Source organism: Saimiri boliviensis, chromosome 4, assembly GCF_048565385.1.
Source record: "Saimiri boliviensis isolate mSaiBol1 chromosome 4, mSaiBol1.pri, whole genome shotgun sequence".
Lineage (NCBI taxonomy): Eukaryota > Metazoa > Chordata > Mammalia > Primates > Cebidae > Saimiri > Saimiri boliviensis.
In genome coordinates this window covers 95,871,577-95,943,665 of record NC_133452.1, presented here as the reverse complement: position 1 = coordinate 95,943,665, position 72,089 = coordinate 95,871,577, and positions in this window count along the sequence as shown.

Below are 72,089 nucleotides of genomic sequence, written 5' to 3'. Positions count from 1 at the left end.
ATATCATACATGTACAAACATTTAAAAAATTGTGTGTTTTATTATGTGTTCTGAAGTTATGGACAGATATAGAGAGTTATGTCTTCTGTTATATAGAGATATACACAAATACATCATGGTTTAGGTACACGTTATATATATATATATATATGTATTTTGAATGCTATATTATTTATGTGATATATGTTATATACTTACCCACTCAATGTGCAATATTCATATATGTGCATAATGTGCATGCATGCCTTATAATATATATACATTACATGCATATATGCTACATGCAACACATGCTATAAACATTTTGCATGTGTGCATATATTTGCATCACATATGTGTACATGTGCTGCAGATATGTGATATGTCACATAGATTTTTAAAACATACATGGGTAGCTTTTACATATATATGTTATATAGTATGTATAATCATGTTATGAATATGTTATATTTATCTATTAGATAATAGAAAAGACATGTTTTTAACATATATTTTTATAATAAGGGGATGCTTCATGAAGATAAAGTGACTACAGACGACTTGCTATGATGTTTATTTAGTCTGATATCTCTCCTCAAATGGGAAGTTATGAGTTTACATCTTTTAGCATTCAAATGGTATTCTCAAGGTATATTTCAAGTGAGATTCAACAAGTCTAGGAATATTTGAGAAAGGCAGGAGGTATATGAGTGGGGTAATTGGTACTTACTGATCCTTCTGCACTAACATGACCAAAGCTTTGGTGGAAACTAGAACATTATAGCCAGTTTGCTTACATACTTATCTTTTCTCATTTGTAGGTCTGTGGCAGAGGAAAAGGCCCAAAAATACTCTGTGACTTTCATTTGAATTTCATATTTGCATATAACTCAATTTCTGAGATCCAGCTAAGGGTAATGTCAGAAATGCCCATATAAATTTATCAAAAAACACTGGAAGTAGAAAAGGCCGAGAAGTCCCCTTGGGAGCTCTAGCTCATACAGACTCTCATTCTGAGTGTCCTTACAAATTCTCTCAGGTGACAGACACCATGTGACTCTTCCACCTCCTTATCTTGGCATGTGAATCACTGTATAATCATGTAAAAGAAACTGAGGATTAATACTGTAGCAAATAAAAGTTCCTCTTCAAAGCTTTCCTCTTAGCTTATTAAGGATGTATAATATCTTCATCAAAGGTTGGTTTACTCTAAAACCTTTTATTAATAATCCTAAGTAGCTGTTGGTTATAATAAAGAAATAGGTATTTTCTGCATTCCTAGTTCTTATACTGTAGCCTAGATATTTGTCCTCACATGTCTGGACAAGCTCAGGCAGACCTCAGCCCATAGTTAATTCTCCTTCCTTATTTGGAAATGTTATTTGTTATGTTAAGTCTTTCATAGGTGACTTCTTCTTTTCCTTTGTTCTCTCTTGCCTTTATACTTTTAGCAAAAGTTTTGAGTTATTAGCCAATCAGTATAGTTTAGATTGTGAGGCCCAGCTCCAGTCAATGGAGACAGGGTATAGCAGTACGGGCCAGTCCATAAGAGGCAAACATGTCTGCCTTTCCTTTGTTCTTTGTACTGTCATGGCAAATTGCTGGTGAGTGTAGTCTTTCTGCAGAAGTAAAGTTGCTTTATTGAGAGAAAATTTATATTTGAGTGCTACTTCTTTTGTGGCACTGAAAATTTACATATAACAATAATAAGTATGACTCAGATATCAGGCCATCTAGCAGACCAGTAATTCTCTTCCATGTAGTCAGCTTCAAGATTGGCAGTAAATTGTCCTCCCAAGTGTCATCTGGTAACAGTTGGAAAATGGGATTTCTTAGCAGATCACCAAGGCTGATGAAGTCTTTGACTGAGTCTAGTTGTAGGCTATTCAAGGTTGTAAGATACATTCAGGCCAAAATCTATTCCTTTGTTTGGCTTTTAGCCTTAACTAAGTTGGAGATTTTGCTTTCTAATTCTACAGGAAGGGCTTGTAAGATATATTTCTAGCCTCCATTTACTCTGATTGTCAAGGATAACTTTGCCTAAAGGTAATCATAGCAAGGACCTTGAGGACAAAGACACATTATTAAGAGATACTGAAGCCAGATTATTAACCTGGAATGGCCAAACATTTAGAAGATGTCAAGCGTTTAGGAAATCACCTACATTTATGCTGCAAAGCAATCAAATAGGTAATTAAGAGCTCAATGGGCAGGGATACAATAGTTCTTTGATAGCTCCCTGAGAGCCTAAAATCCTATCCTTATAGCATACCATGACCACTTTAACAGCCTACCACTGATGTATATGGTCCCAACTATTTCACTACTCTTCATTAGTCTTAACACATTTCAAGGACTACTTTGACCCATTGGAAGTGGCTACTTGGGACATTGGACAGAGAAGGATTAGAAGCCTGAACCTAGACTCAGCTGTGTAAGAATGTGTGTGTGTGTGTTTATGTTGAAAGGGTGTATAGTGTATGAACCATTTGAAATATTTATCTCAATGGGATGGAAAGGGATGAAGCCACAAAATTTAAGTTTATTTCCCTTCAATACCTTCTTCAAAATTAGACACTGGTGCCAGCTGTGGTGGCTCAAGCCTATAATTCCAGCACTTTGGGAGGCCGAGGCAGGTGGATCATGAGGTAAGGAGTTCAAGACCAACCTGGCCAAGATGGTGAAACTGGTTTCTACTCAAAACACAAAAATTAGCCAGGCATGGTGGTGGGCACCTGTAATTCCAGCTACTTGGGAGATTGAGGTAGAGAATTTCTTGAACCCAGGAGGTGAAGGTTGCAGTGAGCCAAGATTGTGCCACTGCACTCCAGCCTAGATGACAGAACAAGACTATATATCAAAAAAAAAAAAAAAAAAAAAAAGAAGAAAAAGACTCTGGTGAATAATGTGAATAACCATTGAATACAACTGGACCTTCTTTTCTTTTTCCTTTACTCAGAGAGGATAAAAATAAAGAAAAAAGAAATGCAATCAACCTTCTCTCATGTATTTTGCTATCTGAATGGACTCTGACTCTCAGCAGCCTAGAGCTCCTGGTTAACACAGATAGCAAACCCATGGAAAACTTTTTCTTTGCCAGTGGTGGATACACCCAGGAGAGCCACATGCAAAGACAGGGAAGTGATGCTTTATGTGGTAAGAGCATGAACTCACGTTAAAGAAAGAATTCAGGTAGGTTTTCCATAACATATTTCTTCATTATGTTCTATATTTTATAGAAATGATATGTTAAAATGTATATTTCTGCTTAAGAGAGAACAGAAACACAGACTATGCCTTATTCAACTTTGTATCTAAATACTTAATGTACTAAGTGGCACTCAATAGGCACTCAATGAACATTTCTTGAATGAGTGATTGCACAAGTAGATGACTGAATGTCATTCAGTTTCCATTTCTTCATCAGTGAAATTAAGATAGTAACACCTGCCTTTGGGTTTACATGAATAGACCAATAACAAGGTCTGAAGTTGAGGCAGTAATTAATAGCCAACCAAAAAAAAGTCCAGGACCAGATGGGTTCACAGCCAAATTCTACCAGAGGTACAAAGAGGATCTGGTACCATTCCTTCTGCAACTATTCCAAACAATATCAAAAGAGGGAATCCTCCCTAACTGATTTTATGAGTCCAAGATTATTCTGATACCAAAAACTGGCAGACACAACTGAAAAAGAAAATTTCATGCCAATATCCGTGATGAAAATTGATCTGAACATTCTCAACAAAACACTGGCAAACCGAATCCAAAAGCACATCAAAAAGCATATCCATCACAATCAAGTCAGCTTCATCCCAGGGATAGAAGGGTGGCTCAACATATACAAATCTATAAACATAATGCATCACATAAACAGAACCAAAGACAAAACCCACATCATCATCTCCATAGACACAGAGAAGGCCTTCAACAAAATTCAACAGTCTTCATGCTAAATGTACCCCAAAACCTAAAATGCAATAAAAAAAAAAAAAAAAAGATTTCTAAGAGGCAATATCCAATATTAGTTAATGCCAAGATTCTGAATACTTCTGGTCTCTATCATAGAAATAGCAACTGACTTCTTAAAAAAAAAAAAAAAAAAAAAACTCTCAACAATCTAGGTATCGATGGAATGTGTCTCAAAATAATAAGAGATACTTATGACAAACCCACAGTCAATATCATACTGAATGGGCAAAAACTGGAAGCATTCCCTTTGAAAAGTGGCACAAGACAAGAATGCCCTCTCTCACCACTCCTATTCAACACGGTATTGAAAGTTCTGGCCAGGGCAATCAGGCGAGAGAAAGACATAAAGGGTATTCAATTAGGAAAATAGGAAGTCAAATGTCTCTATTTGCAGACAACATGATTGTATATTTAGAAGACCCCATCATCTCAGCCCAAAATCTCCTTAAGCTAATAAGCAACTTCAGCAAAGTCTCAGGATATAAAGTCAATGTACAAAAATCACAAGCATTCCTATACACCAATAACAAACAAACAGAGAGCTAAATCATGAGTGAGCTCCCATTCACAATTGCTACAAAGAGAAGAAAATACCTGGGAACACAGCGAACAAGGGATGTGAAGGACCTCTTCAAGGAGAACTATAAACCACTGCTCAACACAATAAGAGAGGACACAAACAGATGGAAAAAACATTCCATGCTCAGGGTTAGGAAGAATCAACATTGTGAAAATGGCCATAGTGCCAAAAGTAATTTATAGATTCAATGCTATCCCTATCAAGCTACCGTTGACTTACTTCACAGAATTGGAAAAAACCACCTTAAACTTCATATGGAACCAAAAGGGAACCTGTAAAGCCAAGACAATCCTAAGCAAAAAAATAAAAGCTGGAGGAATCATGCTACCTGACTTCAAACTATACTATTAGGCTGCAGTAATCAAAACAGCATGGTACTGGTGCCAAAACAGATATATAGACCAATAGAACAGAACAGAGGCCTCAGAAGTAATGCCACACAACTACAACCATCTGATCTTTGACAAACCTGACAAAAACAAGCAATGGGGAAAGGATTCCCTATTTAATAAATGGTGTTGGGAAAATTGGCTAGCTAGTCATATGCCGAAAGCTGAAACTGGACCCCTTCCTTACACTTTATACAAAAATTAACTCTACATGGATTAAAGATTTTAAAATAAGACTTAACATCATAAAAATCCTAGAAGAAAACCTAGGCAATACCATTCAGGACATAGGCATGGACAAGGACTTCATGACTAAAACACCAAAAGCAATGGCAACAAAAGCCAAAATAGACAAATGGGATCTAATTAAACTTAAGAGCTTCTGTGCAGCAAAAGAAACTATCATTAGAGTGAACCAGCAACCAACAGAATGGGAAAAAGTTTTTGCAATCTACCCATCTGACAAAGGGCTAATAACCAGAATCTACAAAGAACATAACTTTACAAGAGGAAAAAAAAAAAAAAAAATCAAAAAGTAGGCAAAGGATATGAACAGAAACTTTTCAAAAGAAGATATTTATGCAGCCAACAAACATATTAAAAAAATGCTCATCATCACTGGTCACTGGAGAAATGTAAATCAAAACCACAATGAGATAGATAGCATCTCACACCAGTTAGAATGGCGATCATTACAAAATCAGGAGACAACAGATGCTGGGGAGGATGTGGAAAAATAGGAATGCTTTTACGCTGTTGGTGGGAGTGTAAACTAGTTCAACCATGTGGAAGACAGTGTGGCAATTCCTCAAGAATCTAGAAATAGAAATACCATTTGACCCATCAATCCCATTACTGGGTATATACCAAAGGATTATAAAACATTCTATTATAAAGACACATGCACACATGTGTTTATTGCTGCATTGTTTACAATAGCAAAGACTTTGAACCAACCCAAATACTCATCAAAAATAGACTGGATAAGGAAAATGTGGCACATATACACCATGGAATACTATGTAGACATAAAAACGGATGAGAGCATGTCCTTTGCAGGGACATGAATGAAGCTGGAAACCATTATTCTCAGAAAATTGACAGAAGAACAGATAACCAAACTCTACATGTTCTCACTCATAAGTGAGCATTGAACAATGAGAAGACATGGACAAAGGAAGGGGAACATTACATACTGGGGCCTGTTGGGGGGTAGGGGGCTAGGGCAGGGATAGCAGGGGGTGGGGGACTGGGGAGGGATAACATTAGGAGAAATATGTAATGCAGATGACCAGGGGATGGATGCAGCAAACCACCAGGGCATGTATATACCTATGGAACAAATGTGCACATTCTACACATGTACCCCAGAACTTAAAGCATAATAAAAATAATATATGCAAATTTCCCAATTCACAGGGGGTGCTCAATAAATATTAATATCCACTCCTTGTCCTATTCAACTCAGGACCTGGGTTGAAACCAGGAAAATTTTCATATCTGGCCAGAGAAATAGTGTGTGTAAAGTATTCCAGTAGAGTGATTTCCCATTTATGACTGTCGTTACTTCTATGCAGATTTCAACTGAGGCATATTCACCTAGTTCCATTACTGTCTGGTATGTCTTTATGTCCTTACGTTCCTGTTTCTTCTCTCTGAATCTGCGGCATATGAACTTTTAGTATGGTCACTGGTGTCAGAATAAGTCCCTATAGACCTTTTTTTTTTATTTTTGACCCATTTGTTTATAAATCTTTGTTTTCCTCTTAATAGTGTTATCTTCTTCAAGTTGTGCCTATGTCCTCTAACATGATGCCCTGTTTTCCATTTGCACAAAATATCTTTCATTTGTCATTCCAGATCAATTTCCCACTCCTATTCATCCTACTTTGCAGCAAAGACTATGTCAATGGGCTCCCTTGCTGGCCTCTGATGGTTGGATGCAGCCAGTGGAGTGGAGGATAAATTGATATGGCACTGGCAAAAGTCTGAAGGAGGATGGGAGGAAAGTGGTCTTTGTGTATTTATTTCCTAAATTATCTCCCTGCATAGTCATCCCTGTGTGAGTACTCTCATATGCCAAAAAGCCATCATATTTGTCAGACACTCTTCTCTATGCAGTTATTTAACCAGATTCTGGTAACTGCTTTTTCCAGGTGCCCATTCAGTTAAGGGTTAGTAATGGCTCTGGTGCTCTCACTAGCCCTGTGGTGCTGCCCCATCCCTGTGGTTTCTCTACCCTTCTTCTTACCTTTATAAGTGGTCTTTATTAAGTCATGCTTAATTATTCAGCCTGTGTGTACCACCTGTTTTTTCCTCAATCCTAATAATACAGAATCCATGATTTTGATCTTCTCTCTTTTTAGACAATATCATCTTTCTGAAATATTTTATGGTATAATGAGTATGGTAGAAAGAATAATAGCCCTTAAAGATGTCTATGCCCTGGAACCTGTGAATGTGTAACTTTTCATGGCACAAGGAATTTTGTAGATATAATTAAGAGTATAGACCTTGAGAAGAGGAATTATCCAGGGTTATCTCCTCTTCTTATCTGGGTCAGTCCACTACGATTACATGAATCCTTAAACAGCAGAGAATATTCCTAGCTATGTTCAGAGGAAGATGCCATTCCAGAAGCAAGGTCAGAGATCTGCAGTATTTCTGGCTTTGAAAATGAAGGAGGGGGTCTGTAAGTCAGAGAATGTGAGAGTCCCCTAAAAGATGAAAAAGTCAAGAGAATGGATCCTTTTCTAGAGCTTCTGGAAACCAGTGCAGCTATGCTGGCACCTTAATTTTAGCCTAGTGACAACCACGTTGAACTTCTGACCTACGGAACTGTAACATAATAAATTGGTGTTGTTTTGAGATACTAAGTTTGTGGTAACTATTATGACAACAATAGGAACTTAATACTACGATAAAAATCCTGTTTTGAGATCCGGTTCAAAGATTTTCTACTCACTCAGAAAAATGATGATTTGGCCATACAAGTAGCTGAAAAATACTAAATGCAACTAATAAAGAAACCAGAACAAGACCGATACACTGCAACAAAATTTGAGAGGCATTGGAAGTTCTGTCAAAAATTATTTCTGCTGCTGTGTATGAAACATCACTATTATATAATTACTTCTCATAAAGAAAATATTTTCTTACTTAAAGCAAATAACTCCGAGAAAGGTAGTACATTATCACTTACAGTTAATAGCAGCATACATAGAGGTTGATGAATGTATAAATATAAACTATTATAAGTTTTTTTAAGAGTAGTTAAGATCTAGTCAGTGCTGCACTGTGAATAGGCTTGATTCAACCCATTTCTTTATCAATGAATATTTACTATGATATAGTCAACAACATGTTGAATGAGGGGGTATATTATAGAATTAAAATAAGACACAGACATTGTTCTAGACTGTCTCAACGTAGCTGAGTAATGAGCATGTGTAGGAAGGAGAAAAAAGGAAGTGGGAAAAGGTAGGGGAAAAAGCTGAGGGAGGCAGAAGTCTCAGCACTATTCATGCTCCTGCAGAAGAGAAAATATTAAGAGTGCAGCTCTACTCCCATGGAATGGACCCCCTGACCTCCATAGGGATCAGAAGACAATATATACAGAATATTCAACTTTGAGTGTAACAAGAAGAATGGGCTTTAAAGAACAGAGTAGCAACAAATTTTGAAGGCCAATCTCAAAATCTTTCATGGGTTGAAAATGTGCTTCCAAATAATAATTCTAAACCACACCAAGCTTTCATTTCTAAGTTTTCATCTTCATTTTTCTATTCTAGAAATATGATTCAGAATGCTGATTTTCCTATAGTACTTGGTAAGTTTTTATGGGTGGGTGATGGATGAATGCTTGCATGGACAGATTTATCATGATGGTCCTCATTAATATTAATCACTGGCATAGGTAAGCAAATACAGTATCTCTAAAAGCTCACTTTAAGTTTTCCAATTTCAGTATGAAATAGCTAAATTTACTAAACTCTTAATTTCTTTCAATAATTTTCAGAGGTTCAAACTTTTATATTATACATGGAATTGAGTATCTTCTTGTTGTGTTACTACAGAGCACATACGTCTTAACCTCAGACTTTATTAATTATTCTGGTGTGGTGTTATTATAAACTGTTGTTGATTATCTGACTCTTCTGGTCATGTGAGTAATGCCAGAATGTCAGTTTTACATTAAAAGGCTGTCATTTGTGAAAACTCAATACCAATACAGAAATAAAGTATGTGTTTAATTAAGGCTTTAATCTTCCCTGAGTTTATTTTTTAGAAAGGAAGGCGGAGCCCTGGATGCCAATGGGGTTAATAATATTTTCCTAAAATGACTCTTATTCCTATAAGTATTAGTAAACATCCGTTTGTGTTAGTGATTAACTGTAATGGCTTGATATTATTTTACCTCTCTTGATTGTATGTTCCACTTCAGATACTTATAAACTAATTGTGCCACCTACGTATTTTGCCAAATTTAAAAAAAATGAAAATAACTGTCCACTTAGCAGACAGCTTCAAGAAAATAACCAGGTAGACAAATGGTGATGGAGGGGAGGAGACAGAGGAGCAGATGAGGGTGTATCTGAGGAGCTGGGAAGAGAAGGGAGAGAATTTAAAAACAGAGGAGTAAAAGCAAAAACAACAAAAAAAGACCTACCAAAAAAGACCTTTCCCAGGGAGCTGGAAAAGAAGGAAGAAAGCCATACTGTGTTGAATTAAGAGCTGGGATCTACTAACTCCATGCCCCAGGTGTACAAAGGATCTTCAGTCTCCCACTGGCTGACAGCCGTAGCAGTGTGGCTGGGATACCTAAAGCTCACAGGTGGTTCTTCAGATAAAGTGGGTGAAGGTAAAAGGAAATGTCAGAAAATTAAGCCGACCACTAGAGGGTATTTTCTTTTACAGGTTTCCAGAGAAAGCTTTGCTCCCATTTAACAGGCCTCATTAGTAATAAAAATGTACTTTGGCCTTCCACAGCTCAGTCGTGGGAAGGTTTCCTTTTCTTTCTTCCACCCTCACCTGGATGTAATGCTACCTATGTAAAGAGTGGCATGGCTCCAGAAGCACAGGCAGCACATCACTGCTGTTGCTGGGGATCCATTTTCCCTCCTCTTTGTAGTAGGTGAAAGAGAGTGGGAGACAAATGGATGGGCCCTACTGACTTTGAAGGGCTGAATGTGGCTAAGTTCGGAAAAATAAACAAGCTCCTTCACCATTTGTGAGAATAACCAGCAGATTAAAAAAAAATGGCATCTCTTCCAAAATAGGTCAAATGTTGAAACAGTATTAAAAAATTAATTTTTCCTTTTTTTTTTTTTTGTTTCATCCATGGCCCTGGAATGCTTGCTGACATAGCCCCACTTAGGTTTCAGTTTCTGGAGAGTGCCCTTGAGTTCTAATGATAACTGTAATGATATTTTGTGGGTTCCCCACTGCTTAAACAAAGACAGAATTTATAATGTGCCTCAGAGCATCAAAAATGGATGTTGGAAAACATTAATATTACTATTTTTATCACTATTTAGTGAGCAGTGCTGGAAGATATTAATATTACCATGATCATTATTATGGTGAGATAACGAAAAAGTGGAACTCCATGTGGCAAAGAGATTGTTGAGGGAGAAAAAAATGAGTAAGACTATTTTTCTTTAAGTTCTTTAAATCAGACTTAACTGGAAAAATAATCGCAGTGGCTAACAGAGTCAGGAGTCAGGGTAATTAAGTGGGTAAATGAGGCCGGTGTCATTTGAATTTATGCATTTTCCTTCATCCCTTTGTTTGCTCTGCCTTTCTCTTTCACGGGGTCTCCACTGCAATGTTGTTTATTCATGGAGGGCATGCCACAGTTTTTAATACTGGGGGGAAAATCTGAAACCCTTCATCCGACTGGCCAATGTGTAGACTGGAGAGAACACAGGGGGATCAAAGTGATATGAAGACAACAGGGGTTTCATTAAAATGTTCCGTTCTCTGCCTGAGGACAGAGCAGTGAGAAAAGGGTGGAAAAAAAAAAAATCATCTAGCCCAAACAAGTTTAACTTAAAAAAAAAAGCAACGAACCACCTGTGGTCTCCTTGGAAACAGGCAAGCACACCCTCCAGCCACCTTTTAATGAAACCCCAGAGCCCCTTTATTAATTTATTAAAGAATCTATTTTCTGAAGATTCATAAACCTCATATAACTCATATTCCAACACATCTCTGCTATGCTAATGGCATGCACTTCTATGAATAATTAATTATTTAATTAGTAATAATTAGAGGTTGTTGTATAGGTCAAACCATTGGACTGACAGCATGCTATTGTCAAAATGTCACTCGAATTAATGGAACAGCATTTAAACAGAGAGTGATTCATCATTTAGGGTGGTTACCTACCTACCCACACCCTCCCTCACCTCCAAATATATTTCACAGCATATGTCATTGTAAGATTTGCATAACATGTAAAATAGAATATTTAATATTAAGCATCCTACAGAAAGAGTATAGTCCTCAATATTTTGTTAGACACATAGGACAGGGTGAGTTAAGTAACTGAATTCATGACATTCAGACATGACAGAAATAGTACACAGTGCATACAATTTACATATAATTTATAAGACTACATTTATGTCATTGGACATAAGTGCTCATAAAGAATAAACATACTCAAATTGCCCAAATATATTTGTTGGGCATCTCTGGTGAAATAATTTTTAAAGATGATTATTCAGAAACAATCTAGTACTATAATGTCACTACTCTGTGCTGAGCCAGGCCTTTATGCTGGCTTTCTCATTCAGTCTCTCCTACTACCCTGCCCAGAGAGATACTCAATCTTGATAGGCAGTTAAGGGAACTTAGAATAGATCTTCCTTAGCAGGGGAGACAAGCCTTGCTGTTGCTAGCAGTGCCACTCTAACCATATTAATTAAACTGGATTTTTCCATTTCTTTTTTTGTCACGGGGAACCAATGAGAGTAGCTCCCTTGCAGGTGTAAGAATTCAATGAGTTCATTGGTGTAAACAGCTTAGCAAAACACCTGACTCATTGATGAGTTGTCAATGAGTGATAGATCTGTTACTTCATATTTTAAAATATCATTTTTACGTGCACCAAACAATATAAATCTCACCAGGTAAACCTTTATGTCCTCATTATTCAAATCAGATAACTATCTCAAGACACAGTATCTCTTATCCTGTAAAGCCAGGGATTATAAACTTTCTGTAATGGCCAGATAGTAACTGCTTACATCTTTGTAGCCCACATGGTCTCTGGTGTAAAAACAGCCACAGGCAGTATGTAAACAACTGGTGATGATTATATTCCAGTTAAACTTTATTTACAAAAGCAGGCATTGGTCAGAATTTGACTTATGGACTATAGATTGCCAAGCTCTGGTCTAAGCCACGTTGGCAGCAGGTAGAACACAGTAGGTGTTCAATAAATAATAGTTGGATTAATAAAATTATGAATAAATAAATGAATGAATATGTCCAAGATAAGACCCCTTGTCTTAATTGTAGTGTTGTACTTGGCTCACATAGTATCCCTTTAATGAAATTTACAGTACTTAAAACAGAGGAGATACTTTTTTATTTTTATATGCAAAAGGAAAATTTAACTGTGACTATGCATAGATACCCTTTAAGGGAATGTTACAATGAAAACATTTAACAAATACTTTTTTTAAAATTAGCCTTTTTAAAAAAAAAAAAAAGTCTAAATGTAGATTATTTGAAATACATACAGCATCAGCACTGGCTTTTGCTTAGAGCTGATTGGTGACAGAAAATAGAAGAATCTGCCTTATGTCTTAAAAGAGCATAATTTATTTTGTTCATCCTTCTTCTTATTCTCCTGGTTGTAGCAAAACATCCTGAGTAGGCTAGAGGGAGAGAGCTTGGAGTCAAGGTTAAGCCTCTTTTCCTCTGATCCCAGCTGGAGCCCCAAACACCCCTTCTCTACTTCTCTCCTGTCCTTCATGGTCAAGCCCTTCTTCATGGTTTCTTCATAGCCTACACTGTGAATAGGGAGTGTGGGACTTCTTACACAGGAAAAGCAGAAGACGTGATTGAAGCCCTTATACTTCAGTTATTCAGTCAAATTAGATCCTATGAAAGGTTCAAAATAAAAACATAGCATATAAGCAATGGTTCCTAATATTTTGCGAAATTTTGTAAGCCTAAACATGCAGCTGTTACATTAGCTGCTATGTTAGGGAGAACATTTCTGTTAAAAAGAGGTCAAGAGAAAATGACAACAGCATCAAGGAGTCAGGAAAAAATATACTCTGTCTTTTTCATGTGTTTTTTAGAAATTTGAGTCAAGAAATTATAGTAAAATATATCAAATCATCCTTTGCTCCTATTAATGAAGTATTATATGGCTGGTTTAATAAATACTTGGCAACTAGAAAATCCAATAGCTATCATTTTGCATCTTTTATAAATAATTGGATGCTGAAAATGCAATTGTACCTGTGGAAGATCAATGATGAAGTAATTTTCAGATCAGAGCTAACTGGGCTGTACAAAAACCATGTGTGACTAAAAGTGCATAAAAATACAGTCCAAAGCCTTTGAAACTTGAAGACCACAAACGCATCAGCTTAAGAAAACACCTTTATAATTTTATAGTTTCTGTGGTTTAGGAGTCTGCACATAGCTTTGCTATATCCTTTCTTTAGGTTTACAAGGCTGCAATCATGGAGTTAGCTGGGGCTGAGTTCTCATCAGAGGTTAACTGGAGAAGAATTCACTTTCAAACTCCCTCAGGGTGTTTCCAGAATCCATTTGCTTACACTATGAGATTACTTTATATGTTATCTTGCTTCTTCAAAGCCAGCAATGAGGATAGACACACTCTTCAGCAAATCTGCTACCAAGAAGGCAGCAGTTTACTCCTCAAGTAAAGAAGTTTATACAAGGGTATGAACTACAAGAAGGAAGGGATGAGGGAGGGCACCTCAAAGCCTGTCTGTCACAACTGTATCACATTTTACAATAAAGATGCCTTTTAATATGAAAGCCTTGGATCTACCAGCTTTGTGACCTCAGAAAAGTTTTTTTTTTTATCTCTCTGGGATCTATTTTCCTTTTATGAAAATTACAGACAATAACAACTAGTTAATAAGGTTGTTACATCTAAAATATAACAAATGTGAATATGCCTTGTAAACATTAATTTCAGTTAATATTAATTGGCCACCAAGACCTCCTCTTTTCTTTGCAATTTCATCTACTCTAATTGTTCTGTACCTATACTTTAATTGTATATGGATCTCTACAATAACTAGCTTTAATTGATATCTGAGAAGACTTAAAAACCATGAGACTGCCTGCAATTCATATAAAAATATGGGGGGCCGGGCGCGGTGGCTCAAGCCTGTAATCCCAGCACTTTGGGAGGCCGAGGCAAGTGGATCACGAGGTCAAGAGATCAAGAACATCCTGGTCAACATGGTGAAACCCCGTCTCTACTAAAAATACAAAAAAATTAGCTGGGCATGGTTGTGCGTGCCTGTAATCCCAGCTACTCAGGAGGCTGAGGCAGGAGAATTGCCTGAACCCAGGAGGTGGAGGTTGCAGCGAGCCGAGATCGCGTCATTGCACTCCAGCCTGGGTAACAAGAGCGAAACTCCATCTCAAAAAAAAAAAAAAATGTATATATACACATATATATATATGTGTATATATATATATGTGTGTGTGTGTATATATATATATATGTATATATATATGTGTGTGTATATATATGTGTGTGTATATATATGTGTGTGTGTGTGTGTATATATATATGTGTGTATATATATATATGTGTATATATATATGTGTATATGTATGTGTGTGTATATATATATATATATATATATATATATATGAAGAACTAATTGTAAGGTACAGGACTTTATCTTGAAAACTCTGCAGAGTGATTTTGGGGAAGTGGGATAAGTCCTACCTGTCTCTTCCTTTAGTTCCCTACTATGGCAAAGTTCAATTACTAGTTGCTAAAAATTCATGCTTCCATTGTGGGAGGTACAATTGTTGCTGAATTGCACTGCCTACCCTGGGATTACCATTTCCAGTCACCCCTTGCATCTAGGTGGAGCTGTTTGGCTGAGTTGTGACCAATGGAATGTGATTCACTAGGCCAGGACCAAGAAAACTTCCCAAAGGATTCTCCAATCTCTCTTCTCCCTTTTGCTACTGGATGCTGATTTTCAGGATGACTTTCAGAAGACATTGTTGCAAATAGAAATCTCTGTGATCCCAAGCCATGACTGTACAGAACACAGAATTTCTACCACCAATTGGACTTTTACGTTCAACAAGAAATATATTTGCCTTGTGTTAAGACAAAGATTACTAACTCATCTACATAACAATTAGTGTCTTGATTAGTACATCTTAAAAGAGATCAGTGAAATTTAAAACATATACATATTTCTCCTTCCCACACAGTGCATCTCAAACTTTATTATGCATAAAAAATAATACATGTTCTTGTTAAAATGTGGATTCTCATTTGGTGAGTCTGAAGTAGGACTGACTTTCTGCATTTCTAACCGACTTCCCAATGTTGCTGAGACTGGGACATACTCTGAGTAACAAGGCTCTTACACAATGGTTCTCAAACTTCAGTGGACATTAGAATCTCCTAGAGGGCTTGTTAAGATATGGATTATAGGGCCTCACTCCTAAAGTTCTTCTGTCAGGTCCAGTAATTTGTATTTCTAACAAGTTCCTAGATACCATACTTTGAGAACCAATGGTCTAAGCAATTCTGATATAAACCCTTTCCTAGCTTCTGTGGCATCTCATGTGTCCTCAGGCCAGTGTCTCATTTACCATAGGAATTTTTGGTAAGAAGAAAAGAACATGTATGAACCAATGCCTTAAAGCAGTCGTAGTCACCTAGAGTACTTTTTATTCTTTTGTTGTTGTTGTTGTTGTTTATTTGTTTTTTAAAATATTGATTCACAGGTCTCAGTCCAGGCTAATTAAATCTGAGTCTTGGCATGGGAGAAAGCATTGGACATTAATATTTCTTTAAAGCACATAATTCTATTAACTGGGTTTTAGAACTACTTCCTTAAAGAAATGCCAAGTATCAATAGTTTGAAAGAGTAGACTCTTGCTATTCCCTAAACTATTTATATGAAGACCAGCCTTATCTAATTCTTTTTCTAACCAGTGGGAAAGAGCTTAATTTCTCTAACATATGGTTTACATCTATTCTATTAAGTAATTCTCCTTTGGCCTTTGACAGGAGATTAAGTGAGGCTGAATGAATGCAAAAGAAACTCAAGGAGCTTCTCTAGTTTTAAAAAAATGCAGGTGAAGTCTAATAGCAACAGAAAAGAAAGACAGAAAAAGAGAAAACACAAAGACACAGCATTTTATCCTGAGGAAATAGAAGTTATTTTGATCCAAGTCATAAAATACTTCTTTGATTCTATTATAAATCACCTAGCAATTGTACACACAGGGTGGGAGTAGTACCTCCTAGTGCTTTACTATTCGCAATAAAACCAGGTCAAGAAAGATGCAGCAATGGATTCTTTTGGAACCAACATTATGGAGGATGTTTTCACCAAAGAAAACTCAGTGATTAATGTGCATTAACATTTCTTCATTATCAGTTGCAGAAACCACTTATTTCCTGGAATATACTAGATACCAATATTATGAAGTATTATAGAAAAACATTATATTATAAATAATTTTTTTCTCACCAACCAAGAGATTAATAGATAATGGGTGTGATTTTCCCCATCATCTATTTCGGATCACAAGCTGTGCACCCTTCTAGGTAAAGTAGGATGCATTAATCCAGTATTTGTCTCAATCCCTCATCCCTGAACCCCAACCCTAAGGAGACCTTATCCTCCCAGGAATGTTTCATGTAGCCAGAACATGTAGCCAATATCACATCCATATGGGTTGTCCATTTCCAATACAAGTCTATGAAATAAAGCTGTGGTAAGGCAAAACAACGCTATAGCAAAGAGCACGAGTATTCAGTTTATTTTGATTGGGCTTTGAAAAACAACTCTAACTTATAATCTGTGAAATCTTTAGGTAGCTTCCTTGAGTTCTCTGTGTCTTCCTCCCACGCAATTCTTATATAGACAAACAAGATGTTCAGAACATCTAGTGTAGTGTCAAAAACATGATAATCGTGCAGAGCTAGCTACAAATAAATGCAGATGGCAACCTTGCAGGAAGCTGCAAAAAAACAAATAACCTGTTGCCAAGGTCTCAATCTTAAGCCTCACGGCCCCCTAGTCTACTTTAAGGTTAGAACTTAGACTTTTTTCCTCTCCCCACGCCAGCTGTCTCCTTATGTCCCCAGCAACAAGATATTAGGTTAAAAATGGTTTGAACAGAAACTAAAAGAGGGGATTCAGTCTCTTAAGATATCTGAATTATGCCTAGATAAAGGACTTTTACCTGAATAAATGTTTTAGAAAATAATTCCCATATAACATGATTTAATTATAATATAATATAATCTACACCATAATAATGGTGGGAACAAAATGCCAAGAGAGCACAATCAAGAATAACCTGAGAAGACTACAGAGAAAATCTAGTTTTCTTCACAGAATAGGGATTCCCAGTGATTGTCAATTTGTGACCCTGAGACCAGCAGCATCAGTAATACCCGGGAACTTGTGAATCATACAAATGCTTAGGCCCCACTTTCAATTAAGTCAATCAGGAACTCTGAGATGTGGCACATCAATCTGTTTCAATCACCCCTCTGTGGAATTCTGATGTACCCTGGATCAAACTACTGCCCTTAAACCAACAGGAAGGAGGAGAGAACTTGTGGCAGGAAGTTGAGTATACAGAGAGTTTTAAATGTTATCCTTGAGCCTTGTAGGGTGGGAATGGCCGCTCAGGAGTAGAAATGCAACAAATGGGAATGGACCAAGATTAGATTGATGGATTTGAGGGGAAAAGGGCTGGAATAAGTTAGGATGGGTACACAGGGCAGTTAAGTCAAAGGAAAGAGAAACTAGGGTAGGAGTGGGCCAGTCAGGAGCTAGGTTTGGGCAAGTGCATGGTCCAAACCAAGCAGGTAATATCAAAAAATTGAGCTCCAAAAGTTACTAGAGACTAAGACTGGCCAGGGTGGTGAAGCACGGAGATGGGATGTGTGACGTTGTATCAACTATTTACTTCCTTGGCCACTCACACGTCTTACTGGTCCAAGATCCAAAGCAGAGAATATGTCCCTTCCCCAAACTACGCTGCCTCAAAAAAAAAAAAAAAAAAAAAAAAAAAAAGAAGAAGGGGATCAGAAGCCTGAGTATTAAGACCTTCAACAAATGAATATCCTGGTGTTTATATACATCTAAGCTTAAAAATGGAGCTTCAAAATTAAAAATCCTTTTGCAAAATTGAACCTGCTCCTAGGGATAACTAAGCACCCCTTCCCCGGCCCTCTCTACTCAAACTCTCTTCTCAGTGAAGTGGAGGCTCACCTCATGCTCTCCTGTGCCACGGCCCCTTTTGTCCACCAGCCTCACATCCCAGGCAAGACCTCAGTCTGCCTCACCCCTTCCCCATACATGATGCTTATGTATATTTACCAACAGCTTCCCAGCTCCCTGTTCATCATGGCTTCTCGCATTGCACTCTTTCTGTCTGGATTTAATATCATTCTTACCTACTTAAAAGTGATCTCATACAGCAACAATCTCTGTATGGAAAACTCTCAGCCTTTGTCTAAATGAATTTCTAAAATACAGTTGTTTTGTTGTGTTTTTGCATTTTCATCAGATCTATGAGAATATTCTTGTCAATCATTTTGCTGATGAGAAATCTGCTATCTATGTAAATGGTGTTTCTTTGTGGGCCCTTCTTCAATTTATGTTTGGTGTTTTGCAGTTTTGCCATGATGAGTCCTACGTGTATTTATTTGTATTGATCTTTCTTGGTACTCTTTCTGCTTCTTGAGTCTGAAGGTCCGATTTGTCACTTAGTTTAGTAAATTTTTTCAGTCATTGCTGATTTAATTAGACATCCTCTGATCACCACTATCTTTGTTCTCTGCTTAGGAACCTTTTCAGGTGTCAGCCTCTGGATTGCTTGTTACTTCTTTTTCTCTCCATGCTACATTTTGAGTAATTGCCTTAAATATGTCTTTTTGTACACTAATGCTTTATGTACACTAATGCTTTTTGTACACTAATCCAGGTGTAATATGCCAAATTAGGTTTCATAAATCAATGACTTTTTTTTTTCAATTTCTAGAAGTTTCATTGGATCTTTTCCCAATACACCTATTCTGGCTTATAATGAGTTCTTTTCCCTCATGGCTTTTATGCTATTTTATTTACTTAAAACATATGTATTTAAGGTCTCTTTTGGATTTTCTATCTCAATGTCTTAGAATCCATCATTTCCTCACATGACTTACAATTTTTATTGTGAGCTCAGCTTAGTGTGGTACTGTTTACAAATAGGAAGCTGGACACTGTTGAAGTTTTGCCATAAACACTTGCCTTTGTTTTTTGCTGGCACTCTTGGAATGCCCTTGTCTAGCCTCAGTTCTACATTAATTTCTCCCCTCGGGGAATGTCCCGTAGTGTGCAGGTAGTGACAATTATAGCCCATGCCCACAGCTTGTGCAGGCAAGCCTGGTGTTTTCAATTTTTCATGGGAGACTTTTTGTCCATTCATAGCCCAGGGCAGAAAAAGGCATCCAGCTCACTTCCCTGTGCCAGTGGGAAGAATCTTTCTAGTTCTACATTTAAGGGTCTGTTCTTATGTAAGTTCAAATCCCATACTAATCACAGGCCTAAGGCCACATCTTGACTTTGGGTGTTCAAGCCCAATTCCTTAGACTCTCAAGACTATATCCAATCTGGCATCTCTCAGGGCATTGACGGCACCAGTTTACAGGTGAGACAAGCTCCCAATATAGCAAGGTTAAGGTCTCTCAAAGTGATCAAGTGGCCAGTGAAAAAGAAAGAGAGACAAAAGTTTTCTTTAAAGCTGGGCCCAGGGGAGACACCACATAAAGCCGCTCCATGGATGTCTGATACTCCCCTGAAAACCTCAGTTTTTTATTGTGCTCTTTAAATAGAGGAGGGGGAGCAAGCTTACGCAAAGTTTCAGTGACAATTATACAAAAAGAATAGATTTGCAAAAACTGATGCACAAGAATCACAACATGGTATTATAAAAGCAGAACAACGTAAAGAAAACTTTCTGTGTGTCAGCATAGAAACCGTACACCTTAGCAAGATTGTAGGCTAAATAAAAACTTATGATTATCAGCAAGAACATATTGGTATCACAGTTACAGAGGGAACAGGATGTGAGACAGGACAACCTGTCTGACCATAAAATTTGCAAGAGAGGGCCTCCACGCAGGCCTGGAGGAGCAGTGGGAGAAGAAAGACTTTTACATCCTTATCTGAACCATGGAGACAGACACCCCTCATGCATCCATTTATAGGCTCTCCATAAGGGTTACATTCCCTTTCCAGGGCCCTAATCAATATGCCTTTCCTGGGAAAGGAATCCAGGTAATAAACCTATTACACGTTCATTTATAGGCTCTCTGCAATGAGAAGCCTATTATGCGCTGTCATCTCTTTCCAGCAGTCAAGCTATGTGGTTAGTCCCTTTCACAGAGTTACTGTTTTTACCAGAATCATTCAGCAGAAACAAAGTTACAAGTTGCAGCTCAGCAGAGTCAAAGTTACATGTCACATCTCAGCAAAACCACAGTTACAAGTTTGATCTCAGCATTTCACTTATCCTTCATTTTCTCAAATATTATCGACACAGCAAGTAACATGCATCACAAAGCAGATAACTCATTTCAGGGAACCAAATTCTAAGAGACTTTACAGGCTAAAAATCAACAACATTTTCTTCTTGTTATTTCAGATAGCTTGGGTTTTGCCAATTCTTCCAGAGGCTTGGGGTTGCTCAGTCACCACAGAGGAGTTCAGAGTATTCCTAGCACCAGTTCATGAGATTTGTACTTGGCTTTAAGTTATTTATCTTATGTTTCTGACACCAGCGGGATTTTGTCTTTCTGTCCCTCCCTCCCTCCTTCCTCCTTCCTTTCCCCCTTCCCTTCCTTCCCTCCCTCCCTCCTCCCTTCCTTTCTCCCTTCCCTTTCCTTCCCTTTCTCACTTTCTCTCCTCTCTCCTCCCCTCCACTCCCCTCCCCTTCCCTCCCCTACCCTCTTCCCCTCCCTCCCTCCCTCCCTCCCTTCCTTCCTTCCTTCCTTCTCTCTCCTTTTAAACTTAGCTATTTATTTAAAGGTTTAGCTAAGTCAAATACTAATGGAGAAAATGGAGGTAACAGACATTCAGTGGTCTCTCTTAAATAACTTTGGTTCATTTGTCATTTTCAGGTGTTCTAGAAGACTATTTGAGGTTCACCTTTTGGAAAAAGTGATTTAAACCAGTTCTACTCTATATCTTTACTATGGCGTGTCACATTTTTCACTATGCTCTCACCACCTGCCATGTGCCTTTTATTTTTCCAAATTAATTACTGCCCTATTAACAGAAGGCAGCAAAATTAGGAGAGCAGGTAACCTCTATAGGAAAAACACCCAGCTGTATATCAAAGACAAATCCTTACCAAAGAACCAGGCACCTAATCTGAAGCTGGGGTAGCTATTTAAAACCTGGGGGACACAGATTCTTTATTTACTGTCTTCTCTCTCCTCTTTTCCTATGTCCCCAACAACTTCCCCAAGCTCAACTGACAAATCTCAAAAGCAACTACTTTATTTTAATACTATAGAACTGCCATGTACACCATATCAAGGGACACATTCTCCACTTGTGTCAGGATAGGTTAGGTTATGCTTTTACAAACACCCCCAAAGTGAATGGCCTAAAACAACAAGGCTTATAGAATCTTGCTCATCCACAGGACCTTCATGGGTTGTGACATGTATCACTTTTCACAGTTCAAAGCAAGTCACATGACCACACCTGACCTCAAGAGTGCAGGTGCCAATTTAACCCAATGCTAAGGAGGACCAGAAATATTTAGTGGACAGTATTTATGATCACCAAACCCCATTCCATTTAATTTAACTTAAAAGTCCTTTTGACTTCTCTTACAATCATACAGAGAACCCACTAGGCAGCCATATCTCTGTGGAGGAGGAAGCCACTGAAAAGGAATGCCATGGAAATTTCAGGCAACTATACTTTGACCTGCACTGACCAACTGGGGGTCACAAAGGGCTTCTACTACACATCATATGCACCTTCTGTAAGTAGGGACTTTTGGCTTCTTTAAATCAGAGACATCCCAGAAAGCTAAACTAACTTGTGATATAAAACAGTAATATTTTTCTCTCAGAACTATAAAGTCATACGATTTTATAGTTTATAAGTCATTTTCATTGAATGTTCTGGGAGGAAAGTATCATTGTCCTCATTTTATATATGTCCAAATTAAGTCTAAAATAAGAGTTGAAGTTAGGTTTTTCTGTCTTCTCATCTGTCATGTGGAAGTAATCATACCCACTTTGTGGGGTTATTGCGAGAAATAGAAAGTGACTTGTAAAATTTCAAGCACGTTATGAGTACTCAGCAAACATTAATTCCCCTTTCAGTTCAGATATATGGGGAATTATTGAGGGATGAAATGGCCAGGAACCTCTTCACAAATGAGATGAGACTTAAGCTAAAGGCATTTCACTTAGTGTAAGACATTGACTTAAACTCCGCAACACAACGATGAGAATAATATGTAATATACACAGCTCATAAGATAGCATTACTTATTTCAAAATAACAAGTCTAAAAAATAACAGTACTCTGTGTCAAGCTCTATCCTAAGCTCCTTACAAATATTAACTCATTTAATCCACATGATCATGTATGAGGTAGGTAGGTCTCATTATATCATGATTTTATAGATAGTGAAACTGGGGCACAGAGAAGTTAGGATGCTGACTTAACGTCACACAATGATAGAACTGAACCCAGTTGATCTGTCTCCGGAATTCATGCTTTCAGCCAATAGAGTTTCATTCTGTTTCCTGATGTATCAGACACAGTTTATTTGGAACCGTGACTATGCTTGAGGAGTCTGTTATCACTTATTGCTTCTCTCTGGAAAGGGAGAAGTGTACGACTTCTCCCTGGAAAGGGAGAAGCAGTAAGTTGTGTATAGCATCACTAACAAAGCTGGGCCATGGTAAAGTTTTTCTCCTTGCCATTCATCTCCCTAACACAGGGGAAGGCATGGCTTGGACGTACCTGGTGGCTGGAGAACTAGAACGCAGCAGTGTTGTTTTAAGACCCATATGTCACTTTTCTTTTAACATCTGAGTTTCTACAAGTTCTTATCTACAGATGACTATGAAATTTACAGACTTTTTAGGTACCCATTAAGTATTGCATGCAATGTTTAATACCTTGCATCACAATTGGTTCAAACATACAACTCTGTTTTTTTTTTTTTTGGCTTGGTAGACCAAATGCGCTAGAATGACTGCTAGAATCTCAGTTTTCTTCACTATATAAATATGGCCTCAGTCTCCTTATTAACTCTATAAATGCTATGAAAAAACACTGTAGACATTATTTCGATTGACTTCACAGTCATGTAAATATAATGTTAATTAATAATTATCTGTATGCAACTCAGCAGCCTAGTCTCTGGTCTTTGTCAAAGGCAAGGATTCCTTTATTTAATTCTGCGTGTGCTTGATTTTGTTTCTGAGACCATTTCTAAACGGTTCTATATAAATGTTTTGTGGGGTGAGTGAGGAAGCAAAAGTCTAACCAACAACTTCTCAGAATCCTATAAAAGCCAAGGGGTTGTTGTTTAAACTAAGCTGCCCAGTTAAAGGGGCCTTTCAGTGAGGATTTCTACCTAAGGAGATAGCTAAATAAGTAGTCTGTGACATTTCCTCGTTTGCATAAGCACTTAACCCCAATACAGGTGATTATTCTAATACAAATTAAAAGTGAAATAAATGTATGAAAAGAGAGCTAGAGAATATTTATCACTCCCTAATAAGGAAACACCAAATAAATAAAACACAACCACCCCCTCCAAATAAAACAAAACCCAAAAGCTCCTTCTTAATTGTCGAGCAACCAATTACTTTTAATTAGATAACTATTTCCCCCTGTTTACTACCCAGTGGTTGAGGGGTTAATGGAATTAGGGAGGGCTACCAGATAACTGAAGAATGATTTTTGCATGAATAATAATTCCTGAGTGGGAGTGAGATGTGCCACCTCCCTTCCCATCTCAAGGTACTTCAGGCTCAACTGGATATAAAAATTAGACAGTGTTCTTTCTGCTTCATACATCACCCAGCAGAACACAGCTGGCTGTTTAGCTTCAGGGCAAACACATTTGAATAGAAAAAATACAGGCTACCTTAGGATAGCTTGACTGAATTGCCCTTCAACCTGGATTTCTTTTTCTTATTTATTGATTTATTCATTCATTTATTTATTTGATAAGCCAGGAGGTCTTTGAAAATTTCTTCAGTTCCCAGAGCACTCCTTCTTTTAATAAGGAGCATTTTCCAGATAAAATCTTGTATTGGTATTGATCAATACAGCACCATCAGCATCATCTCCACCCACCACTATGAATTTCAAAGCTGCCAAGACTCTGAATTTGAGAAGAGTTGACATCAAGTTGGTAACAATCTAGACTTATTCAAGACATTTCCTCATTCTTCTCTTCTATTATTTAGGATTTAGCATCACTTTTTAGGTCTAGTGTCAATCTATAAAGTTATAATTACCTGTAAGGCCTTTGAAAATTTTTGTCAGCTGAAATGGCCACCTGCACCCCTCAGTGCTGTGGGTAGCTGCCCTGATCATTTGGGAACAGTTTAGTCTGCCTCCAAGTTAAAGATTTTACTGACTGGCCATTGTTCAGAAAGTAAGCAATGTTTTCCTAGGAAAGTATATAAATGCTAGAAGACATAAAATCAGGTGAAGCAGAGGTATACAAAAAGAAAAATGTAGGCCTTGGAATTAGAACTTCAATGCTCCTGCCTTTTATTTTCTATACCCAGGATGAATGAAGGAATAAATCTCCCATTTTTATCTAATTACATCCCATAGGAAAGCAAAAGCATTAACAACCCTGCTCCCAGAACTTTTTAGGAGACCACACTGACGGATAAGCCCTGCACTTAACTAGAGCCATATAAAAGAAGTGAAAGAACTAACAGGCTTGCAGACCCTACCAAAACAGCAACAGAATTCCATTCCCCAACTGTGATCAAACTGACTCCAGTCTTATTCACAAATGTATTGGATGATGACATCTGACACTTCAGGGCATGTGAACAATTGTTGAAACACATCAGAGAAAGAAGAGGCATAGGTTCTTTCTATAAACAGAAGAGAGCTAATAGAGCTACATAATTAATTTAGGTATCTATTGAGATGATAATTTGTAGCTTTAAAAACACCAAAAAATTCTGAAATAATCTGCATGGTTTGCATAGACCATATGATGCTTCTATACTTTTTTACCTTATCTTGGAAGAGGTTAATCATTTGGTTGTCTTGTGGTGTGCAGGTGTATATGTGTGCACACACACATACATTTTAATGAATACTTTCTGTGCATAAAAGTCACATCATTCTGCATAAGAGCTCATAGACTTTTCATAAAATTACCAGTGTAATAAAATTTATTTTTATTTTCTTTCTTCCCTCCAAATTTTTAATTTGTAGCCTTAAATATACCAGCTTCAACATCTCGAGATAAGAGGAGAAGACCTTTATTAGCCAGTAAGTGTTCTAATTGAATATCTATTTTGATCCTTCTGGTCCTGACGGTTGATTTAAAAGCCTAAAATCTGTTATTGTGACCATGAGTGAGCTTTCCTATGACAGAAGAATGTAGGGATTGTGGCCAGAGAATATGTGACAAATGAAAACAAAAGGCAAGCATAGACAAATTGAAACTCAAGACCCAACGGTAAAGCCTTTCAACCAACTGGGAAAACTCCATGGTGCCATTGGAGTCAAGGGTTTAAAAACCGAACACTGGCAAAGAGAAATAGGTCCATGAAAAATGAAGCAGGGGTCTGTGGTCTCCTAAGAGGGAGATACGCAGAACTAGCAGATGTGGATTTCTTTAGTGATCGACTTTGAAGATAGAGATGGAATGCATTTGTGAGAACCCAGTCTACGGTAGTGATTGTCATTTGGGAAATTAACAAATGTGATGCTTTCAAAACTACACATTTCTCCTCATCCCAAAGGTCCTAATTTTCTTCCTTCAGGGGAACATGTCCCCAAATATGCCAAAACCCCAGCAACTTTGTCAGATAAAATGAGAATCACAAGTTCTTCTGGTTAAGAAAGAGTGAAAGATTCATGAGTCCTGGGCCTTTGAAATAGTCAATGCCAGAAGTATCCAGTAAGGATTATTTTATTATTTTTTTAAATCAGTATGCACACACACTCTACAGACCTATTGGTAAGTGTTGGCCTTTTGCTTTCATTACTCCTTTGCCATCTTTATTTTTCACCCCTCTGATCTCTCTCCTCCACTCCACTTCATCTTTCTAAATCTAACCCTCCTTTAATACTGGGCTCAGAGGTTACCCCCTTGCTAATTCTGCAGGTCTGAGTTAAAGACTTCTTGTTCATCCTCTCCTAGCACCCGAGTTTCTCTCTATCTTAGTGTATTACACAATAAATTTCTTTACTTGTGTTCTCATCATAGCCTGAGTTTTGTAAGGCCAAGGAGAACGTTTTACTTGCCTTTGACATCCCTTTTTCAATAAAATATGATATATAACAAACATCTACTAAGTTAGTAGATGAAATTCTGAAATTCTAAAACACAGTTTTGAAAGATATATTTGAAATGAAAAATTTAAAAGACATAGCAAGAGAGAAAAGAGAAAAGGCTGAACTGTTCAATGATCGTGATGAATAATGGCATTCAGGGAATATCATAACCATGAGAAAAAATTATTGTCATAGTGACTCTTAAAAATGGAATACAGTTGACTACCAAACAAGAATGTTCAGATGAACATTAAAGCAGGTTTGAATAGACACTGCCTAATTGAAATTTGGCCTTTGAACATATGCAATTTGGAATGAAATACATTGTTTGGACAGATGCACCTTTTGCTGTACTCTAAGGTTTTGGGAGATCTCTAGAGTACGTGTGTTCCTCTGTCTTTCCATATTCTTCCTAGCTATTCATGTCTTAATGATGTGGCTTACCCCAATCTGTGAATTTTGTTTGGGAAGGCATATTAGGTGAGTCTAGAACACCAGAAAAAAGAAGAAAATAATAAAATAGCTGCTATCACTGACTTCCTGCTATGTGCCAGAGATTTCCAAAAAATTCTATATGCATCAACAAGTACAATTCTCATTCTCACAACCACTGTTCGAGATGAGCATTTGTATCACCCAATGGAAAAAACAGAATCTTACCAAGGTGAAGTTGCTTGTATAAAATTGTACAGCAAGTGCAGGGCAGAGACAGCTTTGGGATCTTCGTCTACTTGACACCAAATTTGTACGTAGTCCCTGTGCCCCATTGCCCAAAATCCCACCTGTGGGCTGTTTTTGGAGAGCAAAGTCTAATCCAAAGGTCTGACACAGAGACTACCACTGCTAAGATAACACACAATAGAAATAGCTATATTCACGAAAGGGTTGTACAGGATGGTGTATATATTAACTAACCTAGAGAGGTAAGTCCAGGAAATTGCATACATAAGTTAATTCATTTAATAAAATATTTCCTTGTCTTCATGTTAGCAGCTTAATATCAATATTACATGGCCACCATTCATGCTTCCTCTATGGTGGAAAATGATTTCATTCCATTCATTTTTAGTGGGATAACTAAGTGAGTGAATTTACTCTTTCCATGATATGTTTAGTATGCATTGTGGTTTTAAAATTTTTTATCTTTTACCCTTTCCTATATATCTCAGGTTAATCAAGTTTTCATTCATTCCCTTTATCCCTCTTAATAATGTGAAAGTTCTACTATAATTTTTATTATGATTAGTTATGACCTTTTTCTTCCTAATGTAATTATATTAATTATGAATATATTTGAATATGAAAGGTAGTCTTCTTACACTTCCTTATTTTACTGCAGCCCAGCAAGACGGAATATTACTTATGGAGTCATTTTCCTATGTCCCAACTCTTAGATTTTGTTAAGATAAACTTTGGTTCCAGGCTATTAGTTTTATTTTCTTCCCTCACATAATGCCTATTCTGTTGCAAAAACGATTGTCTAATAACTATATTACCAATTTGTTTCAAAATTTCTCATTTATATTAACTTATGAATTACATAATCTCTTGCTTGCCAATGTTGTCACCATTCTTCATTTATGTCTTGCTATTATGAATCAATTAATGATTATTTGAAATGGTTTCTTGAATTTTTCCTCAGATAAATGGCATGTTGTCTGTGTTGCTCTCTTTCTGTTCCAATTAGTCACCATTATTTGATAATCTTAAGACTTTCAAGATTAGAGATGAGAAATCTGATGCTAATCTGATCTTTTCTTTGTAAGTGACTTGTTCTTTATGGGTGGAATGCTTTATTTTCTTAGATTCAGGAATATCCCAGAAGAGTGTCTTTTATTAATTCTGCCTAAGATTAAGTTGACTCAGTCAATCTCTTCACTTAAGTCCTTTTGAGTTTAGTAAAATTTTCTTTTATCATCCACATAAGTATTACTCGTCCTCCCTCTACTCTTTACCTCTCTCTGGAACTTGTATTGCTTGCATGTGAGTGCCGAACCTGCCCTCTTTGTCTCTTACCTTTTCTCATGGATTCTATATATTTGTCTGTTTGTGGTGAGAGCTGTTTCTTCCATTGATCTTCCAGTCTACCATTCCTGTTTTCAACAGGGTCTGTCTTCTTTTTTAAATCACCTATTAGATTTTGAAAGCCATGGATTATGTTTCCTAAATTCTAACCAGAAGCATTTTGTGTGTGTATGTTCCAGTTTACTCACTTGAGAGTTCAATTTTTTAAATAAAATTTCTCGACTGACATTTCTATTGTTTCCATTTCAATGGAGGGGCTTGCCTGTTCCAGACAATCAGATTAATCTTCTCTCAGATTGTTAATGCCCTTGATTGTAATTTGTCTTTGTCTCATTATGGCATATATGCCCTGAGAAGTCCAATTAAACAAAGGAAAAAACAGAAAATTGAGAAAGACAATGCGGCCTCTATCTTTATGGGACAATCAGAGAACAAATTGGTAGTTAACCCTCTGCTGAGGCTTTCCTGGACCTCCTGTGGCAGCCCTCTTTTAATCTCAGAGGCTGGAAGCAACTCAGCCCACTCACATAGCTGCTCTTCATTCTCTCCAAGGTCACCTGGACTGGCAAGCCTCCGTAGGATGATGAAACATTTATTTGCTGGAGGGAATCTTATCAACTAAACACTTGGGAAGGTACAGAATCCTAGACTTCTTCTTGGTCTTCAGGGACAAAGAAGGCCTCCTCTCTATGACTGGAATCCTAGCTTCTGCATACCTAAAACTCAAATATGCTGAACCATCTCATTCCTTAGAACCAAAATCCTAAGGCCCAGCCTCCAGGGTACCAAGCACACTTTCCTTAGTGATGCCTCATGACGGCCATAGGAGGGAAAAAGAGTCAAGGGCACATGCTCTCATTACTTTCTTCTCCAAATTTCCTTATAATTTACTTACTGAGCACCTATATGCTGCCACTGGGACATCTTGATATGGAACCACCAGAAACATTCATAGCTTGATCATAGAATATGATATTTTAATGTTTGGTTTTTTTTGAAGGCTGTTAAAATTATGGTTAAAAATCTGGGTAGATCTAGGCAACATCTGAAAATAAATAACACAATAGGAGGAAAGCTATAAACATTTTGATTTTGTGATGCATAAAAATTTCTGTAATGTGCAACACTTGACTAACATATTCCATACTAGAGGATGCAACTTGACCATCTGGGGACATTTTAGAATGACTTCTGTTGCCTGGTAGAGCTTCAGAGCTAATGAAGAAAATTTATTAATGTCTTAGATTTCCAAGATAACTCATTATATAGGTATTATGATTCCCATGTCCTTGAAATGAGAATATTATTGAGTCCATAGTCCTGGACAGGTTAAGTGAAAGTGCCAAATAAATAAACACTAAATAGAAGAAACTAAGTCTTATGTCAAAGGCCAGCTGCAATATATTATCCAACTTCGTACCGTAGTATACCCAATATTGAAGAGTGATATAGCATGGCATAGTGCTACCTTTAATATCCTAAAGTAATGGTTCAATTTCCACAGTATAATAAATTAACAAATATGCTTTAGCAGAGTGTGGATTAAGTTTCTAGTTCAGAGATGGATTTAGAAACAGATTATCTTTCCTCTGAATAGCTGAGACAGTACACAGGTATGGTAAGTATAGGATATATACAAGCTTTAATGTCATCTTCTAATCCCCAAGATCCAGTAGGGGAAAATGGGAAACTATCAGTACCATGAAGGGGAATTATAAATTACCAACACTTGCCTTTCTGAACAGGAAATTGTACATGTGGATAGCAGAGAAGGATGTCAAGTTTCTTTCTGGCATCTTATATGTCCCAAAGAATTAGATATTTTCTATTTTAATTGATGAGGGAGAATAATGCCTCATCAGCAGCTGTCTGCCATGCAATATTAGCACATGGACCAGGTAAGATCCTTTAAATATATGTAGCCATATATATATATGTATATATTAATGGTTCAGGTAAGGTCCTTTAAATATATGTAACCATCCTTCAAATATATGTAGCTAACTCAGTATCACAATTGTAAAGATGGTGTCATAATCAAGTTGTATAAATTCATGTCATATTTAAATCCAATAAGTTTATCCAGTTAAAGGAACAACTGTATTACTCAGGTCACAGTGCAATTTAATTGACGGTTCCAGTTCCTAATTATGCAATATAATACAAGTATACATAAATACACACTTAGCCTTACACTGCACACTCCAGGGGCGTCTCGGCCATTGCCTAGTTTCTACATTTCTGTCATGCCTAACTTTCTTACTCTATCCATCTCATCATTCCTTATATCCTTGTTTTCTTGTTTGAATACTTCATCTCTAAAAGCATATTATTATTTTCATAACCCCAGGCATAAAATTTATACAAGATTATACATTTTAAGGAAATTCTTTTTTAAAGTTCATGCTCAGTTTGTTTTAACTTTTTAAAAGAAAAATCCTTTGCATGGATTATATTTTGCATGAGTCTCTCATTTCGGAGGGAACTTCTCTAAAATGTTCATCACATACTGGTACCATATCCCTCACTGTTGACAGCTTGAAAATAAGATGAACTGGGTTAAATCATTGCCATTCTAATTATATATAAGAGAAATGTTGATTCCACATTTGATAATATATTGACCCTGAAATAAATAACAGATTATAGGACAGAAAATGGAAATGGTTATTCATATTTTATTGGTGAGGCAGTTTTTCTCCTGACTTTACCAAAGAGCCTAGAAGCTACAGGGAAAAAAAAAAAAAAGAGGTTCCATAGATTGTTTCAGTTATTTCCTATGGAGACCCACCAGAGGAAGCTAAGTAACAAAAGTTAACTTCCTCAGATGGTTAGTTTTTAAAATGTCAAAAGCAAATACCTTATAAGTGCTTTAGATTTTAAAGTTACTTATAAAAAATTTTCATTTTCTAGTTTATTTTCATATGTTATCTTTTCCTATAATCCTGTTGCTTAAACTCTTATAAACTGCTTTTCAGTTTTTCTCCTATTAAATGGTAATAGTGATTTTTTCGTATAAGGAGAAAGAGGAAACTAAGTGCATGTGTTTCTTTGTGTTCATACATACACATACATTCAGTGAACACAGCATCTGTATAAAAATAGAATATGTCTATAGTGATCAAATAGTCTTAAATAATCTTAAGATAATTTGAAGGGAAATTTTCAATCTTACCTACTCCTACACCCATCTAACACTTTATGCTTTTCAAAGTCACTTGACATTTTTTGACTTTGCAATACTGAGATAGGGCAGATGTTAATCATAATTTCAAAAGGTGCAAGCTGAGAGAGCGATCAAATGGAAAGTCTCAAAGTTAGAGAGAAATAGTATTTGAGTTCATGTCTCCTAACGTTCAATCTCCTTTCACAAAAAAAAAAAACATTAAAGAAACATACGTGTAGTCGGGAATTACCATAAAGGGCGTACTGCCCTGACAGACAAGGCTGAACAAAAGCAAAACTGGGAAATAGAAAAAGAGGTTCAATTGTTCTTTGGGGAGCTCTTTTTTGCCTGTTCATATCCCTGTCTCTTTTATTAATTCATCCTCTTCCTATTTTCTAACCCTACAATGGCAAATCCCGACTCCTCATTCCTTGTCTACAAGGAATACTCTCCTTCTTCCTTCATCTGAAGGCTTGCACTATTCCAGACTTAGCTCCCTCAGTAGTCTCTGTGTGCCTCCTTCAAGACAGCCTCAAGCCCTCAGGCAAGGACTCTACCCAACTCTTAAGCTCCCATGCCTGAGACACCATGTATCATCCTGAAAATCATCTCATGTTTATTTACAAACCATGGGTTCATCATTCCCTCATAGGTAACATAATGTACACTTTAGTGTGCGTTATTCTGGAGATAATACCTCTGCTTTTACAAAGGATTCAGTAGGATGGTGAGGCAACACCAAAGCACACCAGGAGACCTGATGTCAGGGCCAAATGGTCCCCTTGAATTCTAGATTGCCTCACACTCCCAGACAAACATAAGGAATGTGCCTCAATGCACATACAAGGCAAGATGCTAGGAGTATAACCTGCTCTAAAAAGCAAAGAGAAGATCCTCCCTGCCTCTCCTTACAGCATTCCTGGTGAAGATTGTTCTTTTGTAGACCATCCCTTTACCCCTCCAGGTTATTTTATCATGAGTGGGGTACATAATTGTATACTGCAGCCCCACTGCCTCAGAGTGCTACCTTGCCTTTTACCTCTGCATTTCATGACTAACAGGAATCACACAAACACAAATACACACACACACACACTTTCATACACATATTCATACATACACACACACTCTCATACACACACACACACACGTGTGTGTGTGTGGTGTGTAAAACAAAGAAGGGGAAAAAAAGTACAGACAATATACTACTTTACTGACACAAAAAATACTTGATGTATTAATAAGTGTCCTTTAATAATGTATATAAATATAAAATCTGAATGGGGAGCTGATTAAGGTCAACTAACCATGAAAATATGGATTGGGTGAACATGGAAACATTTCCCTCATGTGGTCAATAACTCAATAACTATTATGTTGTGGGGGCTTTTTATAAGCCCAAAACAGATGTACCTAATCCCAGAATAGCAGATATATGGGATTCCTAGTTTTAGACCAGGTGAACAAACGTAAACACCCTAACCTTAAGAGATGGTTTTGTCTGAAATTTTAATTGATTTAATATATATTTTAACTGTATTAATTGATTATCCCAAGTCCATGAGGTTTAGTACATATTTTCACCTCGAGTTGTTGATTGATCATCATTTTATAAGAAATAGGCATACCAGGGAATACTACAAACCTTGTTAGCTTACAAGACAAGCATGGATCCCACTGCACAAAGTTCCTGAGGCACCTTTCTCTAAGAAACTTTCTCTATAAAACACTACTGAAGTCAAGGTCAGCCTTGGGCTAATCATGGCCACTCATATATCCCACATTTTAAAAATGCTGTACTTTTGGCCTACCTTTGGTTATCTTAGCAGTTTTACAGGCTACCAGTAGTTCTGATTTCTACTCAGGAAATGCATGAAGCTTAGAAACAAAAGGAAGAAAGATACCGTATATCCATCACAGAAGTGATAAGTCATCAGCTATATTTTCAAGTTCACTGGATATCTGAATCAATTAATTTATATCATTGAAGGCCACTATGCCTGTTGTAGTATTACCCTGTCATTTATTCTCCCTTTCTTAAATAAATATGCTGGCTCGTAGAGTCTGAAAGACCTGAATCCATAGGTCAACAATATCATTTATTGGATATGGAATCCTGAAAAAGTCATTTAATCTCTATAAACCTCAGTTTCCTTACACATAAATTAAAGTTAATAGTAACTTATTTTGTAGAGAGGTTGTAGAGAGAGTGTGCTTATTACATTGTCTGGACAAATACAAATGTTAGCTGTTATAATTATTATTCAGTAGTTCAATTATCCAAGCTCTGATAAGCTTGTCCATAGGGGTAGGTCTTCCATCTTCCTTGCTGTTGGCACTATAATCCTCTTCTTAGATTACATGCAAAAGTGAAAATTAATAGGTAAGCTCATATTATTTACAGATTTCAAATGGAATATTCTTTCTTGCTTTTTATTCAGACCACTTTTTGGCTTGCATATTGTGTTCCAACATTCTGTCCTTTGGGGTTGAATTTTTCCATGCATGATCTCAGCCAAAGGTGATTTTTTTATAATGTTGAATCAAATTCACTCTGTCTACTTTTGAATTAGAAGCAGATGAAAGTAAATTATTTTATTTTTCTGCTTGAAAGAAACACAGGACTGTTTCTATGCCCAGATAATTCACTAATAGCTGAAAGTATTCATCTATCTCATCTTCACTCAGGAAGTCTCCTGGCTAATTATGAAAATATTAATTAAGTTAAGGGCAATTGAAAAAAGTTTGCTTTAGAACCTGCTCAATGTGAGCTAGTATTAAGTTACTACTGTATTTGTATGGAGTCATATTTCAGAAACATCTGGAAACAGATTCCCATCAAACATAACTAACTATGGTTTTATGATCTTCTTTCTCTAGGGAAAGACATAGGTTTTCTACTATCAGTCAGTGTATTCGACCTTTGGAAATTAACCAAAAGTTAAGTTTGTCCAAAACCATTCAAAAATATGCCAAAACTTTTTCATAACTAATTGGTTTTGTATTTTGGAGGCTGTCCATTTGCCTGTCCAGATCCACTGTTCACAACACTTACTCTGCTCTTCACCCAGGGAGGCTGACCCTTACGGACAGCATTTAGTGATTCACTGGCCCTTAGGCTTTCCAGCTGGTTTCAGCCAGTGGACAGCATAGGTACAAGCTTAGAGTCGATGGTGGATGGTGAATTTGGGAATGTATTCCCTGCTTCCCCCATGCCAGGTTGCTGTGTGTCAGCTACATTCCTCTACCAAAGGCTCCTTTTAGGCCTTGGGGTGATAATAACTCCCTGCTATTATTAGCTGTTAGGGATATTTTATCACCCCTTGTTGGTTTCCTTAAATTCCACTCATTCTATTAAATCAGTCCCTGTATTAAACTTTCTCAAATTATCCATCTGAGTGTGCCACAGTATACTTAGTGTTGTGTCTTATAAGCAAGCCTATTTAAGTCTGGTCCTTCTGCCTAGAATACCATTTTCTTTTTTTAACCTGCCTGGAGAACGTCCATTTATCCTTTGGGTACTTCCTCTGTGAAACCTCCCCCTCTGGTCCTCTAGGCAGCAAATCACGCCTTTCTCTGGGCTAAAGTCTTGAACCAAGTTGCCTGGGTTCAAATCCTGGTGCCAACATTAAATGATTGTTTTGCCTGACACTAAATAAGTTATTAATATAATTCCATAGCCTCAATTCCTTATGTGTAAAGCAGAATCAATCATGATAACCCCCTCATATAATTAACAGGAGAGTTAAATTGGTTATTACTTTTATGTGCTCAGAAAACTACCTAGAACATTTGAGTCAATAAGCATTATTACTTGAGTCATTGTTACCACTATTATTCTCAATCTATTTCACTAGCTTGTCCATGTGAGTCATCCTGGTTTTCCTGACCTTGGTCTAGCACAAGTGAATTTTCAATAAGTGTTTATTGAATCTTGGAAATAATGAATCCTGTAGTGAACAGTTTCTTCTTTGAAATGCTTCCATTTCCAAGGAGACACTGAAGGCTGAGAACATTTTGACCTTTTTATGAAGGTATATTTGAAGAGGCAACAAAGAATCAGACACTGATATTTGATGCACTTTGGAATCTCTGGCAAACTCTTTCAGGTTTAAGAAGTTATAACAAGTTAAACACTATTGGGAAAAAATGTACTTCCTGGAGTTCCAGTACATGAAATTGTGTTTTAGAAAAACACACAGAATTGAAGAGTTAGACAAGAGAATACAGGATTTATAACACTCAAAACTGATAAATAACTAACATACATGAGAGTTTGGGAAGACACCTACCTAAGGCTGCTGCTCCTCTAGAAGCCAAATTTTCAGAAAAATGACCAGTAACTACTTAGTCTATTTTTTTCTTTCTATCAGGAAGAACAGTTTGAAATATCTGAATCTAAGGGTCATATCTACTCCTCAGAGGTTACTGCTGGTCACAACCAATCTGCAACAGATAAAACCTATGCATTGGAAACTTTTTGCTGGACATCATGAAAAACTTATTTTTCAAGTGAAAATTAAATGTTCAGTAAGTGAACTATGCATATAAGTTGCAACCAAGTGAAATTCTCAAATCTGCTGTAGGAGTATATTCCATTTCTAAAACAGCTGCATCCCCAATCCCACTTTCTGAGGCCCTTTGTTTCATGTATGGATGCATCTGCCACAACAGCCCTACTTGCCTAGCAATCAAGTCTAGCCTTTTCTATGAAAAGAACATTTAAAATTAGGAAAAGAAAGAAGCAATAGTGATTAATTAATTATATACTCTTTGCTTATTATTTATGAGGAGATTCACTAGAAATTTTATATGTTATCACATTAGTTATTATCACATTAATAATAATCTTATGATGTCCCTTATTTTTAACGTTATTACACAAATGAAGAAACTGAGGCCCAGGGATAAATAATTTTCTCTAGGCTATACAACCACTAATAAGCTCTTCTTTATCTTTTCACATTTTATATTATTTTTATCTGATCAGAAGTTTTCAACCAAAGTCAGTACCTCCTCTCTTGCTATCAACAAATGTTTGGAAATGTGTGGAGCATTTATGTTTATCACATGTTTGCCTGAGTCCTTCTGGGTTTTAGTGTGTGCTCAGGGATAGAATGCCACCCACCATGCAAAGCTCAGTGCAGCTCTGTACACATAATGTGTCTTTAGTGCCTACACACATCTTTTCAGAAACACTTGACTAAGCTCTAGAGGCTGAGTGATTTCTGTATAACAAACTATGAATTAAGAAGTAGGTAATTTAGCTGACCGTTATTTTAATCAAACACATCTATCCCAGCCATTAAGAATATATGAATCTAGAGAGGGTGATTGAACATAATTCCATCCCAAAATGTGGATATTTGACCAACTAGAGCCTAATTCCTGATCTCAGAAAAAGACCAACTTTATTGCATATTTTTTAAACTAGTAAAAACAAGAATATGTCATCAAACCTTTAATTTAAAGTCACTGCTATAATTTTCAGAGCCTGGTAAGATTGAAATCTTAAAATGTTTTCTAACTCTCTTGATAAACCTGCCATATTTCAACACAAACAATTTGAAAATTATCACGTATAGCAAATGCAGTTTGAGGTTTCAAGAAATATACCAGAACGAAAAAATGTTATCTTTCAAATCTGTCACTCTGAAGTGATGCATACATTCCAAAAATGCTTCCCAATTATTGCAAATGCATTTGTCATTCCTCTCTGTGAATGTTTTCAGACTGTGCATTCTTTTCAGTAGTTTCAAATGTATTCTTTGTGAAAACATTTAACTTTGAGTAATAGTGAAGAGTTGTCTGGCATCAACTCTTCATCTATTACATGCAATTTGTTTGAATTAAGCAAAAATATTTTGCTCACAGCATGTAACAGGATAGAAATGAGCAAGGCAGATATTTGCAAAAAGATGGATGATCCTTCTTGGTAACAGTTTTCTTTGTTTAAATTTAAATGTGATTATGATTCTCAAACTTATAGCCCTTATGCCTCAAGAAACTGAAACTGATGGTACCTTTTAAAGTGGGGTCCAAACACTGTACAAACATAATTTGACTGGATACACAGAATAATATTCATTTGAACATCTACCTTCTGTTATATCTCTTTTCAAAATCAATTTTATTATGTTATAGCACACTTTATGTCTATTCACACAATTTGCGTCATAGCCTTTGTGTACTTCCTATTTGGGGATATAAATTTTATTTTCTAATAACTCTGCAGAATGAAGTGGTCCCCTCACTCTGAGCCCAAGTGAAATGAGTTATCAGCATCAAGAACATCAAGAACTTGGTAGACTAGAGACTCAGAGCACTACCAGAATCTCCAACCTAGAATAGGAAATCTATAAGACAGATGACATAGCTTTTTTTAATCCACCAACCTGCCATGGTTATTTGTATAGAAGTAAGACTACCACATAGTGAGGAGAAAACACCTTTTAAATGTAATAAATGGGGTAAGAAGAGAGGTTCAATGAAAAGGCACAGTAAAAAGAGACAAGGAGCCTAGATTTGGAAATCCTCTACAAATTCCCAGTTGTATAGCTTTGAGTCAACCATTTGACAGCTTTGAGCCCAAGTATCCTCGTTTAAAAAAAGTGAGGGCATGCAACTAGTTATTAATAATATCTATTATTCTTTTCACTCCCATATTGCATTAAGAAAACAGAAAAAAATCTCATATAAATAATGTGAAAGTTTAGAAGTTTAGCAGCCTGACTGAAAGAAGCTGGTTAGAGATATTGCTCAGCTTTGAATCTAGATTTAAACACATTCAAATCTAGAGATGTATGACATCATAACCTTTTCAAATGTAATCGCTCTCCTCTTCCCATGAATTTCTTATCCTTCAATTCACTGCTTACCTTCCAATCAAACTTTTATGATTCACTACAACTTTGGTCAGAACTATTCTCAAATCAACCTAGGATTTTATAGATTCTACTCAATATTTCCATGTAAGGAAATTCTTTGGCATAAGTTAGGAGTAAATCCCAAGATTTCCCAAACATTAAACCAGTGTCTAACTTAGATGTGCTGAGCCATGATTTTCAGCCCTTTCCCTTATGTTCTCTGACTCTCTTTAAGGAGAAACACCTAAGATGTGTATCAGCCATCCTCTAAGAAAGAGTTGACAATTTATTCTGTAGATAAGATGTCTTTGGGAGGAAACCAGAGGTCACTGTTGCTGTCAAACAAGATCTTTGTCAGTATTGGAATGATAACTAATTTGACTTAATCTAAGCTGACAGGAATTTAAAATTTCAGTACTATAATAAATTCACCAATGCTATTGGAATTGAGAGACTACAAAAGAGAAATACATCTATAGTCAGGGTAGTTTCAAAGCATTTGATAACTATATAAAATGTCACAAAATAAGTAATAGAAATTAGAATTCTATGAAGTTGTTTTCTATTTATGACTGGAAAGAGTACCATGTCTTCCAGTGGCTACATTTTATAGAAAATTTCTGTTCTGGGTGAGTGACATTTTCTGTTTTGGAATTAACAAAAGTGCACTTAAAGGACCTAACAATTTTCAAAAACACACACAAATTATCACATCAGTATATAAATAATTTTCTAGAGTTTGTTTTATGTGGTCCTTTTCCAGAACAAAGACAACATCTCCTGACTCCATCGTGGGTGGTTTATTATATTGCTGGCTTGGTTCCCACATTGTAAGTAAGGAAATGCTATTTAATGATAATTGACATTGTTATGGCAAATGTTTTGATTAGTATCATAATCAAGACCTAGGTTACACAATTATCGTTATTATTCCTATTTCATCTTGATAACAAGATGGGTCACTTAGTGATCCCAGAGACCTGTCGACTTAACCATTGATTGCCTGGTATAAAATGAGAATTGTGCCATTATGTGTCAGAACTTTAAAAATGTGGTGGTAGGGTCACCAACTTATCTCAGTTTGCCTGGGAATTTCACAGAGTTAGCACTGAACATTTTACATCCTGGGAAATTTGTCAGTCTCCGGCAAACTGTGACGTGCAAGCAGTGAAGCGGGGGATAAGATATTCACAGGAAGAGGAGAGTAATCAAAGTAGGGATAGAGATATTAGAAATACATGTGGAGCAGGACTAGAGTTTGGGAATTCAAAAACCTGGAATCTCTCTATGTGATGGCATCTATCTGAGTTTCAGTTTCAGCCTTTACTAATTTGCTTTTTTTTTTTTTTTTAAGACACTTGCATGTCTTTTGAAAACTACAATGTTGTATAAAAATGTTAGATCTTTTCATTTTTATCTTACAAACTAGCAGCCTGAACAGACCTGCCCATCTTCTTGAGAGCCATGGATTGTTGTAGTTTTGTTAACTTCATTAGATACTATAGTTCATTGTGCTGTTTCTTGGGGTGAAGTTTTGGCTTCACAGTTGTTAAGCCTACTTTATGCTCATAGAAACATTATCTTCTCTATTCAAATCTGAGCAGCTATGTGGCATGGGGCAAAGATTACTAGATTACGTTCCATCTCTGTCATGTATTAGCAGTGTGGCATGGAATGAATCATCTAACTTTCTTAGCTTCAGTTTCTCTGTTTGAAAAGTGGACAATTATTCTGTAAAACCTGTCTCAAAGCATTGTTTTTATTCTAAAACTGGGGTATCTAAAAATGTGAAAACTATAAAGTAATATATAAATACCATATAAAAATATATTATGTATTACTATTAAATAAGCAGAGAGCATTAGTTAGAGCCCGTTCTCATACTTTAGGTTCCTACCTTACAAACCACAATCTAATTTGGTAAGTAAATAAACTAAAACCTAACTTAGGACTATTATATTTTTGTAACAAATAGCCTGGTTTTCTATCAGTCAGGCAGCCAACTCATCACACCATCCCCAAGTAAGGCAGTTGCCTAGCTATAGACAATTAGGTGATTTCTGTACTTTGCTTTCATGTTCAGTTTTATAAAAACTCACTGTTGGCTGGGTGTGGTGGCTTACGTCTGTAATCTCAACACTTTGGGAGGCCAAGGTAGGCAGATCACAAGGTCAGAAGTTTGAGACCAGCCTGGCCAATATGGTGAAACCCAGTTTCTACTAAAAATACAAAAATTATCTAGGGATGATGTCAGGTACCTGTAGTCCCAGCTACTTGGGAGGCTGAGGCAGGAGAATGACTTGAACCCGGGAGACAGAGGTTGCAGTGAGCCACTGTGCTCCAGCCTCGGTGACAGAGTGAGACTCCATCTGAAACAAACAAATAAAAAAAGCTCACTGTTAACATTGCTGGGAAAATATCTCTGAGTCTCTTCTGGTTCTAAGTGCTGCCATTCATGATTATTATTTGCTCAAATAAACTTAAATCTAACATTCTTAATTTTTTTCAAAAATCATAATTAACACTATGTATATATAATCACAGATACTCACTTCAAGGTGTATATCAATAATTTGTCCTTCAATTACAATACCATAATATTGACAGTCCAGTGAGTTCTAAGCTTACACATGGACATAGAATGGTAAAGATGAAAAGACCCTTAGAAACCCTCTGATTCAGCCCCTGACACTGATACTCTGAAGACCTGAAATATAAAGTGTGTTGGATCTAGTCCTACAGCTAGAGTTGGAGCCACACTTGAACCCTACTCTCTTGATCCTGAGAAAAAGATGTTAAATCAAGGTCTTTTTACTATACCTCTTGGCTTCTCCTTTTACGGCATCGAATTTAAAGTCAGGATCTTTGATTTTGCATAGTTATTCTGCATATCTTTACCTACTATTCCTGGAAAGGTTGAAACCTCTCAGTTTAAGAAACCACCAGATAGTTGTAAAATTCTTATGTATACAAAAGAGTTAAGGCATAATTATTTAATTCTGTAGCCAATAAATGGTCCCTAAGACAGAAAGGGTAAAGTATAAGACTATTGCAACTGATACCTATGCAGCCTTCCTACATGCATATTCATGTCTCACTATTCTTCTTTGGGTAAGACTATGACAGACAGCCTCTTTTCTTTATAAATCACCCAGTCTCAGGTACTGCTTTATAGTAATGCAAAATGGACTAATAGACTAGAATAGAACTAATAGAACAGAAAATCATTTTTTATATAAAGGACCTTGGACAAAACCATGTTGCAGATAAAGATTTGTACAACAATAAACACACTTGAATTTCTCACTGACAGGGAGTTGGTGAGAGTTTATGGAGCTTTGCCCCAAAAGAGGTGTGTGCATGAGCTGTCAGAGATAGAGAAACAGATATTAGAAATCTCTAATATCTAATAAATGAGGGATAGAGATATTAGAAACAGATTTGCATCAAGCTAGATGCAGGATGCCTAAGCAGGAAGATAAGGAAAAGTACTGCATAAAATTTTGAAGTTTCACTCACAGTAACCTGTAGTTGAGGGTAAGAAAGTACCCAAGGAAACTGCATGAAATTAGAAATGATTCTGTCAGGAAGTTGTGGTGAGAGGCTGTAAAGAAAAAAAAAACTCGAGGGCTTTTGGGAAACCTCTAGTAAACAAAAGATCCCGAGCAAACTGGAGCTAAGTCAGCATAGGAAAGTATGTTCATATGCTAGAATGTCTGTATATGAACTGCCCTAAGGAGCTCATTAAATATATTCGGGAGACTCATCCCAAAGACTCTTATTAAGTAGGTAGACAGGGTTGGTCTACCAATATGAATTTTAACAAGTGCCGTTGGTGATTCAAATAGAGAGTTTATGGCCCACACTTTCAGCAGCATGCTCTGTGACGTGTGTTTTTCTGTGTCCCCTTAGCCCCAGCCTCCAGCCTCCAGTAAATATTCATCAAGTCCATTCACAGAGTTAAGGCTCTAAACACATTTCATTAGGAACCATGAAAGAGCAAAAGACAACTAAAGGTTACTCTAAAGGTTTTAGGTGAAGACGGAACTTGGATCTCTATCTGAATAATCAAAATGATGATGGTTATGATGATGATGATGATTGTAGTTATCTCATAAATGCTTAAATGTAGCAGGAACAATGCTAAAGGTTTTACACAATATTTTAGTCTATTCTTGCTGCTATAACAAAATAGACTGGATAATTTATAAATAAGAGGAATTTATTTGTCACAGATCTGGTGAGTAGACAGTCCAAGATCAAAGTGCCAGCAGCTTCAGTGTTTGATAAGGGTGTGCTGTTGGTTCCTCACACTGTGGAAGAGGTGAAGAGGCATTTAGGTGCTTCCTTCAACCTTTTATAAGGGCACAAATCCATTCATGAGGCCAGAGTCCTCATGACCTAATCACTTCCCAAAAGCTCCCCAACCTCCCTAATGTTACCATGCTAGGTATTAGGTTCCAACATATGAATTTTGAAGGAACACATACATTCAAACTATGCACATATGTAGCAAGTAATCCTCTCAACAAAAATAGAAGTGCATCATTATTATTTTCATGGTGCTTCAGAGGAAAACTCGGGTTTAGAAGGTAAAGCAATTTACCTAAGGTTACACATCTATGAAGCAGCAGAAATACAAGTCAAATGTAGCTTTCTTTGACTGCAAACCCCATGTCCTAACCCCTGTATTAATTGCTTATCACTATCTTTGTGACAAGGCTTCTCTGCCTTTAAGACTCAAGTATCTCCTCAATTCTGAATAACTCACTGATTTCTGCCTCTCAGGAGAAATTTCTCTTGCAAATATGTTGCCATCCATAACATTTTACACAACTCAGTTGTATTTGTGTTATACTTATCAATTTATACTTTGTCTCTCTGGCTCAACTGAGGGCTCCTGGAAGACAAGAGCTATATTTTGTTCTACCTTGTATCCCTTTGCCTGGCCACCGGCATCAACTTTATAAGTGTTGGCTGAATTTTACATTTAGATAAAGTTATCTTTCAAGGAATCATTTCTATAAAATGTTGTTATTGTTGTTGTTGTTTTCAATGCCAAGAAAATTTTAAAGATTATAAAGCTACAATTTGAAAGTGATGGAAGTGAAGTGGGGATAATGATTAGAGACACTGGTTTTTACTTTATCCTGTGATAGCAAATCTAGGGGAACATTGCTGAAGTTTGAAAGGAAGTGTTTAACTGCAAATAAGTTAACATGTGGAATTTATTATGTCAATTATTTATATGAACTGAAAGTAAAAATAGGCACAGGAAGGGTTTAGATAAATTCAAAGATGAGATCTGCATAACAAATTGTTAATAGCAAATTAGAGTGGTTCAGGGCATGTCTATCATTTCTGAAAAAAAGGTGAACTGTCCTTTTCTCCCTAAAAAGTCATTTAGTTCCAATATTAAGAGCTGAAGGGTTGGGAAGGAAAAAAAAGATCTGAGTAAGGGGTTGATAGAAATTAGTTATATTTAGTTTGGTGCTTCCATTTCTATCTATAGGTATAGCTACTTACTTTTGTACATGCATTTTGGTGCCCTGATACGCTAAGCAAGAATTGACACTAGGGCTAATTCACTGAGATTAGAAACACTGCATCAAGCTGCATGGAATGCAGAGCAGACACTCGGTAAATAGTATTCAACAATAAACTGGATAATAGAAAACACAGTTACTTTTCATTTGGGTCACAGAGGATGCTTTCAAAAACTCAACATGATTTAACAACACTGCTATAAATCGCTGGAGTGAGTTGCGTTTTTCAAAATAGTTTAATCAAACTATGATATCTAACAAGATAAAAAGAAAACACTAATCATAGCAATCATGTACAATTTACCAATATCATGGAATCATTTCCTGAGAATTTCCTAAGTTTTGATATGGTTAGATCTAAGTTACTGTGAAGATTCGAAGCATTTAGAAAGTATTCCGAGCATCCTTTCTTTCTCCACATCCCAGTCTTGATGAACCTTCACCAAAAATACATTAAAGAGAAAAATACCATTTTAATTCAGAAAGATGTAGGAACATAGCATACACTCCCTAGATGGTCTTTCCCAGTGATTCTGTTATTGACTATTGAAAAATTATACTTAATAAAAAACATATTTATTAGATTTCCATATATGTACTTAGTATTAGCTATTTCATCAAGGAAGACTCTTGTATTATGTATCATATCCATTTCTCCAAAATCTTATTAGTCTATGTAATTTCACTTCCCTCTAGAAGTAGCAGTAAAGCTGGTTAAGTTGCAATTACCAATACAACTGCAATATAAAATTAGATGTGTATTTTCCACAGGCCCTTCTCATTTTGCCAACTCTCTGTGGGCATGGATAGTGCAAAGTTAAAATGCTTAAGATCAAGGTAATCAGATCACCACTAAGTAAAATGTAGTTGCCTATACAAGGTAATACTGTCCTCACCTGTGAAGAATGAAGAACCTGTAAGCAGTGCTATTGCCTGCTGTCCCTGTTGAGTTATTAGTAGGAAAAGAAAGAATGCTTGCCCTAGGCACCCAAGCTATCACACTTGAAATAGATTTTTCCAAACATGCAATCTGGTCATCCTTGCTGAATGTCTGTAAACTCAGAATTATCACCCAAGTTCCAAGTTGGAGTGAGATTTCTAGAAAAAAAAAATGGCTCATAAGAATGGATGCATGGACACACACACACACACACACACACAAACACACACACACTATTCAGCGCACCCAGACAAAGGGACAGATTGTGTCCTTTAATCAGCAACTAATTATCAAGTATTTACATAGCCTTTAGGATACAACCTATACTGTGCCAGGTACTTGGGAGGAAGGTAATAGTAGAGAAATGAATGATATCTTCCCTAAATCCAAAAGTTACATAGACTTTGTAAGGGAGACAAGACAAGGAGTAATTACTAAGTAAGTGATTTATTATAAATTTAATAAGGTGATACAAGGCATAACAAACACTACATTATGAGTCACATTCATACAAGTTGAATGTGGCAAATCTTCATTGACCACTTCCTAAATACAAAGCTCACTGTAAGATATTCTAGGGAATAAAAGGAGTAAGGTTCAGGCCTTATTGTTAAACAGAGAAGGAGATAAAGAAAATTATCTCGTGGTGGGCCTGTGACAAAGCCCTCTGCTTGTTGCTTTCAGTCCACTAACTGATTGATCACACATAGTAGTTCCCAGGGTAAATAACAGTAACTCCATTTTACGAATGAGGGAACTGGGGCTCAGAGTAACAGCCAAGATTTCCCCATGGCTAGAGTCCGGATTCTGCCTAGGAAAGCCTGTGTGGACTTGATCTCTGTGCCAGACTTTCTCCTTCTAGATTACTGCAATTCGTGATGCTGGGTGGGAGTTACCACAGACTGCTCCCTCAGTGATCTGTGAGAATCTGTCGTTGGTTTGTTGCAAAATGGGAAAATAACCCAATGCTGTGAGATTTTTAAAACTCTGAATTGATTAAATTGAAGGGATTGTCCATTTGTATGAAGTTGTTTCCTTCTTCCTTTTGTGATGTCAAAGGTCATTTGGAAAATAATGGTGGCAGTTGATGGTAGCTGCTGTTACTTTTTTAGCTTTTAAACTAAACCTAAAATTGGTACTTGATGTCTGTTCTTCACATAATATTTTGATTTTCTTTCCTTTAAATGGTGCTTGAAATCCAAAATCTGGGATTAATTAATTTCAAGCATTAATTAAATTGATCATTTTGAGGTCAGTCTTGGCATAAGATGTAGTGATGTGAAAAATTCTGGACTTTCAGTGAATTTTTAAAACGAGAAAAAAAATTCTGGACAGACTGGCTTTAGCTTTATATAATTTTCAAACTCTTATTCATCCACAGTTTTTTAACAAATTGCACAAACCATAAGAAAATACCCCTGGAAACTTACACTTCTTAGACATCTTGCATAAATATAAAGATAAAAGCCAACATGAAGAATGAGGTCCACCTATATGGAAATAAGGCAAAACTGTCAACAAAGTACACCAAAGGAAAGAACTGTTACTCCAAATCAGTTTACTTTTCGACTTTAAAGGATAAACACAGCCCCATCCACTTCAGTTTGCTTTTCTTGATGACATGAAACTACAATGCAGCTGTCAACTGCATCCCACCTCGATATCAACAGCACATTTAGTCTTCACCTCTTTCCAAACATGTATGCATCAGGTGGGGTAGGGAGAGGAAGCCTAGTGTGTCAATAATTTTTTTAAAAACCTAATCTCATTTTAGTGGCATTCACCACATGAGTCTATCTGGCAAATACTGAAAACAGAGTAGTGTTGGTAATGAAGGTGGCGAGTTTCCCCTAAGAAAAGTTTATGACTCAGCCAGAGAGCCAAGAACCTGGACTCTTCTGCTCTAATGTTTTTTATGCCAATGGTATGTTTCCTTCTCTCAAACTCAAACCTTAGAGATAGATTCTAACAAGAAGGACAAAGGATCACATACATCATCTGACTTGTGGTTATGCATTGTCTCAGTTAATGCCAGGAAAGTGGTGAAACGGGTGCTCCCAGGTCCCAACCCTACTGAAGATGAGGCAATACCAGTGCAACTCAATCCAACATTTGTTAAACATCCCACGGGTTCAGCACACCTTGAGGCAAAGGCTCTCAGCTAAGTAAGGGAAGAGACTTTGTTTATTTACCTTTGTATTTCCTACTCCTAGCACAGTTCCTTGTACTAGTAGGTACTTAATACATTCTTAATGGATAAGTACATAGAAAGGTGTAAAAGGTATTCAGCAAATATGCATAGAATAAAGAACTGAATGTACTGTACTGGTTCAGTCTGTTATTTGAAAATCAACACTGAGTCAATAGAAGTGGCTTTTTTTTTTTTTTAAGGAAAATATATGGCAATGTCATGATTACTTATAGTTCATTTTTTTAAATGTGTTTGTCTGTTCATCTGTCTCTGCAACTATCTATATTTATCTACCTATCTGTGGGTCTTTTTCACTTGTAATTCTTTGTCAGTGGCTTTAAAAAGCCACATAGAAAAGATTCAGAGGAAAAAATGTACAGTTCAGTGTTTCCTTTGTCAAACAAGATTAGATCCATTCCTGTAACTTACTTAGCTTTTCTGCTCCTTCTCTTTCTTTTGTAGCCCCTGCCTCTGGCCCCTTTAGACCTCCAGCAGCAAGACCATGGCCTTGTAAGCTGCGAAAATCCCTGTGGTCCCTGTCATTTACTCCGACCCTGAAATTTTCTGTTAGACCACCAAGAACAGAATACATGGAAGGTGGTAAGGGTTTACCCTAGAAGATTTGTAGAATTGTTGGGCATAAAAGGAAAACTCTAGGCAAAAATAACCCACGTACCAAATGAGGCTTAGCCATACATTTAAAGGACAAAGAGAGCCCTGTTTTATTCGTTACAGTATCTTCGGTTTTATTTTATTTTTTTGCATTCTGCTCTTTAGACTGTTGGTACAGATTGTTAAAGGAAAGAGGAGGTGCCACAGCTCAGCAAACTCTAATATGAAACTGAATGATTTTCAGAATTTTCCTTGTTATGTAACACTCTTTGCTGGCTGTCAGGAGCACAGGTTGCCATAGTCTGTTCAGGCTTCTCACACCAACCTCCCATTGACCTATGACCTGGATATCCATAAGCAACAGAAACCAGGCTTCATAGCTGGCAGCCTCACTGCACACACAGGCCAGCATGACTGCCTCTTGTCAGCACAGGGACCACCTGAAGGCCAGACCCTTACTCAAGAGCCTTCTCCTCACTGCACAGTGGAGCACATCTAGACCAGCTCTGACTTTGTTGCTTGTTCCCAAGACTTCCTTGGGAAGAATAATTTCTGTACAAAGAATAATTTCTTTCCTATAGCCGAAGCTCTACTCTCTCTGCAAGACCTGTCATTGCCCCAGTGAGCCTCACACTTTGCCAATATCATGAGCAAAGCTTCCTTCTGACATTTGCCATTTATTGCCAATTTTTTTTTTTTTTTTTTATATGGAGTCTTGCTCTGTCACCCAAACTGGAATGCAGTGGTGCAATCTCGGCTGACTGCAACCTTTGCTGCCCAGATTCAAGAGATTCTTCTGCCTCAGCCTCTCAAGTAGCTGGGAATACAGGCATGTACCACCATGCCCTGCTAATCTTTTGTATTTTTAGTAAAGACAATTTCACCATGTTGGGGGCTCACCGTGTCAAACTCCTGACCTCAAGTGATCTGCCCGACTTGGCCTCCAAACAGCTGGACCCGGGATGGTCCAGCTCTGTTGGGGGAAGGGCATCTGCCATTGCTGAGGCAGTCCACCACTACCGAGGCAGTCAGCCATTACTGAAGCAGTTCACCATTACCAAGGCAGTTCACCATTACCGAGGCAGTTCTAACTATACTTCTATAAACAAAACCACAAGGAAGTTCGCACAGCAGCTTGGCAGAGCCCACAGCAGCTCAGCAATGCCTCTGCTGGCAGACTGTAACCTGGTTACCTCCTTGCAGGGCAGGGCATCTCTGAAAAAAGGCAGCAGCACATCAGGAACTTATAAATAAAGCCCCACCATCCCAGGACAGAGCACCTGGGGAGAAAAGGTGGTTGAGTTCTGCTGCAGCAGACTTAAACATACCTGCCCAGCAGTTCTGAATGGAACAGTGGAGCTCACAGCTCAGCACTTGAGCTCCTATAAGGGACAGACTGTCTCCTCAAGCAGCTCCCCAAACCCCATATATCAAGAGACACCTTAAAAAGGAGAGCTCAGGCTGACATTTGGCAGGTATACTTCTGGAACAAAGATAACAGAAGAAGAAACTGGCAGCAACCCTTACTGTTCTGCAGCTGCTGCAGGTGATCCCCAGGCAAGCAGGGTGACCTCCATAGTCCTACAGTAGAGGAGCCTGACTGTTAGAAGAAAAACTAAAAAAAACGGAAATAAATAACTTCATTATCAACAAAAAGGACATCCACTCGGATAACTCATCCAAAAGTCCCAACTACAAAGACAACAAGTAGATAAATCCACAAAGATGGGAAGAAACCAGTGCAAAAAGGATGAAAATACCCAAAACCGGAATACCTCTCCTCCTCCTAGGGATCACAACTCCTCACTACAAGGGAACAAGGCTGGATGGAGAATGAGTCTGATGAATTGACAGAAACAGGCTTCAGAAAGTGGGTAATAACAAACTTATCTGAACTAAAATAACATGTTCTAACCCAATGCAAAGAAATTAAGAACCTTGAAAAAAGGTTTGATGAAATGGTAATGAGAATAAACAGCTTAGAGAGGAATATAAATAAATTGATGGAGCTGAAAAACACAACACGAGAACTTGGCAAAGCATACACAAGTTTTAATAGCTGAATTGACCAAGCAGAAGAAAGGATATCAGAGGTTGAAGATCAACTCAATGAAACAAGAAAGAAGGCAAGATTAGAGAAAAAAGAGTAAAAAGAAACAAAGAAAACCTCCAAGAAATATGGGATTATGTAAAAAGACCTAATCTACATTTGATTGGTGTACCTGAATGTGACAGAGAAAATGAATAAAAGCTGGAAAACACTCTTCAGGATATTATCCAGGAGACCTTCCCCAACCCAGCAAGTCAGGCCAATATTCAAGTCCAGGAAATAAGAGCACACCACAAAGATATTCATTCCTCAAGGAGAGCAACCCCAAGGCACATAATCATCAGATTCGCCAGGGTTGAAATGAAGGAAACAATGCTAAGGGAAGCCAGAGAGAAGGGTCGGGTTACCCACAAAGGGAAGCCCATCAGACTCACAGCAGATCTCTTGGTAGAAACCCTACAAGCCAGAATAGAGTGGGGGCCAATATTCAACATTCTTAAAGAAAAGACTCTTGAACCTAGAATTGCAAATCCAGCTAATCTAAGCTTCATAAGTGAAGAAAAATAAAATCCTCTATGAATAAGTAATTGCTCAGAGGTTTCATAACCACCAGGTCTGCCTAACAAGGCTCAAAAAAGAAGTAACAAACATAGAAAGAAACAACTAGTACCAGGCACTCCAAAAACATACCAAATGGTAAAGAGCATCGACACAATGAAAAAAATACATCAACTAATGGGCAAAACAACCAGCTAGCATCAAAATGTCAGGATCAAATTTACACATAACAATATTAACCTTAAATGTAAATGGGCTAAATGCCCCAATCAAAAGACAAAGACTGACAAATTGGATAAAAAGTCAAAACCCATCAGTATGCTGTATCCAGGAAACCCATCTCACATGCAAGGATATACATAGGCTCAAAATAAAGGGATGAGTGAAGATTTACCAAGCAAATGGAGAGAAAAAAAAAAAAAGCAGGAGTTGCAATCCTAGTCTCTGATAAAATAGACTTTAAACCAAAAAATGTCAAAAGAGACAAAGGGCATTATATGATGGTAAATGGATCAATGCAACCAGAAGAGCTAACAATGCTTAATATATACAAACCCAATACAAGACCTACAAGGAGACTTAAACTCCCATACAATAATATTGGGAGACTTTAACACTCCACTGTCAATATTAGACAGATCAACAAGACAGAAAATTAACAAAAATATCCAGGACTCGAACTTAGATCTGGACCAAGCAAACCTAATAGACATCTACAGAACTTTCCACCCCAAATTCACAGGTATACATTCTTCTCAGCACTGCATTGCACCTACTCTAAAATTGACCACATAATTGGAAGTAAATCACTCCTCAGCAAATATAAAAGAATGGAAATCATAACAAACTGTCTCTCAGACCACAATGCAATCAAATTAGAACTCAGAATTAAGAAACTAACTCAGAACCACACAGCTTCATGCAAATTGAAAAACTGGCTGCTGAATGTTCACTGGATAAACAATGCAATGAAGGCAGAAATAAATATGTTCCTGGAAATCAATGAGAACAAAGACACAACATACCAGAATCTCTGGGACATATTTAAAGCAGTGTCTAGAGGGAAATTTATAGCAATAAATGCCCACATGAGAAGTGAGGATAGATCTAAAATTGACACCCTATCATCAAAATTGAAAGAGCTAGAGGACCAAGATTAAAAACAAACAAACAAACAAACAAACAAACAAACAAAACTCAAAGACTAGCAGAAGACAAGAAATAACCAAGATCAGAGCAGAACTAAAGGAGATAGAGATACAAAAAACCCTTCAAAAAATCAATAAATCCAGGAGCTAGTTTTCTGAATACATCAACAAAATGGACACACCACTAGCCAGATTAATAAAAAAAAGAAAAAGGGAGAAGAATCAAACAGATGCAATAAAAAATGATAAAGGGGATATCACCACTGATTCTATAGAAATACAAACTACAATTAGAGATTACTACAAACAACTCTATGCACATAAACCAGTAAACCTGGAAGAAATTGATAAATTCCTGGACAATTGCACCCTCCCAAGCATAAACCAGGAAGAAGTTAAAACCTTGAATAGACCAATAACAAGGGCTGAAGTTGAGGCAGCAATTAATAGCCTACCAACCAAAAAAAGTCCAGGTCTAGACAGGTTCACAGCTAAATTATACCAGACATACAAAGAGGAGCTGGTACCATTCCTTCTGAAATTATTCCAAACAATCCAAAAAGAGAGAATCCTTCCCAAATCATTTTATAAGACAAACATCATCCTGATACCAAAACTTGGCAGACACTCAACAAGAAAAGAAAACTTTGGGCCAATATCCATGATGAACATAGATGCAAAAATCTTCAATAAAATACTGGCAAACCAATTGCAGCAGCACATCAAAAAGCTTATCCATCATGATCAAGTAAGCTTCATCCCAGAGATACAAGGATGGCTCAACATATGCAAATCTATAAACATAATTCACTGCATAAACAGAACCAAAGACAAAAACCACATGATTATCTCAATAGATGCAGAGAAGGCCTTCAACAAAATTCAACAGCACTTTTTGCTAAAAACTCTCAATAGACTAGGTATTGATGAAATGTATCTGAAAATAATCAAAGCTATTTAGGAGAAACCAACAGCCAATATCACACTGAATGGGCAAAAATTTGAAGCATTCCCTTTGAAATCTGGCATTAGACAAGCATGCTCTCTCTTACCACTCTTATTCAATACAGTATTTGAAGTTCTAGGCAGAGCAATCAGGCAAGAAAAAGAAATAAATTGTATTCAATTAGAAAAGGAGGAAGTCAAATTGTCTCTATTTGTAGACAACATGATTCTATATTTAGAAGACCCCATCGTCTCAGTCCCAAATCTCCTGAAACGGATAAGCAACTTAAGCAAAGTCTCAGGATACAAAATCAATGTGCAGAAATCAGAAGCATTCCTATACACAAATAACAGACTTAAACAGAGCCAAATCAAGAACAAATTGCCATTCACAATTGCTACAAAGAGAATAATATATCTAGGAATACAACTAACAAAGAATGTAAAGGACCTCTTCCAGGAGAACTACAAACCACTGCTCAACAAAACAGATGGAAAAACATTCCATATTCATGGTTAGGAATAATCAATATTGTGAAAATGGCCATACTGCCCAAAGTAATTTTTAGATTTAATGCTATCTCCATCAAGCTACCTATGACCTTCTTCACAGAAGTAGAAAAAACAACCTTAAGCTTCATATGGGACCAAAAGAGAGGCCACATAGCCAAGTTAATTCTAAGCAAAAAGAACAAAGCTGGAGGCATCATTCTACCTGACTTCAAACTATACTACAAGGCTATAGTAATCAAAACAGCATGATACTGGTACCAAAGTAGAGATACAAACCAATGGGAGAGAACAGAGGCCTTGGATGCAACACCACACATCTACAACCATCTGATCTTTGACAAACCTGACAAAAGCAAACAGTGGGGAAAGGATTCCCTGTTTAATAAATGGTGTTGGGAAAACTGGCTAGCCATGTGCAGAAAACAGAAACTGGACCCCTTCCTGACACCTTACACTAAAATTAACCCCAGATGTATTAAAGACTTAAATGTAAGACCTAACACCATAAAAACTCGAGAAGAAAACCTAGGCAAAACCATTCAGTACATCGGCATAGGCAAGGACTTCATGACTAAAACACCAAAAGCATTGGCAACAAAAGCCAAAATAGACAAATGGAATCTAATTAAACTCCAGAACTTCTGCACAGCAAAAGAAACAATCATTAAAGTGAACAGGCAACCAACAGAATGGGAAAAAAATTTTGCTATCTACCCATCTGACAAAGAGCTAATATCCAGAATCTACAAAGAAATAAAACAGATTTACAAGACAAAACAAACAAACGCATTCAAAAGTGGTCAAAGAATATGAACAGACACTTTTCAAAAGAAGATATAAATGCAGCCAACAAACATGAATAAATACTCATCATCACTGGTCATTAGCGAAATACAAATCAAAACTACATTGAGAAACCATCTCATGCCAGTTAGAATGATGATCATTAAAAAATCTGGAGACAATAGATGCTGGGGAGGATGTGGAGAAATAGGAACACTTTTACACTGTTGGTGGTAGTGTAAATTAGTTCAACTATTGTAGAAGACAGTGTGGCAATTCCTCAAGGAGCTAGAAATAGAAATTCCATTTGACCTAGCAATCCCATTACTGGACATATATCCAAAGGATTATAAATCGTTCTATTATAAAGACACGTGCACACATATGTTCACTCCAGCACTGTTTACAATAAGCAAAGACCTGGGACCAACCCAAATGCCCATTGGTGATCGACTGGACAAGGAAAATGTGCCACATATACACCATGGAATACTATACAGCCACAAAAAATGATGAGTTTTTTATGTCCTTTGTAGGGACATGAATGAATCTGCAAACCATCATTCTCAGCCAACTGACACAAGAACAGAAAATCAAACATGACATGTTCTCACTCATAAGTGGGTGTTGAACAATAAGAACACATGGACACAGGGAGGGGAGCCTCACACACTGGGGTCTGTTGGGGGAACTAGGGGCGTGACAGCCAGGGATAGGGAGGTTGGGGAGGGATAACATGGGGAAAAATGCCAGATATAGGTGACGGGGATGGAGGTAGTAAACCACATTGCCATGTATGTACCTATGCAACAATCCTGCATGTTCTGCACATGTATCTCAGAATTTAAAGTGCAATAATATATATATATATATATATATATATATATATATATATATATATACACATACACAATACTATATGGACAACTCGTGACACAACATTACCCATCTTATCCAGTAGAGGGCAATGACACACACACACAAGGATATTCATATTCTTTTTACGACTTCAAAAACCACAAATTTAAAAGTGAGAAACGCTTTTGGTATTATACTAACAAAATAAAACAATCTTTCTTGATTCAACTGATTTCATTTCTTTTACTCTTTTATCTATAACATTGATATGTATACAAAGAACCTTAGACACTCCTTTGAGGGTTTCCAATGTGTAAACCTCTGTTCTAAATTCTCTACTAGAATTTCCACTTGCCCATTTGCTAAAAGTGAGGAATTATTCCAACTTAGCCAATGGGAAAAGAAAACTGTTTTCACTGGTTTCATTACCTTGGTCCTGTGCAGAAGAATTTCCATAGAACTGGTGAGGGTGTGGCCCTGATTGGAGAGAGACCTAGAAGGGTTTCCATGGTGGGGGAGGGTCTGGAGAAAGACTTAGAGAAACAACGAGGACCATTGTTTCCTTAGCCTGCTTTGGCTCCCCTCAGTCTGCTCTGTGAAGACACTGAATCCATTGACTAAGTCACTGACATTTTCCTAGCACAGGGTAAGTCTCCCAGAGATAAGGGAAAGCGAGAGTTGTGAATGTGTACATGCTGCAGAATATATCCACTGTGGGTGTCTCCTTTCCATTCTGAACTTACAAGTTTTAGGCAGAAAAACAGCCTGAAGATGTGAATAAGTACGTGGCATTTGCCCTTGAAAAACCCAAACTATAATATAAGACAGTCAGATTCCTGGGCAAGATGACCAAATAGGAACAGCTTTGGTCTGCAGCTCCCAGCGAGACCAACACAGAAAGCGGGTGATTTCTGCATTGCTAACTGAGGTACCTGGTTCATCTCATTGGGACTGGTTAGACCAGTGGGTGTAGCCCATGGAGGATGAGCAGAAGCAGGGTGGGGCACTGCCTCACCCGGAAAGTGCAAGGGGCTGGAGCACTCCCTCCCCTAGCCAAGGGGAGCCATGAGGGACTGTTCTGTGAGGAATGGTGCATTCCAGCCTGGATACTATGCTTTTCCCGCTGTCTTCACAACCCACAGACAAGGAGATTCCCTTGGGTGCCTATGCTACAAGGGCCCTGGGTGTCAAGCACAAAACTGAGGGGCTGTTTGGGTAGACACTGAGTTAGCAGCAGGAGTTTTTTTTCATAACCCAGTGACATCTGGAATGCCAGTGAGATAAACTGTTCACTCCCCTGGAAAGACAGTTGAAGCTAGGGAGCCAAGTGGTCTTTCTCAGTGGACCCCACCCCCATGGAGCTCAGCAAGCTAAGATCCACAGGCTTGAACTTCTCACTGCCCGCAAAGCACTCTAAAGTTGACCTGGGATGCTCAAGCTTGATGTGGAAAGGGGTGTCCTCTATTACTGAGGCTTGAGTAGGCGGTTTTCCCCTCACAGTGTAAACAAAGTCACCTAGAAGTTCAGACTGCACAGCACCTCAAAGCCACTATAGCCAGACTGCCTCTCTAGATTCCTCCTCTCTGGGCCAGGCATCTCTGAAAGGAAGGCAGCATTCCCAGTCAGGGACTTACAGATAAAACTCCCATCTCCCTGGGACAGAGCACCTGGAGAAAGGGGTGGCTCTGGGCGCAGCTTCAGCAGATTTAAATGTTCCTGCCTGCCAGCTCTGAAGCAAGCAGTGGATATCCCAGCACAGTGCTTGAGGGACAGACTGCCTTCTCAAGTGGGTCCCTGACACTCATGCCTTCTGACTGGGAGACACCACCCAGCAGGGGTCCACAGACACCTCATACAGGAAAGCTATGGATGGCATCTTGCAGGTGCCCCTCTGGGATGAAGCTTTCAGAGAAAGGAGCAGGCAGCAATCTTTGCTGTTCTGCAGCCTCCACTGGCGATACCCAGGCAAACAGGGTCTGGAGTTGACTCTCAGCAAACACCACCAAAGCTGCAGAACAGGAATCTGACTGTTAGAGGAAAAATTAACAAACAGAAAGGAATAGCATCAACATCAACATAAAGGAAGACCGCACAAAAACCCATCCAAAGGTCACCAACATCAAAGACCAAAGGTAGATAAATCCATGAAGATGATAAAAAACCAGTGCAAAAAGGCTGAAAATTCTGAAAACCAGAATGCCTGTTCTCCTCCAAAGGATTACAATTCCTCACCAGCAAGGAAACAAAACTGGATGGAGAATGAGTTTGACAAATGGACATAAGTAGGCTTCAGAAAGTAGGTAATTACAAACTCCTTTTAACTAAAGGAGCATGTTCTAATCCAATGCAAGGAAACTAAGAACCTTGATAAAAGGTTGGAGAAATTGCTAACAAGAATAACCAGTTTAGAGAAGAACATAAATGACCTCATGGAACTGAAAAACACAGCATAAAAACTTTGTGAAGCATACAGAAATATCAATGACTGAATCTATTAAGCAGAAGAAAGGATATCATAGATTGAAGATCAATTTAATGAAATAAAGCATGAAGACAAGATTAGAGAAAAAAAGAATGAAAAGGAATGAACAAAGCATCCAAGAAATGTGGGACTATGTGAAAAGATCAAACCTATGTTTGACTGGTTTATCTGAAAGTGACAGGGAGAATGGAACCAAGTTGGAAAACACACTTAAGGATATTATCCAGGAGAATTTCCCCAAACTAGCAAGACAAGCCAAGATTCAAATTCAGGAAATACAGAGAACACCACAAAGATACTCATCAAGAAGAGCAACCCCAAGACACATAATCATTAGATTCACAAAGGTTGAAACGTAGGGCAGACAGAAAGAAAGGTCGGGTTACCCACAAAGAGAAGCCCATCAGACTAACAGCAGATCTTGGCAGACACCCTGCAAGCCAGAAGAGAGTGGGGGCCAATATTCAACATTCTTTTTTTTTTTTTTTTGAGATGGAGTTTCGCTCTTGTTACCCAGGCTGGAGTGCAATGGCACGGTCTCACCTCACTGCAACCTCCGCCTCCTGGGTTCAGGCAATTCTCCTGCCTCAGCCTCCTGAATAGCTGGGATTACAGGCACACGCCACCATGCCCAGCTAACTTTTGGTATTTTTAGTAGAAACAGGGTTTCACCATGTTGACCAGGATGGTCTCAATCTGTTGACCTCGTGATCCACCCGCCTCGGCCTCCCAAAGTGCTGGGATTACAGGTGTGAGCCACCGTGCCCGGCCTTCAACATTTTTAAAGAAAAGAATTTTCAACCCATAATTTTATATTCAGCCAAACTAGGCTTCATAAGTTAAGGAGAAATAAAATACTTACAGACAAGCAAATGCCGAGGGATTTTGTCACCAACAGGCCTGCATTACAAGAGCTCCTAAAGAAAGCACTAAACAAGGAAAGGAAAAACCTGTACCAGCCATTGCAAAAACAAACCTAAATGTACAGACCATCTACACTATGAAGAAACTGTATCAACTAATGGACAAAATCACCAGCAAGCATCATAATGACAGGATCAAATTCACACATAACAGTATTAACCTTAAGTGTAAACAGGCTAAATATCCCAATTAAAAGACAAAGACTGGCCAATTGGATAGAGAGTCAAACCTCACCAGTATGCTGTATTCAGGAGACCTATCATGTGCAAAGACACAGATAGGCTTAAAATAAAGAAATGGAGGAAGATTTACCAAGCAAATGGAAAGCACACACACACACACACACACACACACACACACACGCACGCACACACAGACTCACACACACAGCAGGGATTGTAATCCCAGTCTCTGATAAAACAGACTTTAAACCAAAAAAGATCAAAAAAGACAAAAATGAGAATTACATAATGGTAAAGGGATCAATGCTACAAGAAGAGCTAACTATCCTAAATACATATGCACCCAATACAGGAGCACCCAGGTTCATAAGGCAAGTTCTTAGAGACCCACAAAGAGACTTAGACTCCCACACAATAATATGGAGACTTTAACACCCCACTGTCAATATTAGATGATCAACGAGACAGAAAACTAATAAGGATATTCAGGACTTATACTTAGCACTGGTCCAAGCAGACCAAATGCACATCTAAATTACTCTCCACTGCAAATCAACAGAATATACATTCTTCTCAACACCACATCACACTTATTCTAAAATCAACCACAAAATTGGAAGTAAAATACTCCTCAGCAAATGCAAAAGAACAGAAATCATAACATACAATCTCTCAGACCACAGTGCAATCAAATTAGAATTCAGGATTAAGAAACTCACTTAAAACTGCACAACTATATGGAAACTGAACAACCTGCTCCTGTATGGCTACTGAGTAAATAACAAAATGAAGACGAATATAATTTCTTTGAAACCAATGAGACCAAATACACAAAGTACCAGAATCACTGGACACAGCAAAAGCAGTGTTTAGAGGGAAATTTTATAGCACTGAAAGCTCACAGGAGAAAGTGGGAAAGATCTAAAATCAACACCCTAACATCACAATTAAAAGAATTAGAGAAGCAAGAGAGAACAAATTCAAAGCTAGCAGAATACGAGAAACAACTAAGATCAGCGCAGAACTGAAGGTGTTAGAGACATGAAAAACCCTTCAAAAAATAAGTGAATCCAAGAGCTGGTTTTTTGAAAAGATTAACAAAATAATAGATCAGTAGCCAGACTAATAAAGAAGATAAAAGAGAAGAATCAAATAGACACAGTAAAAAATGATAAAGGGGACATCACCACTGATTTCACAGAAATACAAACTACCGTCAGAGAATACTGTAAACACCTCTATGCAGATAAACTAGAAAATCTAGAAGAAATTGATAAATTCCTGGACACATACAGCCTCCCAAGACTAAAACAGGAAGAAGTCAAGTCCTTGAATAGACCAATAATGAGTTCTGAAGTTGAGGCGGTAGTTAATAGCCTACCAACCAAAAAAGCCCAGGACCAGACAGACTCACAGCTGAATGCTAGCAGAGGTACGGAGAGGAGCTGTTACCATTTCTTATGAAACTATTCCAAACAACAGAAAAAGAGGAACTCTTCCCTAACTCATTTTATGAGGCCAGCATCATCCTGATACCAAAACTTGGCAGAGATACAACAACAACAAAAAATTTCAGGCCAATATCCTTGATGAACATCAATGCGAAAATCTTCAATAAAATACTGGCAAGCCAAATCCAGAAGAACATTAAAAAGCTTACCCATCACCATAAAGTTGGCTTCATTTCTCAGATGTAAGGCTAGTTCAACATACACAAATAAATAAATATAATCCATCACATAAACAGAACCAAAGACAAAAACCATATGCTTATCTCAATAGATGCAGAAAGGGCTTTTGATAAAATTCAACACCCCTTCATGCTAAAAACACTTAGTAAACTAGATATTGATGGAACGTATCTCAAAATAATAAGAGCTTTTTATGACAAACCCACAGCCAATATCATACTGAATGAGCAAAAGCTGGAAGCTTTCCCTTTGAAAACTGGCACAAGACAAGGATGTCCTCTCCACCACTCCCATAGTATTGAGAGTTCTGGCCAGGGAAATCAGGCAAGAGAAAGAAATAAAAAGTACTCAAATAGGAAGAGAGGAAGTCAAATTGTCTATGTTTGCATATGACATATTGTGTATTTAGAAGACCCCATTGTATCAGCAAAATACTCTTTAAGCTGATAAGCAGCTTCAGCAAATCTCAGGATACAAAATCAATGTGCAAAAATCACAAGCATTCTTATACACCAATAATAGACAAACAGAGAGCGAAATCATGAGCAAACTCCCATTCACAATAGCTACAAAGAGAATAAAATACCCAAGAATACACTTTATAAGGGAAGTGAAGGACCTATTTAAGGAGATCTACAAACCACTGCCCAAAAAAATAAGAGAGGACACAAACAGATGGAAAAACATTCTATGCTCATTGATAGGAAGAATCAATACTGTGAAAATGGCCATACTGCCCAAAGTAATTTATAGATTCAATACTATTCTCATGAAACTATAATTGACTTTCTTCACAGAATTAGAAAAAAACTACTTTAAATTTTATATGGACCCAAAAAAGATCCCATATAGCCAAAATAACACTAAGCAAAAAACACAAAGCTGAAGGCATCACACTACCTGACTTCAAACTATACTACAAGGCTGCAGTAACCAAAACAGCATGGCCCTGGTATCAAAACAGATATGTAGACTAATGGAGCAAAACAGAGGCCTTGGAAATAAAACCACATACCTAAAACCATTTATTCTTTGACAAACCTGACAAAACAAGCAATGGGGAAAGGATTCTCTATTTAATAAATAGTGTTGGAAAAACTGGCTAGCCATATGCAGAAAACTGAACCTGGACCCCTTCCTTACACCTTATATAAAAATTAACTCAAGTTGGATTAAAGACTTAAATATAAGACCTAAAATCATAAAAATCCTAGAAGAAAACCTAGGCAATACTATTCAGGACATAGGCAAAGACTTCATGACTAAACCACAGAAAGCAATTGCAACAAAAGCCAACATTGACAAATGGGATGTAATTTAAACTAAAGAGCTTCCACACAGCAAAAGAAACTGTCATCAGAGTGAACAGGCAAACTACAGAATGGAAGAAAATTTTTGCAATCTATCCATCTGACAAAGGGCTAATATCCAGAATCTACAAGGAACTTAAACAAATTTTTGAGAAAAAAAAAAAAAAAAAAAAAAAAAAATCCTCATCAAAAAGTGGTTTAAGGATATGAACAGACACTTCAAAAGAAGACACTTATGCAGCCAACAAACATGAAATAAAGCTCATCACCATGGCATGTGTGTACCTATGAACCAAACCTGCACATTCTGCACATGTACCCTCAGACTTAAAGTACAATAAAAATATAGTAATATACAGCCATATTTCAGTACCACCTAGCTACTTCATTCATATGTCTCTTATGTTTCAGTATCTATGTTTGTAACTCGCCATTTAGAGACATATGAATATTCATTCTTTGCAGTCATTGGAATATGCAGGCAGTTTATATTTAGGGAACATCTTTTAAAAGAAAATAGGGATAAGAAAAACTGTAGGATACTTTACAATCTAATATAAATCATTCTACTGCCACAGAATAGTAGTTAAGAGCTTGAACTTTGAAATTATACAGACTGTGACATGCATTTCAACTCTGTTATTTGCTAGTTGTGTTATCTGGGCCACCTTGCTTAACCTCTGTGAGCCCTAATTCACTTATCTGTATCCTGCTAATTATACCAGTGTGATAGGGTTGTTACATGTGTCCTGAAAAGGACAGGAACTCATCCATTTTTATGGCTGCATAGTATTCCATGGTGTATATGTGCCACATTTTCTTTACCAATTCTAACATTGATGGGACTTTGAGTTGGTTCCAAGTCTTTGCTATTGTGAATAGTGCTGCAATAAACATACGTGTACATGTGTCTTTATGATTCAAGGATGATATGTGATTTTTACCTCCAAGGGATCTACAATCTAGATCAGAAAAAGGAGGACAACATGAAAGCACCCAAAAATAGATACAAATATGGTCCTAATAGAAATAACTGCAGTCAGTTAGGCTACACTGCTCATTTTTAAACACAAATTTGTTCTAAGGATTGTTAAAGTAGAGAATGTGAGAATAAATGAATTTTGCATATGTAAGAAACATTTGATGAACATCAAAAACTGAACCCAGATGAATTGGGCAGCATGTGGGTTTGCAAAAATGCACACATGCATACATATGAACATGCATCAGCTTCCTAAACTCACCTTATGACTTAGGAGACACACCTATCCTCATATAGTGTTTCAACTTTCCATCTGATTTCAGATAACTCTCTTTCCATCTCTTTATTGTAACTCTCAAGCTGAACCTGTCAGATGCCCACTTCCACAAGCCAATATTAGGTCAATGCAAAAGTGATTGTGGTTTTTGCGATTATAATATTTATGTGTTTCTTAACCATTTCATATATGTGAAACTCTGCTGTTGTTTTTATTAGGTTTGTATCTTCTTCATGCTGTGTCACTAACAAAGTTTTAAAATGTTGTGCCTCAATCCAATTTTCCTCATAAGTCCTGTGGTTTTTACTTCTTGATTTTGGATAACACAGTGGTTTTTAGCAACACATAATATAATTATTTTAGTAGAACAAACTGTACTATAAACCCCTTGAGTGAATAGAACAAAGGAGCTGCTCATTCTGGAAAGGCGAGAAGGCTCCAGAAATGGCTTCCCCAAGAGGTGAACATGGATAACAATAAAAATATGAAAAAACATGAGTATCTTCTTTTATTTTCATTCTTTTTAACTTGCCTTGCTATAAAACCAGACAACAAAAAAGGACTTAAAATGGCTTGTAAAATGCATTTTTAATTATTTATTTATTTAGAGACACGATCTTCCTCTGTCATCCAGGCTGGAGTGCAGTGATGCAATCTCAGCTCACTGCAATCTGCACCTCCTGGATTCAAGAGATTCTCCTGCCTCAGCCTCCTGATTAGTTGGAATTACAGGTGTATACCACCATGTCTGGCTAATTTTTGTATTTTTAGTAGCAGCAAGATTTCATCATGTTGGCCAGGTTGGTCTCGAACTCCTGACCTTAAGTGATCTGCCCGACTCGGACTCCCAACTTGCTGGGATTACAGGCGTGAGCCACAGTACCCAACCAAAAAATGGATTTAATATATCAAGGCAAAACACATGAAAAACAACTTAAAATTAGGCAAAGGGAAAATAAAAAGAGCAAAATGAATGAATCTGATGTTAATTAAGTTTATAAAAGACCTACTTCAAGTTCCATACAAACCTTTGACAGAGATGAACCGCACATTTCTCTCTAAGCTTCCAAGTCTTCAGTGCTTGACTCTTTATTGATTTGATTTGATCCAGAGAGAATTTTGCAAAGTCTTTACATTATTAAAATTTAGGTTATCTGTTTCTTCTTGTTTGTTTTCAATGTGGCTACTAGAACACTTTAAAGTTCATGTGTACCTCTCACATCTGTGGCTTTCATATTTCTGTTAAACATTTGTAGTCTAGGAGAATGTACGGGCTGCACATGATTGTAGGATCCTCTATAAAAGCCTATTTCTGAAAAGTGGTGAATTCAAATGATGCTCCCTGGCAAATTTCTATGATGCGTACTTCTACGTGCATGGTGAGGGAAAGAGCCAGGTGTTTCAGCATTCAGCTAAAATGAGAGTAGCGTTAATGTTCTCTTGGGAAAAGCAAGAAGCCTGGCTGGTTCATGAACTGAATAAAAGGTTATACTACCTTTCTGGGAGTGAGATCAAAGAAGGAACATGAATTAATCTGCATAAAGTGGAGTACAGGTTGTGTGTCCTTGGATGTCTGCATGTGTATATGTGTGAATGTCCCTTTGTGTGTCCTTCTACATAGCTCCATGAGTGTATGTGCATATGCACACCTGGGTGTGTTCTTACATGTATGCCTGTGTCAATACATACCCATGTGTATGTGTGTATGTACGTCCATGTATGCCTATGTAGGTAGATGCATAAATGCTTGTGTATTTGCACCCATGTGTGTTGACACCTCTATACATGTGCCTATATGCACATTTCTATGCATTCTCTTTTATATGTGCCTGTATGTCTTATATGTTTGCCCATTTATATATATGCATCTTTGCATACATGTACAAGCTGTGAATGTGCAAACAGATTTGTGTACTTGTGTGAGGTGTGTGCCCATGTGCATGTGTGCCTGTGCCTTTGTACATGTGTGTATATATTACTTGCATGTGGTATAAATAAGGAAATTGGAGAGAACAGAAAGTAAGTATGGAAAGATGTACTCAGAGCCCAGAAGGTAAAGGATTTCATAGTTGAGGCTTGGAATATATCTTATGTTGATAGGTTTCAAACCAGAAAATGCTATGGATAGATTTGCATTTTTTGAGAAGTCATATTGGCAGCACTAATGAACCAACATTTAGACAGGAACATTACTAGTGAGGAAAGGGATATCTGTACATTTGGATAACTTCTTTAAAAATTAGAAAACATAATATGTAAAGCTGACATTCTTATATACACTATAGAGTATGTATCATTTTGCCTTAGGTACCTAAAAACCTGAAATGAATGCTGGAACTATTCATTAGCATGTAAGTCCCAGAGGAGGGTGGTTTAATATGTCATGCACTTAATCATTAAATTTAGATAGCAACATTTCCCCTCACTATCTGCAAAGGCATTTCAATAAGCTTTTTGTGTCATCTTGTGAGAAGGACCTAATGCTTCTTCCTCTTTGATTGAAAAGCAAACAAAACCTTATGTATGTAGTAATGAGCCTTATCCTTCATTGCTAGAGCCAAAGCTAAAAACTGAACAGAGTCCAGAGCAGAGAATGTGATTCGAAAATCTACCTACTGCTCTGCTTCCAAATACGTGTAAAGACATGAATGAAAACTGTTAAGATGGGGAGGATTTGCTGCTCCACCCTCTCCATTGCCATTCAGCCACATTTACCTCTGACCCACTCCTTTTTTAATCTCCTTAATCTAGCTCATTCACCCAAATACAAAGGGGTGACGTCACCATGCCTGTAGTTAGAGAATCTAAGCCTGGTAGGAAGGCTTACATCAAAGGACATGCTTCTCCTACCTGCAGTCTCAGGAAGGGACTAATTTTGACTAGTCAGGTTCTTCTATATTAATGGGCTCTGCTACATCAGTGAGGGGGGAAAAAAATCTAGTTGGAGTCCAAGCAACTGCTCAGGAGTTCTGATCAATTTTCCAACTGTCACATTCTTCCTTGATTCCACCTGGGAATGTTATGCAGGGTTTACAGAATCTAAGGGCAAAAAAGACCTACCCTTGATACACCTAGATTTAAGTGCAATTCATTTAAGAGTTAAAAGGGTTCCCAATTTTTTCACTGCTAATATCAGTATAATCAATGTAAACCATACCACAAAAATATATATAGAATACTGAGTGGAGTCCAGTAAATTCAGCCCTTGACTAAGGAATGTGGGTTCCTCTATTTTGGAGGTCCCCATCCAGCATAGACCCTCCAAAATAGAGAGGTCCCCATGCTGGATGAGTCCTCAGGCAACTCATGGATATCCTGGGTAAAAGTCTTTGTCTTGGAGAATGAGAAGTAGAAATGCTCAGTGGGAGACACCATGGGGAGCTGCCAATGGCTTTGAAGTGGAGTGATTTGGTCAGTTTTGTTTTGGTGAAGTCACTCATGCCAGCAGCTGTAACCAGTAGGATGGCATTGGAGTGAGATAGGATGTTGTTAAGATCCTTCATACAGGGGGTAATTGAAGCTTTCAAATCAACAGTGGTGGTCATGAAAAGAAGAGAAGAAAATGTCAGAGCTAAGGAAAAATCTCATAAATGGTTGGATATGGAAGAGAAAACAGGATGAGAGGATTTACTCACAGTGTTCTAGCTCAAGTAGGTAGACAGCAAGGCTAACTGAAACAAAGAATATAGAATTGGGATCAGAGTCCACGGGATGAGGATGAGTTCACTTTTGAATAGTTTTCACTTGCAGTTGTTTGGGATATCTGCTGGCAATGTCTAGCAAACTGCCAGAGGTACAGTTCCGAAGCTTGGGACACAGGTCTGAATCACTTATACAGATTAGATAGTCATCAGCACACTGAAACAGAAGAAAACATGAATGTAGCTGAGGTTAACCCGTAGGTTAACCAATTAAGGAGACTCATGACTGAGGCACAGTGAACCTGAGAATATCTGTAGTCCAGATACAAAAGAGACAAAAGGAAAAAGCAACAACAAAAGATTGCCCTTTGAAAAGAACCAGGCAAGTGCAATGTTTTGGAAGCCAAAGGACCACAGAGAACTTGGAGAAGGCCCTGAAGATGCTTCTGACCTGAGTGCTGAGTTTCACAGAGAAATTATTCTGCAGAAGATAGGGAAGGGCATATCTGAAAGGGAGAAAGGCATTGTAAGATGTGAGCATCCTAATGATGCTGTCTATACCTCTACATGTATTTTCTATTACATCATTGCATAGCATGATGCTTTGTGTAGAGCAATCCTGTCCAACTCACAGCCTGTGAAGCCAAAAGATTGGACACCCCTGGTGTAGAGCAAAGGCTTGAATATACTATTATTAAGATGAAGTGACTTCCATCACAAAATATGTGAACAAATCAAGGGCTCCATTGAAAATCATCATAATCATGGGTAATATTTATACTCAATTTCCCATAAGGTGTTTTTATAAACATCATCTCATTTAAACCTTCCAGAAACCCCATTTCCTAAGACAGTGTTATCATCTACACTTTACACATGAAGAACTTGAGGTTGATGACTTGCCTAAAGTCACACTGGTGGTAAATTGCAGATGGAAGACTTGAACTCTGATCTTCTGAATTGAAGCCCATGCTTTTTCAGTTGTAAAGCGCTGAGCCCAGTTTCTCAGTGAATTCTTTGTAACGGGGACAGCATACAATGGAAACCTGGGGTTGTACATTACACAGTCCTCAGCTATGTTTTACCCCAGGGTTTGTGTCATGGAGTGAGGTAGCTAGAGTGACAACCCTGACCTGCATCTAGAGAAATGGGAGCTTCCCCTGAATTGCCTTGAGGCTATTTCCCTTTCTGAACTGTTGCTGCTCCTGTAGCCGTCTGCCCAATAACTACACACTTCTTCAACCTTACTGGCATAGCCTCATCTTTGTTTACAGATGGAACAATATTCATCTCCCCAGTTTCCCTTACAGCTAGAAATGACTGTGTGACTGGCAGCAGGGCAGACCTGGCTGCTGTGGTTCCAGTTCTCTATTTGTTCTTTGCCCTTTCCTCTTGGAACATGAGAACAACAGCCAGAGGTGCAGCCATTATTTTATGAATATGAAGACAGAATAGGCTAAGGATGGCAAAACGCAAAGACAGAAGGAGGCTGGCCCCTAATGGCCTACCACACTGGCCATGGATGGCTCACGTATTTATTTCTAAAGTATGAAAATCAAAGTCCTTATTTATTTAAGATGTAGTCTTTCACATATTCTGTTAATTTTTAACTCTGATCCTAACTGATACAAGAAACATCATTTACACTGTGCAGAAGCTTCTTAGTTTAAGCAGGTCCCATTGGCTATTTTTGTTTTTGTCGCCTATGTTTTTGAGGTCTTAGTCATAAACTCTTTGCCTGAATGTCCAGAAGAGATTTCCCTAGATTTTCTTCTAGTGTTTTTATAGTTTCTGGTCATATATTTAAGTCTCTAATCCATCTTGGTTTATTTTTGTATATGGTGAGAGATAGGGGTCAGGTTTCAATCTTTTGCATATGGTGATCCCAATGTCCCTAGCAAAATTTACTGAAAAGAGTGTCCTTTCCGCAGTGTGTTTTTGTCAACATTGTCAAAAATTTGATAGAGTCATTAAGAGCCTTGAGTTCCCACTATGCAATATATCCATGTAATATTTGCTACATGGATGTATTTTAAAACATTTTTTACATGGATATATTTTTTAATTTAGAGAATATGTATGCCATAAATTTACATGCATAACAAATTTTTAAATAATATACATGCCTGAAGGGGTGTTGAATTTTATCGAAGGCCTTTTTTGCATCCATTGAGATAATCATTAATTCAACACCCTTTCATGCAAAATACTCTTAATATACTAGGTATTGATTGAACATATCTTAAAATAATAAGAGCTATTTGTGACAAACCCACAGTCAATATCATACTGAATGGGCAAAAACTGGAAGCATTTCTTTTGAAAACTGGCACAGGACAAAGATGCCCTCTCTCACTACTCCTATTCAACAAAGTATTGGAAGTTCTGGCCAGGGCAATCAGGCAAGGGAAAGAAATAAACGTATTCAAATAGAAAGAGAGGAAGTCAAATTGTCTCTGTTTGCAGATGACATGATTGTGTAGTTAGAAGACCCCATCATCTCAGCTCAAAACCTCCTTAAGCTAGTAAGGAGCATCAGCAAATTCTCAGAATGCAAATAAATGTGCAAAAATCACAAGCATTCCTATACGTCCATAATAGATATATAGTTAAATCATGAGTAAACTCTTGTTCATTATTGCTACAAAGAGAATAGCATACTTGGAATACAACTTATAAGGGATGTAAAAGGCCTCTTCAAGGAGAATTATAAACCACTGCTCAAGGAAATAAGAGAGTATACAAACAAATGAAAAAATATTCCATGCTCATGGATAGGAATAATTAATATAGTGAAAATGGCCATACAGTACAAAGTAATTTATAGATTAAATGCTATCTCCACCAAGCTACCATTGACTTTCTTAACAGAATTAGAAAACAACTACTTTAAATTTTACATGTAACCAAAAAATATCCCATATAGCCAGAACAATCCTAAGCAAAAAGCACATAGCTGCAGGCACCATACTACCTGACTTCAATATACATACACACACACACACACACACACACACACACATTATTTTATATATATATATATATATATATATATATATATATATATATATATATAATATTTTTTTTTTAGATGGAGTTTTGCTCTTCTTACCCAGGCTGGAGTGTAATGGTGCGGTCTCGGCTGACTGCAACCTCCGCCTCCTGGGTTCAGGCAATTCTCCTGCCTCAGCCTCTTGAGTAGCTGGGATTACAGGCACGTGCCACCATGCCCAGCTAATTTTTAATATTAGTAGAGACGGGGTTTCACCATGTTGACCAGGATGGTCTTGATCTCTTGACCTCGTGATCCACCCGCCTTGGCCTCCCAAAGTACTGGGATTACAGGCTTGTGCCACCGTGCCTGGCGACTTCAAACTATATTACAAAGCTACAGTGACAAAAACAATATGGTCCTGGTACCAAAACAAATATATAGACCAATGGAACAGAACAGAGGCCTCAGAAATAACACCGCACATCTACAACCATCTGATCTCTGAAAAACCTGACAAAAACAAGCAATGGGGATAGAATTCCTTATTTAATAAATGGTGTTGGAAAAACTGGCTAGCTACATGCAGAATACTGAAACTGGATCCCTTCCTTATACCTTATTTGAAAATTAACTCAAGGTGGATTAAAGACTTAAACATAAGAACTAAAACCATAAAAACCCCAGAAAAAAACCTAGGCAATGCCACACAGGACATAGGCATAGGCAAAGACTTTATGACTAAAACTCCAAAAGCAATGGAAACAAAAGCCAACATTGATAAATGTGACCTAATTAAACTAAAGAGCTTCTTCACAGCAAAAGAAACGTCATCAGAACTAACAAGAAACCTACATACAGAATGGGAGAAAATTTTTGCAATCTACCCATCTGATAAAATCTAATATCCAGAATTTATAATGAACATAAACAAATTTACAAGGAAAAAAACAACCCCTTCAAAAAGTGGACAAAGGATATGAACAGACACTTCTCAAAAGAAGACATTTATGTGGCTAACAAACACATGAAAAAAGTTCATTATCACTGGTCATTAGAGAAATGCTAATCAAAACCCCAATGAGATAAAATCTCACACAAGTTAGAATGGCGATCATTAAAAAGTCAGAAAACAACAGATGCTGGAGAGGAAGTGGAGAAATAGAAACACTTTTACACTGTTGGGGGAAGTGAAAATTAGTTCAAACATTGTGGAAGATAGTGTGGCAATTCCTCAAGGATCTAAAACTAGAAATACCATTTGACCCAGCAATCCCATTACTGGGTATATACCCAAAGGATTATAAATCATTCTACTATAAAGACACATGCACACATATGTTTATTGCAGCACTATTCACAATAGCAAATACTTGGAACCAACCCAAAGTCCCATCAATGTTAGAATGGATAAAGAAAATGTGGCACATACACACCATGGAATACTATGCAGCCATAAAAAGACATGTGTTCCTGTCCTTTGCATGACATGGATGAAGCTGGAAATCATCATTCTCGGCAAACTAACACAGGAACAGAAAACCAAACACTGCATGTTCTCATTCATAAGTGGGAGTTGAACAATAAGAACACATGGACACAGGGAGGGGAACATCACACACTGGGGCCTGTTGGGTGGTGGGGGCAAGGGAAGGGATAGCATTAGGAGAAATACCTAATATAGATGATGGGTTGATCAATTCAGCAAACCACCATGGCATGCATATACCTATGTAACAAACCTGCACATTCTGCACATGTACCCTCGAACTTAAAGTACAATAAAAAATAGTAATATACAGCCATATTTCACAGTATCCCCTAGCTACTTCATTCATGTGCCTCTTATCTTTCAGCATCTATGTTTGTAACTCGCCATTTAGAGACATAGGAATATTCATTCCTTGCAGTCACTGGAATATGCAGGCAGTTTATGTTTAGGGAACATCCTTTCAAACCAAACAGTTGAACATCTTTTAAAAGAAACTAGGGATAAGAAAAACTGTAGGATACTTTACAATCTAATATAAATCATTGTACTGCCACAGAATAGTAGTTAAGAGCTTGAACTTTGAAGTCATAAAGACTGTAACATGCATTTCAACACTGTTATTTGCTAGTTGTGTTACATGGGACAAGTTGCTTAACCTCTGTGAGCCCTGATTCACTTATCTGTATCCTGATAAGTATACCAATGTGATAGGGTTGTTACAGGCATTAAGTGAGAAAATGTAAAGTGTCTACACATTAGACACTTCAAATGCCTTCTCATGACATGAAATGGGCGTCTTCCTGTGAAAGACATTTGAGATACTACACTTCTGTTTGTGGGGATCAACATTTTTGGGGATCACTTGATTCCTCCTCAGGCTTTTAGAATGAAAATACAGCCATTCAATAACTCCACTTTTAGTTGTAAACTATCTGGAATGAGCTTTTGCAGAGTTTCCTATTCTCATGAAGATGTGGCTGTCAATTTCCTTCTACAAATACTGAATTCTTTTAGGGCATACTAAAATTTTCTGCCCAGAAGAAGTGGTAAAATGGATTCGCTCACCAAGGGTTACGCTTAAGAAGAGAGTCTGGAAGTGACAGGTACTTCTGAAAACTATTTAGAAATTGTATCTGCCTGGATTTATTTTCATTTATCAAATATTATTTTGCTACCATACCTAAGGTGCTGTAACTAATGTCTCCAA